The sequence below is a fragment of the Saccostrea cucullata genome, unplaced genomic scaffold (genome assembly GCF_032062105.1).
Source record: "Saccostrea cucullata isolate Sc308-1 unplaced genomic scaffold, CSIRO_AGI_Scuc_v1 ctg1557, whole genome shotgun sequence".
Lineage (NCBI taxonomy): Eukaryota > Metazoa > Mollusca > Bivalvia > Ostreida > Ostreidae > Saccostrea > Saccostrea cuccullata.
The window spans coordinates 15,578-87,666 of NW_026939348.1; the positions used below are offsets into that span (position 1 = coordinate 15,578).

At 32.4% G+C, this 72,089-nt stretch overlaps 3 protein-coding genes and 2 long non-coding RNA genes across 5 annotated transcripts in view; 2 read left to right on the plus strand and 3 right to left on the minus strand.

Annotated features, from left to right (window-relative positions):
• The first annotated feature begins 6,406 nt into the window (after positions 1–6,406).
• On the plus strand, positions 6,407–8,566 carry LOC134252926 (uncharacterized). The gene is made up of 2 exons (XM_062735463.1): positions 6,407–6,839; positions 7,014–8,566. The coding sequence occupies exons 1-2, from the start codon at positions 6,407–6,409 to the stop codon at positions 8,564–8,566; spliced, it is 1,986 nt and encodes a 661-aa protein (XP_062591447.1).
• A 20,003-nt stretch (positions 8,567–28,569) lies between these two features.
• On the plus strand, positions 28,570–29,073 carry LOC134252927 (protein wech-like). Its single transcript, XM_062735464.1, has one exon. The coding sequence runs from the start codon at positions 28,570–28,572 to the stop codon at positions 29,071–29,073; it is 504 nt and encodes a 167-aa protein (XP_062591448.1).
• A 4,930-nt stretch (positions 29,074–34,003) lies between these two features.
• LOC134252929 (uncharacterized) lies at positions 34,004–34,871 on the minus strand. The gene is made up of 2 exons (XR_009989042.1): positions 34,449–34,871; positions 34,004–34,102 (listed from the first exon to the last, which is right to left on the minus strand). It is a non-coding gene; the product is annotated as an uncharacterized LOC134252929 (long non-coding RNA).
• Positions 34,872–37,653: 2,782 nt separating this feature from the next.
• Positions 37,654–39,540, minus strand: LOC134252925 (uncharacterized). The gene is made up of 4 exons (XR_009989041.1): positions 39,323–39,540; positions 38,911–39,038; positions 38,601–38,684; positions 37,654–38,381 (listed from the first exon to the last, which is right to left on the minus strand). It is a non-coding gene; the product is annotated as an uncharacterized LOC134252925 (long non-coding RNA).
• Positions 39,541–71,153: 31,613 nt separating this feature from the next.
• LOC134252928 (neuronal acetylcholine receptor subunit non-alpha-2-like) overlaps positions 71,154–72,089 on the minus strand; it is a 1,221-nt gene continuing 285 nt past the window's right edge. The window contains exon 1 of the mRNA XM_062735465.1: positions 71,154–72,089. This exon is cut by the window's right edge and continues 285 nt beyond it. Within this exon, the coding sequence (XP_062591449.1) occupies positions 71,154–72,089 (936 nt within the window).

The window sequence follows — 72,089 nt, forward strand, 5'->3', positions numbered from 1 at the left end:
CTGTAGCACAAAAGAAGGATGACTCTATGCATGTTTTGTTGACTTTCATAAAGCTTTTGACAGTGTTATACATACAGGATTAAAGCTAAAATTACTTTACATAAATGTGGATCTAAATTTTATAATATCATTAGTAATATATATAAGAATAGTCAAGCATGTGTGAAAATTGGGAGATTCTTCTCAGATCCATTTCAGATAGCTTCAGATCAAGGGGATAATTTGAGCCCCTCCCTATTCAAAATATTTATCAATGACTTTCCATCATATTTAGATTCATGTATTGATGAAGTATCGCTTCAGACACAAACTGTTAATTGTTTAATGTATGCAGATGGCATTGTTATTTTATCCTCATCAGCTAAAGGTATAAAAGCAACTCTCGCTAAACTTGAAAAGTATTGCCCTGATTGGTGTTTAAAGGTAAACATTCAAAAACAAAAGTCATTATCTTTAATAAGGCTGGTCGTAAAATTACACAAAAACTAATGTTTCAAAAAAAAATATGATAGAATGTGTGTCTAGCTACAAATATCTTGGAGTTAACCTAAGTGTATCTGGAAGCTTTCATGTAGCAAGATTAGAGCTTTATAAAAAAGCATTAAAAGCATTTATAAGTTAAGAAAGGATTTTATTGATTTGAACCCTGGGATTAAAACCAGTACACATGTATTTGAATCTACCATTAACCCAATTCTTTTGTATAATGCAGAGGTGTAGGGTGCAAGTAATATAAATCCTAAAAAAAATCCTAAACTGCCAAAATTTAACAGTTGAAGACTGCTTTAAAAATCTGCCCTGTGAAAGAATACACCTTAAATTCTGTAAATATATTCTCGGCGTTCATAAGAAAAGCACAGTTTGCAGTGCTGTCTGAATTGCGAATTTTCCCCCTGCATTATGATATTGTCAGGTTGTTGATTAAAAGTTGGTATAGATTTGAAAATTTGTCCATAGAATTTCCTTTACTTAAAGATGCATATGAATGTAGTAAAAAGCTTTTTGTGAATGGAAAGAACTCATGGTTTGCATTTATACAGTAATTAAGAAAATTACTGAATATTGGTGAAGTTATTTGTTTTCGAAATATAAATTTAAGTCATTTTGTCATAAAATTTTATTAGATTACTATGTGAAGAAATGGTATACAAGTCATAAAAGTTATACCGATGGCAAATTATCCTCAAATGTGAAACTCAAACAAAATTGGGGTTATGAGAATTATTTATCAGTTGTTAAAAATTTTCATCACAGAAAATCTCTATGTAAAGTAAGAATTTCCTGTCAAAGATTAGAAATTGAAGTGGAAAGATTTACCAATATTCCTCGAGAAGGTCGATTATATAATAGATTTAATTCTAACAACACAGATGAAGAAACTCATTTTTAATAACATGTAAAAAATTTGATCATCAAAGAAAAGAAATATTTCAGTTAATTAATCATAAATGTCCACTATTTTCAGCTTAAGATGATGAACAAAAACTTTATTGGTTACTCAGTACAGAAGATAAGGAAACTCTTAATTTTGTGGGCAAATTTATAAATGATAATATGTTATAGTAGCATTAATCTTTTACACATACATGCATATTTGATGTATTCCTTTTAGACAGGACTATTGTTGAAATGATTTATTTGTTAATTACTAATTGTAAAATTGTTTTGCTATTCATTGGCTTTTCTTTTCCTAATTATTGTAACAATCTCATACCTGTCTGTTATGGGCTCTAAATTAGAAATAAAATGTTCTGTTTTGTTCTGTTCTGTGTATCAAATAATATGTCGTTTTTTTAACTTTTAAATTTTTTTATTTTCGTGTGAAATGCTTTTACAATATATATAAATAGTGATAATTCACAGAAAATATTAATTTCAAATCTGTGTCCAATATGCATCTTTAAATACAAACATTCAAAAAGGATAATTTTACGTAGCGCTCCATTGCGTAGCGCCCCATTCCTTAAAAGTAATGGGCCTTGGCCCCCTCGGGACCCCAGCTTCATAACCTTTAAAGTATGGAGCGCTACTGGTATACATTATCCCTTACTTAAAGTATCATTCAAACATAAAACTTTAAATCTATTTAAAAACCTTTAGAAACATGAATAACGAAAAGCTTATTGATGTAATTTATGTTGTTTATAATGGAAATCCTTTTACACCTTCTATTCTCTTCATATGTCATTTAAGATATAATTCACGTTTATAAGAAGTGCAACTGACATTAAATGTTATTTAAAAAATCTGATGTATGTCTAGTTGAAATTAAATGTTGCATGAAACTTCGTTATACATCACTGTTCTCAGAAGTCAGATTCGTTGAACGAAGTCAATATGAAACATACTTATAGTTTGGGTCATTTCACAGTTCAATGACAAACTACAGAGATATTTTTCAGCTCATAGCATAGGCCTGCATTTCCCACTGTTGTATCCCGGTAAAGATCGAGAAGTCAGTTTAAATGCACATATTAAACCTTTGGAAGTTTGTTGTGAAATACAGATACACGGAATAACTATATACAGGTATGACATGCAAATATTTGGATTGTTAATATAAGTGATTTTTGTAGCTATCTGATGAGAGAGAGAGAGAGAGAGAGAGAGAGAGAGAGAGAGAGAGAGAGAGAGAGAGATTGCTGCCTGTGCAAATTGTGATAATGTTCCAACTTTTTGCACTAGACAAATTATTTTTTACGCTTTCTATTCAATTCTTTTTTATCTATTTAACTTAAAAATATTGATTTCTTCTACAGTTTGCATCGTCATGTTAAAGGTTCTAGTACATGCATATTTCTTTTATTTGACATTTTACTGCTTGATTACGCGATTTAAACGCCTATTTACCCTTGAAGCACTTATGGTTTTTTGCTCGCATTTTAAATCCTTAAACACAATTTGCTGAAATAGATACAATAGAATTTTTAAAGTTCTTTTTCGGAATCCTGTATTTTTTTCCTTTCTTTATACAGTCCCGCTTACGAAAAAGAAATTCTCGATTTATAAGCTCTAACTAGATATTGTCGTGATACAGTAATACCTGCACTTAGGTGTTGGCCTCCAAAACATATTTCTTCATAACATGTTTTCCCATTTAGAAATAAGTCCAAAAATAAGTAATATTTACACAGTAAATGTATTCGTCTAATTAAGCATTGTTTATTTCCAAAAACCATACAGTTCATAAGTTTAACGTATATACATAAATCAGATTACACAATATACGTATAACAATTTCAATATCATTTGATCATAAAGTAAAGCAGGATCATAGAATTCTTTTTTTCTTTCTTTTTAACAAACTATTCATTCTAAATCCACAAAGCAAACAAAACACCATGATATAAATTTTGTTATAGTAGGTAGAGGGTTTGTGTGATAATATTTCTTAAAATACTCTTTTCTAACATCGGAAAAAATAAACCAGAATATCACAACCTGTGATATTGCACAAAAAGAAGTCGGTTCACTTTACTCATAAGATGGCCCTGTAGATATACCAATTGATTGATTAACACTTGATTCTCTATTTGAAGCATTAAAATAAATTGGAGACTTGGTGCTTTCATATCCTTTTAAAATTTTTCTCCTCCTAGTCCAGGTCTTGGAGAACTGGCTTTATGAATTTGCAATTGCAATGTTCTTGAATTTTTAGGTAAACAGGTATAATTGAGTACTTTCAATGAAGAAAAATAATATGAGCGCACTCTCTGATCTAAAAAATAAAACATGTCCATTAATCCTCAGAAACAGTTCTATCATTAAGTAGTTGCATATTTTGGATCAGAGGTTGCGCTCTATATTAAATATCGAAAAATAGCTTTAAAAATTGGCCAATTTTGTAGACTTTTTCAGAATATGAGGAAATTGACGCATTTCGTGACGTCATAATGCATTGACTAGCCAGAAAATGACGTCATTTTTGATAGATACGCAGTCACCGAAGATGTAAGTGATATTTAATGCATTGTTAACTAAAACTATGCAGTTTCAGTTTTTCAGAAATTCACAGGGCCAAATGAGGCTAAAGTGAACCTTATCCTTTGCATAATCTTTCTGCTTTAGGAATATTAAAAAATCTTCCACGTTCTATCTCTAGATGGTGATGCATTAGGCTTTGATTATACATGGAACTGTAAATATTATCTAAATGAAAAACTGGTTTTTGTTTGAGGTAAAACAAAGATTGAATGACATGTTCATACAAGAAGCACAAAGTTATTTTGAAAGTTCTCCGAAGTGAATGTCAACTAATGTTTTGTACATATTATTGTGATATTGTTTGGTTAAATATAATTGTAAATTAAAACTATCACTCAAATATTTTTACAAGATGCACTTTGACACTATCATGATCAGGAAATAACGGAGAAATCCGTCGTCAATTCAGTGTACAAATAATGGTCTAACAATGAGTATAAAAAATGTCAGTCAGCATTTGACTTAATGATAAATTGTATTTGTTGACAAGGTCAGTCTAGATCATAGAAATTGATGACTTTAAACGAGACTGTTGATATTCTTTTTCATCAACTTGCTTTTCAAGAATTTACCTCGTTTTAGAAATTGTTCATACTTAGAGCATGATCTTGTGTATCGAATCAACTGAGATATACAAGGGTTGATTCAAAAGTTCGTGGAATTTCTTTCTGATGAAAGCAAACAACAAACATATTTTTAATATAGAGTCATAATGCAACAATATTGGAAAAATTCAAAACTTTCCAATTACCAATTAGGTCACAGGAGCTTTCAAAAATGGATTGCTGTGCAACCGGGGGGAGACTTCGATGTTACGTCAAGTTTGATATGTCATGTCACGTTATAGAGGCATCTCACTCTAATGTCCAATTCGAATACGTAATTCTACAATATGCTGCCATTTATTTCTCAAGAAAAGCCTGGGTATCTCCTCGCACCAACTTATCTTCATTTTTCACTCATATTTCAAAATAGTCCCATCTTTCCATATGATGTTCCAATTCCAACATTAGCAATGTCAAAAACAGTACGTCAGCCGACAACGTCCATTAACGCTTTTAATTTGTCTAGGGGGAAGAAACCTAAAACAGAGCCTCAAAAGGCGGCCATGCCTTTAATCAACGTTCATGGAAGTTCTATTTTTCTTAAATTTCTTATGCCACTGGAAAACGAAATACATTTCCCTCCAGTCTATTTCAATTATATACGCGTTTAAGTGATACCAGGATTTTCACAAAACGTAAGTCTTGACCGAAATTTGACGTTGTCTAATAACTTAAAGACGAACAATAAATCACCAACTAATAAACTAATATCCACTAAAATCAGCAAAACTCTTATACATAGGTTTATAAAAATCACATAATCGTAATAATGACATAATTTTCGTTTTATATACCACATAGGGTAGTTTTATTCTAATTTCAGGTATTAAGAATTAAAATGATAATATTTACATTTCCAATGTCTTTATCCGAGATAAAATTAAGATAGTTAATGTACTTTATTTCTTCATGAATGCACTGGTTCTCAATAGGCGCTGCTAAAAAAATCACGTGCAGGGCCGGCCAAATAGCTACTAGACAGAAGCGGGGCTTGTAAAGTGTAGCACGTGAATTATGGGAATTAAGACCATGTAAATATAAGGAATAATTGTCTTATTTTTCTATTTCATGACGATGATCAATCGATTGGTTGCGTGATAATTTTATGCATCAACGCCTTCGGCGTTTATTCAAATTATCACGCAAGCCATTCAACTGATCACATCATTAAATCGAAAAATAAGAGAGTTAAACCTTACCTAAACGTGTTAATGCCCCCTCCCCCTTTCTAAACAACCGTTTTCTATGGCAACTGCCATAGAGTTACTATCTTAAATATTAAAAATGTTTTTTTTATTTAAAAAATTCAACAAGTGTCCATATTCTCATTTGTAACTTTTAACCGATTTCACTTAAAAATAAATAGAATATGAAGAAATTCCACGAGCTTTTGGATCAACCCTCGTATATACTCCGTATGCAGGTGATGAATATATATTGCTTCATAAAGGAAGTTAAGAATAGAAAAGTTAAAGTCATCACGTTTATCATATAGATTGATTGTAGATTACCATTCACGTCTTTTTCAAGTAAAATATCCAAGTACGAAACAGAAGTGTCAGACTTTGTGGTTTCTTTTATCTCAAACTCACGAGAATATATCGTATCGACGTAGGAATGTAAGGTAGAGGTAATGCTTCAAAAACTTAGACGCAAAACCTGTATTTGTTTTTCATTGAATATTCTCCCAGTGTGCATCCACCGTGTTCACCTTTAAGTTCACAAATATTGATAATTTTTTTTTTCAATTTTAAAATAATGTGATCTGAAATATATTCAGCTTGTATTTCTTTTTCACACTATAGATCTTCAACATCATGTGCACGCTTGGATTCAGCACGAGGTGTAAAATACGTCATTGTTTTCGTTGTGAGGGTGACACAGAATTCTACTGTAATACGTGTAAATATGACCTGTGTCTACAGTGTAAAGAGAGACATAATACTGACTCCCATAAAGTACTGTTATATAGATCAAAACATCGTAAAAGAGGCTTTACAATACAGTGTAAGATACGTCAATGTTCTCAGTGTCAAGGGGACACAGAATACTACTGTAATACATGTAAACACGACCTGTGTCTAGAGTGTAAAGAGAGACATGTTACAAACTTCCTTACCAAACATCATAAAGTGCCATTATATAAAGCCTTGACTAAACAGTGTAAGATACATCAATGTTCCCAGTGTCAAGGGGACACAGAATACTACTGTTACACGTGTAAACATGATCTGTGTAAACAGTGTAAAAGTAGACATGTTACAAAGTCAGAAACTAAGTACCATAAAGTGGTGCTATATCGAACACATCATTACAAAAAAGGCTTGACTGTACAATGTAAAGAACGACAGTGTTCTCAGTGTCAGGGGGACACAGAATATTACTGTAACACGTGCAAACATAACTTGTGTGTACAGTGTAAAGAAAAACATGTTGTTGATCTAAATACCATATACCATGATGTTGTGATTTATCGTGAGACATATAACATTGCAAAACAAGAGACCTGTGTAAGACATGTAGATACGACCTACGAAATGTTTTGTTATTCGTGTGAACTTCCTGTGTGTGTCAAATGTACAGGACATAGGCAACACCTAACAAAAGACATAGTAAAAGCATATAAAACAAACCGGCAGCAACACAGAGGGACCATTCACAACATCAGAAGTGAAATTTTGAACAACGCTTATTCTCTTTTGGCAGGAATGGAAACACGCAGCAGAAGTGATATAACGTTCAGAACAAGTATTTCTAAATGTAAATCAGAAATGTCCACAAAAGCCAAGAGATTAAAAGACTACATTGACAATGTGCAATGCGACAACATAAAAAAGATTACTTGTTATCTGAAGTATAGACTACAAAAGCATAAAAGAAAGATGATCAAACATCTTGCAAGCATTGAAAGCTATGAACATATATTTGACCAGTCAGCGAATCTTCCGGTACATTTCCTACTATTCCAAAAGAATACTAATGCTCTAACGACAAAGATTACCCCAAATCTTACACAAAACGTCCTGTTCTCTCTGGCTGAGGAAACTTATATTGATGTTATCCAGATTCTGAATGAAATCCAAATCATAGAAACAGGAAGGAGACGAGTTAGAAGCGAAAATCTTATGAAAATGATGTCCACGTTCGTGTTACATAAATCTATTTCAGTTAGAGGTGTTTTTCAGGTAAAGCACATATCCTATGTGACATCAAATAGATTTTGGATCAGTGACATTAATAATCTCATCCTTATAGATTCTGCTGGCAGAAAGTTGCATCAGTTGACAAATAGAGGTAGATTTTTTGCAGGGGCACACGCGGTGAACATGTCTTGTGATCTTTGTTTTATAGATATAGATGGTACAATTAACAAATACTCAAGAGATAACAAAGTAATATCTACACTGATACAGAAAACGGAACCATGGACACCATTTTGTGTTTATTGCTCCCTGATCGATGGAGATCTTCTACTTGGGATGGAGAATACTGATACAAAAATAGGGAAGGTTACACGGTATAACAGCACAGGACAACACGTACAGACAATACAACTGGATGACAGAGGTGAAAAACTGTATAGTAGACCAATGTACATCACAGAGAACCGCAATGGAGATATTATTGTGTCTGACTATTTCTGTCATGCTGTAGTTGTGACGGATCGTGGAGGGCGACACCGGTTCTCCTACAGAGGACATCCTCCAAGATTCTTACTACAACCACGTGGAATATGTACTGACGCGCTGTTACACATCCTGGTATGTGATTTTAACACCCAGACAGTACAGATGATTGACAAGGAAGGTCGATTTATCTCACTGATAAATATACCACAAGAAGTAGAATGTAAACATTGGAGCTTATTTTATGATGAAAAACGTCACCTTCTCTGGGTAGGATCCTTTGATAATAACACAATGTGTGCTTACAGGTATAAGGGAAGGCAGGACAACTGTCTGACGGATCGTTCATAGTTTACAAGTGTTAGAGGCGTAGATGACATTTTCTGTGTCACGCCAAACTGAAACTAAAATATAAAAAATAATCATACTACTGATGTACAAAAGGATAGAGATGGGAAAAACATAATGAACTCTATTTGTGAACTTGTTTATCTAGACGATGATTATAACATAGATAAACGTAAAATAACAAACCAAAATGAAAGCTGATAAAGAAAAAAGAATAGAACCATCGAAGCAACTCTGTGACTGCTCCCCTGACTTGTGCAGATTTTGGCAAAGTTACCAAGTATAGCAACACATACAAAGACAATACAACCCAACAATATAGGTCAGATAATCTACAATTTACCTAGATTCATAACTGAAAACTACAATTGTGATGTTATTTTTCTGACTATAGGCTAGGTCTAGTGGTGAAAAACTTTGTAGGATGACATCGCTTCTCCTACACAAGACCTCCAAAATGAACCACGTGATATCTGTCACTCATCCTGGTGTGTGACTGGAACACCGAAATAATACAGAAGATTGACATGATGGTCAGTTCTGATACTGACGCATGTGGTAATGTGGGAGCCTGAGTAATAATGATAACGTCATCTCATTTGGGCTGGATCATACATTTTTTCGAGATTGTGCAAATGCAAACATATAGAGAGACAGTTTTATTCGACAAATCATTGTATATGCAAATAGTTATTTAGATAATCCATGTTTTTCAATACCACGATACAATGAGGCGCTCTAATTTAGGAGGTAAGACTTCCTGTTTTAAAAATAGACCACAAATTAAACAATGCAAAATGTAGTATACATAATATTTTAAAAATTGGTTTACCTGGAAACAATCATTCTTAATCTTCTTCCGTTAATGTTATCAATCCTTAATAGAACCACCCTAGCTAAAATAAATTACAGTACAAAAGGATTAACCAAGAGAAAGTTTCAAAAATACATTTAATTAAGCAGTAATTGATTTAACATATATTGCAATGAAGTCTATGACGAAATTCAATTTTCTAAAAATTAAAATTCAAATACTAAGAATATCAATTAAAACTGTTTTGGAAAGAAATTTTGATATAAAAATAGAATGCCAATTTAAGATATTTTTCATGAAGGTTTATAATTAAAACAGAGATAGATAACTCTAACTAAAATTCAAAGTAAAAAACATTCCATTCTGACATGCTAATTGTAATATATTGGAGTTATGTTTAAATATACTGAACACTTAACCCTTACATTCTGTTATGCATTAATTGCCATTGAATCTGTTGCTATTGGAGATGGAATACCAAAATTCATCTTTTCACAGGCAACGTGTTTATTGTATGGCGTTTATTGTACGACAGTACTTGATTTAAGTGGCAGGGGATAGTTTCGCACTAAAGACCCGGTCCAATGTCTTTAAAAAACTCAGATATTCCCTGTTTGATTTGATATTTTCTGCAGAAAAAATGATAAGAATAATTATTGCACACATTTGCAGTTTAGTAGAGAGCCTGTTGAAAAAAAAATAATGTGCAGCATGTACACGTGTAGATATCACTATGACGCTTAGCATATACATATTTATACATGCAAAACTAAGGCACGTGGTCAGTTGCTGAGGATATTAATCTAAAAACAGATGGCCTTAGAAAAAGATGTGTATCTTAGAGGAAAGGTGGTTGGCTCCACATCAATTAGATTGATTTACAGATTTTTGGGTGTTTTATTTTGCTTGCTCTGCGCAGCTGCTTTTTTTTAAAAATAAAAATGAAACTCGTCAATTTACTTACCTGTTCATCGATCATTTGCAAAATTATTTGGTTGAAACACATTCTGATTGTAGACACAAGTAGTTGAAGTTGTCATCAAAGAGATGTTTGAGTTTCTGATCGACAATATCTATGTGGTTTTTGGAGACCAGGTATTCCAACAATCTTTTGGAATTCCCATGGGTACCAATTGTGCTTCGTTATTAGAGGACCTTATTTTATATTCATATGAAGCAGAATTTGTGCAAAATAGTATGCTTGAAAAGAAGAAAACACTTGCTGTGGCCCTCAACTCGACATTTAGATATATCAACGACGTATTGTCAATTGACAATGATAATTTCCATTTCTTATGTCGATATGATATATCCTGGTGAGCTTGAGATAAAAGATACCACAAAGTCTGATACATTTGTTTCATACTTGGATATTTTACATGAAAGAGACGTTAATGGTAATCTAACAACCAATCTATAATATGATAAACGTAATGACTTTATCTTTTCTTAAGCTTTCGTCAACTTCCCTTAATTTTGCAGCAGTATTCCTTCATCACCTGCATACGGAGTGTATATATTTCAGTTGATTCGATACGCAAGAGCTTTCTCTACGTTTGAACAATTTCTAAAACGAGGTAAATTTTTGACAAGCAAGTTGATGAAACAAGAATATAGCAGTCTCGATTAAGGATGTACAACACACCTATAGCCCCCAAAATTCCTGCCGTTTAATTTTCGTTATTTTTGTATATTTAGTACATTACTATATGTACTGCATGTATGCACATTTTGGACAAAATCGTTCGAGTGGTTTTTGGACAGGAAATTCCAAAAGTTACCCCATTTTAGTTGTTTACAAGGAGGGGAAATTTTTAATCAATGAACTACTTAAACCTTGATTTTCAAAAAAGTCAGGTTAGATATAACTGTCAAATTTCATTGACTTATTCTTTTAACCATTTACAAAAAATATATGTCCTCTTTTTGATATACATATAATCATAACAATTTTCGAAGACCTTAAACTGAAAAACTTTTAATTATCCAAGCCTAGAAAATTGTGTATTTTTCGAATTCAAAATTTTTTTGTGAAAAAACCTGTCGTTTAATTTTGGTAAAAAAATTTCTTTAGGTAGCTGGTAGTAAAAATAATCTTCATAATTTTTTTGTATAATTTTTGTACGACTTGTTTTGATTTTAATCGCGGAAAATTACCCCCTCTCCCTTTTTTAATAAAACACGTTCCCGCACACCTTTCAGACGGGGGTCGATCACTTTGTTATGAATCTACAAATACACATTTAAAAAAATCAAATTAGAATACTGTTTTTTCTTCACAAATATATTACCTTGCATATTTTAAAGCTCTCATAAAGCGTATTTAAATGTAGATTCTTAGGCAATTTTTGAATGACCCTACCACACCTACCCCTTCCTTTTTTGCGTCGCTGACCATTAGCGTTTGATGAAACGTCGTTCACAGTGCATATAGGCCCTATATGTATGCGTTATGCATTCCATATCACATGAAACCTGGATACGATATATATTGAATATGTTGATTTTTAATTTTGTTTCTTTTATTCTATATATCAAAAAAAGTGTATGTTCAACTCTCCTGTGATATAAATGGAATAATTATAGTTTCTTTCATGTCATTATTTCAAACGAGACAGTATGTGGCCGTGGGGATACGTCGACATTTGTATACATGTACACCCCCATATTGTTTCTTTCAATGTCGTTGCTTCTAAAGTTAAAATGAGAATTCCGTATTCGTCCACTCCACATTAACTTCAAATTATCAAACATCAACATCTTCATCTATTTTAACTTCAAATTATCAAACATCAATTTTTCCATCTAATTTAATTTATATTCATGCGCACATTGATATTTTTTTTTAAAAATCTTAAAGGCTACGTTTTGTTTTGAATCGAGGAAATGCGAACCGACATTGTTGACAGTGACAGAAAGTCAAACGATTTGCTGCAATAGGATATTCATAAAATTCAGATAATTTCAGTACTAGTATTCAATTCTTTTCAATTCTATACCTACATTGTGTCTATGAAGTTTATAGTATTCAATTGAATTATCGGATTTATAACAGGTCTTTCTGTATTTGATTCTTTGTATGCGGAAAACCGTGAATAAAGGGAGGAAACAAACATCTCCTACATTATTAGAGTTGTTCCTCTTTGATCAGTAAGGGTTACATTGTTAAAAGTTTTTTGTTTGTTTATTGTTGTTTTATTTAATTAAAGAAGAAAAACAATATTTATATCGTAAATGCACAAATTATAATAAAGACCATTAATCGGAATTTTATATAAAGCCAATTGTACATAATGAGAATTTCGGTAATGTAAAATAAAATTTTTAGAATGTTAAAAATGCTGCGCTTTAAGAATACAATTTATTGTACATGAAATGAAATAGACAATAAGGGATGGTATTTGGCATTTTAGGTCTAGCTTTTTACGGAGTTTATCGGGTTAATTAAAAAAAAATATTTATGGATTAAGTATGGTACTCATAATCACAGCCAAGCCCCATATCCCATTTGCCTTTTATGATTGATATACATTGGGATCGTTTTGACGCTTTATTATTGACGCTAAATTTGACGTCATGTCAAACGTTCAATTGAAATCGTAAGAGTTATCTCCCCCAGTGTGTTGTACGTCTTTAAAGTCATCATCTATGGTCGATACAATGACCTTGTCAGCAAATACAATTTGTCATTAAGAAAAACGCTGACGGACTTTTTCATACCAATTGTTAGTCCATTATTTATATTGTAAATTGGAATTGACGACAGATTTTTCCGTTATTTCCTGGTGATAACAAGGAGCACACGGCGGGTGTGACCGGTCGGCCGGGGCGCTCGCCCCTCCATGGCACCTGATCCCACCTCTGATGTATCGGATGTCCGTGTTTCTTCTTCATTGTAAATGTTCGATAAAAAAGGAACGAATAAATTACAAGAAAATATATAAATTACTACATACTCATACAACTGACGAAAAAAAAGTTTTCTTCTTAGAATAAATCCTTGATCCAGTTTACATGTAATCTTCTGATCTATCTGATTTGTCGGCGAGTGTAAAAGTTACCCCTTACCTGTATGTATGGTACAGACAGACGCACGGTTAACAGGAGGTTGACATCGGATTTAAACAAAAATGAATCCCACCATAAGGCACGTCCCAGAGACGATTGCTAAAATTTCAAGCATCTGTAATGAGTAGTTTCTGAGAAAAATGCGACCAATAACTTTGTTACGGACAGACACCAAGCTAGACAGACGGAAAAACACAGAAAAACACACAAGGATAAAACAGTGTATATATATATACCCCCTCTCCTTCGCAGCGGGGGCATGGTAAGCACCAAAAGGTACGGAAGCGTATTTTTGTCACTTAGACACTTCACTTCTTTTTAATTTCTACACTTTAATTTTACACTTTAATCTGTAAATTTTACACTTCAATCTGTAAAATTTACATTTCAATCTGTACAATTTACACTTTAAACCGTAAATTTTACACTTTAATCCGTAAATTTTACACTTTATTTTGAACATCCTAAACTGTAATCGGTTATGATCGAACGGTCGATTTGTGATGTTTACCTTGACACCTGAAAAAAGTATAAAATTGAGATGTTAACAATTGTTTGCATATTTTTATTTTACATGTACATGTACTCGTAAATGTTTATTTATAGTATAAGATAAACAATGATGGACTATTTCCTCATGGAAAATGGTAAATTTCCCGAGCATATTTATATCTCCAAGTTTTTTTTATTTGCAATTCAGATAGATATTACAAGTTTATGGTTCTACGGTCATGATGAAATGATATATTAAAATTACGGTCATTTTTTAGAGAGAAATCAGAGAAATTTCTTTGAATCAAAGGATATAAATTTCATTGCCGTTCCAAAATTAATATAGACATACTTTAGTTATCTATATATGTACATGTATATACTTTTGGTTATTTAAAAAAAATTCAATTAATTCAACTGTTGCTGTAAATTTTACAGATTCAATAATTGAATCACGAATTTGCGTATGATGATACCAATATCACATTCATCGAGAATATGTACATGTATGTTTGATATGGTCTTCATTTACATTCTAAGAAAAAATTTGCTTGTATCAGTAATACTAATTTGCTTATCATTTGCATTAATTGTAAAATAAAAAGTCAGTAATAAAATACTTTAAAATGCATTACTGAGGATGTGTGAAATTGCTAAAATGACTATGTGAATAAACAAATAGTGTAAAATTTACAGATTAAAGTGTAAAATTTACAGATTAAAGTGCAAAATTTACAGGTATAATATCACGACTTATTTGTTGAAATAGCATTTCACACAAAGATTATTTAAAATTTTTATTTCATCTAAGAATTATTGAAACTTTAAATTTCAAGATGGGTTTGATTTTTACACATTCTTGCACTTTCACACAATTTAATTTTATTCATAATATTTAGGAAAAGTGGCATTCTTGTTTGTATTAATGACAAATATTAAAACTATAATCGAGAAAATTCAGAGTAGATATGTTCTAAAGCAAAAGATACACACAGTATATTGTCAACAACTTGTAGAATTATAAGTATGCAAAACTGATGACGTACATCGAATTAAATTAGGGGATTTCTGTAGCTACACGTACACGGTCATCGGCTTAACCTCTCTATTACTAACGAAATGTGAATTTTACGTTAAAATTGGCTCAATTTCCCCACAAATTTCCAGGATATAAGAGAGAGGTTAAGCACTTGATCGTGTACGTGTACTTGTACTGTTAAACCTAGAAGTGACTTTACAAGTACGCATAACTATCATCGTGTTCTGTTCATCAAACTGTACTTGTATAGGTCCGTGTAAAACATCATTCTTTAATTTTTTAATAAAATTTTTTCCATTAAATAATATCCACAGGCATTAGTGACATGAATAAAAATGTAAATCCTCGCCATTTTAGTTTTACTTTTAAGGTAATATGTTTAACGTTAATTGCTTGTGGAGATTGTATTTCTTTATTTTATCCCCTTTTTACTAGCACTTGTAAAGACGCGTAATTTCTTTTTAAAAAAAGGAAAAAAGGGTGGTGTCCGATCTTTCCAGCCCGCAGTGTAACAATGTAAATGTGATGGAACTTTTTAACCATACTCAGAGACGTTAGCTTAGTCATGGGCATCGTTCATCAATAAACCTGCAATACACGACGACTCTTTTGATTCATTACTACCTTTATGTAAATCAGCAGTTAGGTCTACATCATATGCGAACAAAACTTTACTCTGTCCCTTTGAAACATTTAAATAGTCTTCTTGAAAAGGCCAAGGAACATCTAATTTTAGATTCCTCGTCACCTGAATATAGGCTCGGATCGGTGATTATGGATACTGCATATCATAGGCTTTTTAAACCCTCGCGTTTTACGGAAGAAATTACAGCTAAAACAATCCGCCTTTTCTTTACACTTCAATATGCCAATAAAGGAATTGACACGGTTAATATAAGTAATATTCTTAATCACAAAAGGGTCCAGTCTTGTATTCCATGATATTGCAAGTTAAAGACTACACCTTGTATTTCCTACAAATACACATCGATTATTGCTTCCAAACTTTCAATTACAAAAACACTTTACATGGTCTGGATACCGACTATCTGAAAAAAAAATCCCCTTTGTTTTCATGTTTTTCTTCGCCCTATGACTACATTCCTGCAGGACACGTTATTACAGGTGACGTAAATATAGTTCGTAATGAGGACCTTATATCATTTTTTTTGAAAGGTCCTAAATATAGGGAACCCCGATCTTTCAACTGGCGTCGGAATTTCATAAATATTATTGAATATGTTGAAAATTACGCCAGAAGATGGGCCAGATATGAAAAAGAAGACGTTGACACCTTGTCAGAATGGATTAAATGTATCAGAGCTATATTAAAGTCACGTATTAAAAGATTGAGGGGCAAAATGAAAACCATCTATCCCTCTGTGTTCAATAAACCAGAAGTGAAAAAAGAATTAGATAGATTACACGATCTGGTTCCTGCCGACAAAGCAGGTAACAACATTGTCTTTGTTTGTAAGGCTCATAATATTAATTGCATTCTACAAGAAGTTGGATTTAATTCTACAAGTGGTAATCATACTTATACTTATACGTCCCTTTCTAAGGAAGAAATTCTTCGCCCGTCAGTTTTGAATACTTTTAATATTCCACAGAGGCAAAATGAATTTGAACTACCCTATACATATTGGATTCCGAAACTTCCTAAAAATCCTTACAAATAAGAGATACATAACAGGTTCCAGTAAATGTTCAACCAAATATCTTTCGTTACTCCTCACTAAGATATTGACAGTAGTGAAGGAAAGACTTCAAGAGTACTGTGCAACTATATATTCAAGAAGTGGTGTGAATCAGATGTGGATACGTAAAAATTCTGAAGAACTTTTGGACAATTTGAAATCACAAGACTTTACAAAAATCAACAGCTTAAAAACTTACGACTTCTCAACTTTATACACAACAATTCCCCACGACAAATGAAAATCCAGGCTTTTTGATATCATTGACAGCTGCTTCTTCAATAAAAATGGAACTCGTAAATTTACTTACCTCGTCATTGGTCATTTGCAAAATTATTTATTTATAACAGATTCTGATTGCACACATAAGTACTCTGAAGTTGACATCAAGAAGATGCTTGAGTTTCTGATTGACAATATCTATGTGGTTTTTTGAAGACCAGCTATTCCAACAATCTATTGGAAATCTCATGGGTACAAATTGCGCTCCGTTATTAGCAGACTTATTTTTATATTCATATGGAGCAGAATTTATGCAAAATCTTATGCGTGAAAAGAAGAAGACACTTGCTGTGGCCTTCAACTCGACATTCAGATATATCGACGACGTATTGTCAATTAATAATTTCCATTCCTACGTCGATACGATATATCCTGGTGAGCTTGAGATAAAAGATACCATAGAGTCCGACACATCTGCTTCTTATTTGGGCATTTTACTTGAAAAAGACACTAATGGTGATCTAACAACCAAGGTATATGAAACACGTGATGACTTTAACTTTTCTATCGTCAACTTCCCTTACTTATGCAGCAATATAACTTCATCACCTGTATACGGAGTGTATATATCTCAGTTGATTCGATACGCAAGAGCATGTTCTACGTATGAACAATTTCTTAAACGAGGTAAGTTAATGACAAGCAAGGTGATAAAACAAGAATATCAACAGTCTCATTTAAAGCCATCATTTCGTAAGTTCTATGGTCGATACAATGACCTTGTCATCAAATACAATTTATCATTGAGTCAAATGCTGACTGACGTTTTTCATACCAATTGTTAGTCCATTATTTATACACTGAATTCACAACAGATTTTTTCCGTTATTTCCTGGTTATGACAAGGAGCACACGGCGGGTGTGACAGGTCGGCAGGGGATGCTCACTCCTCCATGGCACCTGATCCCACCTCTGATGTTTTGGAGGTCCGTGTTTGCTCTTCTCTGATTTTGTTTATTGTTTAATGGACTTTGAGATTGAATACTGTTCGTTATCTCCATATCCTTGTTTCAACAATGTATTGTTGTATGAAATTTTATTCCATACCTTCTTTCTAGACGTTATAATGGTTGAGCCCTCACAATTTATCGTTTTCAAAGGGTTCTCTGTTGCCCCTCCCCCCTCCTCAAAGTGCAAAAAGTGGTCGATTTTTATCGTCCATTAAATATTTTTTATGCTTGCTTCCATGTTTTATGTGATGCAAAATTAAAAGCTTGTCCTGTAGAGATACTAGTGACAAAATATTAAGAGCGCTTCGCTGCAGTGAGATGACAATATATATAATTATGTTTCATAGTTTATGATATCTATGACTAGAATAAGTATAAACTCCAATTCACAATTGATTTGTCTAAATCAAAAATAATAAATACCCCTGTACAATGTCGGTGAATTAATTTATTGTACTCTCCAATCACGAAATTTGTATACGTACACGTGTACGTACATGAATATATAAATCATATTATTGACGTTGACATCAAGTATACTGTGTACGTCAAAGTTTCGCGTACACGTTGTTACGTCATTTGTAACTAAACCTATCTACATGTTTTACATTCTGTACCTGTAAAACAGCCTGTAATATTACATCTCATTTGATAAAAAACGAAATAAACGAAACAAAATAGGGATAAGTGTTTCTTCTCTGTGATTGTAAATTAAAATGGCGCAAAATTTGATGTTACTTGCGTCTCTGGAGGAGGACGATGACCTTCTTTTGTTTGCGAGTGAGGGAGATTAAAAATATTCATCAGTTTATCGTAAGTTAGAGATTGATGAACTTAGCAATGATCCGTTCCGTAATTTGTTTAGATTTAAAAGAGATTATATGAATAGTTTGTTCGAAGAGTAAGATTTAACAGGCAAGGTTTTGTGCCAAAACAGGACTGTATGTTCTGGAACAGAAGGTTTGTGTTTTTGCATTCGCCGATTAGCGTACCTAAATATATAACAAGACCTCTCGCATATATTTAGGGGTCCAACTGCGGAATTGTCATACATTTTACAACTTTTCTCAAGTCCATCGATATAAGGCACGGGCATCGAGAGTTTCATTCAACCTTGGTTGTTGAACGCAAAGCTGGATGAAATGTCCACAGCCGTAGGTAACTGCGGAGCCCCGCTGTTAAATGGCTGGGGTTTTATAGACGGAACGGTGAGGCCAATTTGCAGACCCCAATCTCATCAGCAGTTAGTGTTTAATGGCTATAAGAGAGTCTATGTTCTCAACTTCCAATGTATAACGACACCTGATGGAATGATAGCGCATCTCTTTGGTCCAATTGAAGGTCGATGCCGGTATGTTACGAGAAACGACGTTGAACATCAACTGAAACAATATATGAAAAAGGCAAATAATGATGTGTACTCCCTCTATGGTGAACCTGCACACCCATTATCATCCTACCTTATACCTCCATTAATATTTCGAGGAAGGGTAATCTCAGAAATCAGATGCGCTTTCATAAAAGAATTCGTGAGAGTGGAAAATTTTAAATCTTTTTGCTTTTCTTTATCAAAAAATCAGTTTTTTTCTTTTAAACAGTCGACAGGGTAAGTTTGGGATTTTTTCCTTTTCGGTGCTCCAAGCTCATCGTCTGAAAATCAATTAAAAAAACAAATATACACCTTTATATATACAGTGGAGATAATTGTGATCAAAACATGTTATGCTTATAAATCAATATTGTCCGGGGGATATGGGGGATTTAGAGGGTTAAGTTAACCTCCCCTTGTTTCTCATTAATTCTGTTACTAAGGATGCATTATTAAGCGGCAAAGAAGAGTTCGAAGGTACAGTTTGAGCTTTATTGTGCCCTAAAATTTTAATGTTCTTAAGAAGGATATGAAATTGGCTTTAACAATAGTAAGGAAGAAAGGGGAAAAAAAGAAAGAAAAATCAGGCCCCAAAACCATAAACTGAGAATAGACTAGTCAAAATTTCAAATTTTAATATCTTCAGTTCCATTTGATATATTAGCTTATAAGTTTGCAACTGTATAACATACATCAATTCAAATATTTGTTAAAAGTTTTATTTTATTATCAAATTTTTTTCGAAAGTTATATCGATTTGAAATTTTGACTTAAGTCTGTTCTAGGTTTATGGTTTTTCTTTCTTTTCTTTTTTCTCCTTTCTTCCTCATCTTTTTACTCAAGATATTCGTCCAGCAGAGTAGTTTTTCTGTCACTTCTTCACCAACAGTTTCCACACTGTCTTAATTTATTACCAAATTAGATTTTCGATCTACATGCACCCATTATTGTCACATAAATACGCAATTCTGTAAAAATATAATAAAAATATACATTTCTGTTTTTATTCATTATTTATTATGATAACAATGTTGATGCTGTAATTTCATGCCTTAACAAAGATGAACGCAACACAGACTAACTATGAGGATACGCGGAGCCACGCAAGAGGAAGTTGCAACTGCATTTAGTGTACATCAATCGGCTTTGCAGCGGTTTAACGTACGACTCCAACATTGTTAAAACATGAAAAATATGGCCTACGATTTATGCATATTAATGAAAGTACGACGAAATATCATAAGATTAATCAACACACGTCGGAATCTTTCATACCTCATTTGAAATCACGTCATTTTAACAAGTCACTTTACAATCCATTTTAATAAAACAAAATTCTATAAATTTGGTCAGTAAATATACATATTAAATAATTAGATAAGATATCTTTTTTTCCTCCAAACTAATTGAGAGTTTGTATGAATTAACAGATAATTAACTAATTAACAACAGAATGCCAAAAAAAGAAAACATATTTACATGTATATATGTACAATTTTCTACCATATTACAGGTTTCGACAGTCCATGGCAGAAAGACTAGTCTTTATAAACCGTTGAAGCAACAATTATCATTATATATTTCCATTTTGTAAAAGATATGTTTTCAAAACTTGTACCTTGAACAAACCCCATTAAAGATGAAAATTGTAATTAAGGATCTTGATCCTCAAACTAAACATATTCATTTACATCAAGTGTCTAAAATGTCCTCAAGCATATTTTCTCTGACGTCTAAAAGTGTAAAGCAACTTAACATCAAGTGCATATTAAATTTACTTATTACCTTATTACAAAATTCGCAATGTTTACATACAATTTTCATCGCTAAAACCTAAATAAAAAATTGATTAATAATCTTTTTGAGAGATCTTCTCTAGCTATTTATTTGGGTTCAACAATTTATGTATTTTACTGAAATAAGACATATAAGGATCTAAAGACAGAGTAGCACAGCATTAATTTTCCTCTGCTGCCCATATTTGTTTTGATAATCATTTTTGAAAATTCCTTTTTACTGTATATAATGCTACAAATGTTTTGGCATTTTGTAACATATTCATCAATGTAGCCCTGTATGGTCCACAGTCCAATATTCGAGATGCTTAAATGTGACGGAAAAACGTTGTGAGAATTCTTGAATAATCCTGGCAAAGATTCAAGTTGTGCATTTCTGTTAGTGGCAATAACGACCATATCTCGCAAGAGTAGAGGGCAGACGGTAGCACTATCCTTTCCATATTTCTGCACATAAAACGGGATGAATGTCAGAGTTATTAACACCAACAGAATATAAAGAGTGGATTTTTGATCTCGCAGTTTTACACACTCACTCTGTAAGTTTATCACTTTCCATATTCGCCTAGAGAAGACAACCAGCATACGCTGTACTTTCAGACTGAGGTATTTCACTACCAAAAAGCACACCGCTACAAGATATGGAACACTTCTTGGTTTTCCTAAATACATTAAAAACACTTTTACTTGGATTATAATGGAGCCTCCAAGTAAATGCATAGTTTTCTACAAGGTTGAGTAAACATTTTTAATGAATTTGGTGAATTGCTCATAAAAGCAGTATCATGTACTAATGGAATAAGTGGAATGTGTAAATCACCCAGTTAAAGGTCATTGACAATTTTGCATATATCAAATAATAAATCATTAATATACACAAGAAACATAAAAGCACTAAGTATTCTACAAATTGGAGTTTACATCACAAAATGAAACAAAACACTTGCTTTCTTTATACCAGTATTTTAAATTTTACCAAAATCTGGATTCTATTGCAATTAATTTGTAAAACACATTTGTATTGGGCAATGCGCTGACGTTTGAAGCAGTCAAACGAGCCTTTACGAGCGTAAAAGCTTTTCATTGTGACCTCATAATAGAGTGACGCAAAAACACAATGCTCGTAACGAATTTTATGTAACAAAAACAAAAAACAAAATAAGACGTAAACAAAAAACAAAATGGAAAGAGTGTATTAGAATGGCAATAACTGATCTTCTAATTTGACATTTGCGACCGTTAATCCTGATTCAACGGTCGCAAACGTCTGTTTTACCGGCTCCGCTTACGCGTCGCCGGTAAAACTCAGTTTGCGACTGTTAAATCAGCATTAACGGCCACAAATAACAAATTAAAAGATAGTATTATATGGAAATGATTTGCCACTTCTAATTAGATTATCTTCAACTTTTGACAAAAGTATTATTTCGAATAATTTACTAACTACAGATGTCAATTTAATTCCTCTGTAATTGGTAGGAATACATTTATCTTTGTATTTACTTTTATAGATAGATGTCATTGTTCCTACTTTAAAAATTTCAGGGATGTATTTTTCTTTAATTATAGCATTAAAAATTAACCACAGTTGTTCTGCTAAAAATGACCACTGTATATAAGGTGTTCGTTAGTAGGAAAATCTGATCCAGGAGCTTTCCTTTTGGTGAGCTGATCAATTTGGTATTTGACTTCTTCAATGAATATAACGACCCTTTCCGTGAAAAAGTTATTGATGTTCTTAAGATCATTATCGATGTTCTGCACAGCTTCATTTATAAATTTTGTAAAATCTTCATCAAATTCATCTGGAAAGTACTCTTCATTAGCAAGGTCAGAATAATATTCTTGCCATAAATTACAAATGTCAGTTATGTTCTCAGCAGCTTTTCCTTTATAACTTAGTATGGATGGAATAGATGAACCTGATCGTTTTTTTATTTTTCCATGCTGTCCTATAGAATGTTTCTTTGTCAATTTCAGCGGCTTTGTCAATTTCGTCAAATATTGAATGGCGCCAGTCTTTTTGTGCAAATCTGTGCAGTTTTCTGATTTTAAGTTTTGACTATCCATATTTTACATAATATTCCTTTTGTTTATCTCTAGTAGATCCCATATATTTCCTAGTCCTTCTAGAGCATCTCATTTCATAATGAGCGTTGTTAACACGGAATTTTTCCATGCGGGTTGAATCTTCAATGTGGTATATGTTGATCAGAAGAGCTAACAATGAAGCAGTAATATGGACAGGGAAAGTATCAATATCATCTTTATTTGGGGCTTTTGTATATGCTGGGCTTAAAAGATTAGGAAACGAATTCTTGAAAGCTTCTTGTTTTGTGGTGTCAGCCAATTACCATTTTGGAACGTTTCTTGAATAGTCTGGAGGTAACTGGGCGAAAACACTAGCTATGTCAATTTTACAAAGCAAGGGAAAATAGTCAGAACCATTATGGGCAAAGTCTTGATATGTTTCTTTATTTTTCACTCTTCTAGAAAGACATTCTGGAACAAAAATGTAATATAAACATGATTAATTTTTATTTTTGTTTGAAATGTATGTTCAATTCGGTTATCAGTCGAAAATATACTACAAAGGTTTGTGTCTAGCATATTTTCCGTGAGTTTGAGTTTGGACTGCCAGATTTATTCCTAATATCTGTATAAAAATCACTACATAAAATTACAGGATAAGTATCACTTAGTTCATCAAACATGTCAAATACATACTGCATCAAACGTTTATATTCCTCATGATAGTGGTTTGTTGAAAGAAGGATGCATCCTATAATAAACAATTGGTTCGATCTGTAGGTAATTTGAATAACCATTATTTTTTCTTTCGTTGTCTTAAGATCTTGTGCAGAAAAGTTACTGTTATTTCGAATCAGAAATGCAGTCCTCCCTCTAGTGATGTTGTTTTTTGTTGTTCCCGGTGTTGCAAACTTGTAATATTATCAGCATTGATGCATGTAAACATGATAAACAGTTTTTCGGTAGCCAATGATTCGATATAAAAACATCTGCATTTTCTTTTAAAATCAGATAGCTCTGATAGAAAGATGAAAACGCCATGAACATTCCAGCAAGACAGAATCATGCGGATAATCATGAAAAGTGTAACTGTCAATATGGATCGTCTGTGTTCTAGGGTCAGGTTCAGTGTTTGTCTTTTTGCGGATTATCCATCCTCTTGCAGAAATAGTTTCTGGCCAGAATTTTGGGTCCTGTGTTTTTTCGTTGTCATCTTCATCAATACTTACAAGAATTACAAATGTTCGAAATCTTTCTGAATGATGTGCCAGAAGAAATATGCCCGACACTTAAACCTATATATTTACATCCACTGAATTTTGCCTCCTTTATTTCTTAAGAAAACCCATTGCCGTAATCAGTGCATGAACTACACTAGGCACGTCACCTGTACAGATTTCTTGATTAGTGTCTGTCTCATCAATGAAATGAACAAAGACGTTTGCATCATTGATGCAATAATTGATCTTTTTAATCCTACATTAAATGACTATCTAAATAGATATAAATCTTAATAATAAAATGTCTTTCTTTCGTTGTTAATATGGGATGAATGTCGCAGCTATTGCAGAAAAAATTTACATTACTTGCTTACGCGGGTTATGGTTTTTTTTCTGCAACAGCTGCGACATTCATTCCCGTACTAACAACCAAAGAAAGCATTTTATTGTTTAGATTTCTTCACACCATTCACGAATATCTTAGGGCCTCCTTAAACGTTGTTCCTTGTGCCTTAATGTAAGTGTGGGGTTTCATTTTGTGTTCAAAACTAAGTTTCTTTATATATTTATTACAACATAAGCCTCTCCCTGACTGAACATTTTCTATAGTAAAACTTCAACAAAAAATTGTGACTATCTTCTCTCCCTTTTTAACAAAATCGAAATGGGGGGTTGAGGTTGCAAACCCCGTAACCACCCTCGAATTCCGCGTCTTACAATCATATCCTGTGTATAACCAGTTCTATGTGAGCAATTATATCTCACACTACAAAAACAAGGAATGAATTATTCACTTTTAAAGACTTTTAAAGACACAAATTTACACATAGGACTTGAACAATGATGTAAGCGTCAGGAATTTACGACTTTTTTCAAGGGTTAGGGTGTTTTATCGACATCTGTATATTACCGGTAAGCAGAAGAGAACTACTTCTTTCTTGTTGACATTTTGAGTAAAGTAGGACGGACAAATATTTAAAGTTGATGTTAAATCTGTTGTCAATGATGACAAGTATAAAGATAAAAATTTAAAGTTTTTATAAATAGAGACTATGAATTGAATTTTGCGTGTGTATTTAAGAAATGAATTTAATGTTTGAAGATTCATGAGGTTATGCGCTAGCGTTAGCACTATATGATGATTTGCCGGCGTGAAGCGTCAATTTTCATATACCTCATGAACCTTCAAAAATTAAAGTCATTTCTTATATTTACATTATATATTTACGCTCACGGAAAAATAAACTGCATCTCATTTTGTACAGAATTTATTTGAAATGTAAATATTAAGTATTTAAGATTCAATTATCTCGTATGTTACATTCGTGAAAAATAATTAGGTAATTAAACGTATCAACCTTAGTAAAGGTCAAGTTTGATTTCTATTAATGCAGTTACATGTAATGTAGGACACTGTAGGGCTATTATATAGATGCCTCCACCATCCTCTTGGGAGAGTTTTGTAATATTTTTTAATACAAGCAAAGTACACATATATCTACGTACAGGTGCTCTTTTATTTAACTTCCCAATTTTTTGATCTCTAAAGTCATGATTTGGCGCCTGCGCAGTACCATTTACGTTATCTCTACAGAGCTTTATATATACTCTATATATAATAATCGAAAATCAAACCTCGCCTTAACCAAGGTAAGTTTCCTAATTATTTGAATCGAGACAGAGAAAAACCATCTTTGACTCCACCTCTATTGTTTCAGTATTACCTTGTTTTGTTAGTTATTGAGTTCTAATTGCTTATGAAATGGAATACAGTTCTATATCTTCACCTTTTTATTGATTAAACTTCAGCAGACAACTTATTGCGAAGTACGTTATCTTCAAACACTATAAAATATAGACAATTTGATTTATAAATGATATGTACTCTATTCTACTTCTGAGATAAAATCGATAAAACAAATTTACCAAGAGGACAGTCCGATCTTATTTTCTCCATACTAACAAACAGGTAAAAGGGATACATTTCTATCAACAAACATAAAAATGAGACGTTTTAATTTAAAACTTGCTAAAATCCGTTATATTTTAAATACTTGGTTTATTTCAAACCAAAGCAAAAATTCTTTCATCCGAATAAGACGGGAATTTTGTCAAGTCGCAAAGTTATTGGACATTTCATTTTTGGTATCAATACGATTAAATCGGTCATTATATGGTACAAAATTGTGTCAAAGTAAAGAGACAAGAACAATAAATGCTTTCGTTTTATCGTAGAAATATAGAAATACGATCTCAGAGCCAGTATCAATGATAATAACTACAGACAAAATTTAAAAACAACAGGATTTTATATTTTTCCTACAAAAAGGAAATCACTTTTCGAACCGTCCCGGTGATGATACTGGTACTATAATTTGATAATATAAAAGCTGAAGTCATCACGTTTATCATAAAATTCTGTTGTTTGGTTACAAGTTAATTCTTTTCAGGCACAAAACCAAAATATGAAACATACGTGTAAGATTCTGTGGTATTTTAAATTATTATTGATTTTATCATTATTTAGAAAGAAATTCTTATTTTCCCGAACAAATGTTTAAATGTGAGAGAAGATGACTTATTCTTATAAACAAATATTGTTTTCTTTGCCCCCTCACCCCGCAAGATAATTTTGTTAACCAAAGTGAAATAAATCTCTCTGATTAATAGTTTCAGAATTAAGAAATTATATATATGAAGAGTCTTGGTCCCCATTTTGACAGAATACATAATGAATATTGTGCTTTATTATCTGTTCTCTTTCATACATCATTGTTCATTATACACATAGGTTTTTTAAAATAAATTTTTAGGTTTTCTTAAATGTTTTCCTATTGCTTAACAGTAACACACATTGGTAAAAAAAAAGAATGAAATGATCTGTACGTAAGCCCTTAAAATACCTGTTGCAGAAAAATTTTCATAAAATTAACATCAGCATTTTGTTTATTTTCAATCATGTATGTTCTAATCTAAATCTATGATAAGAAGAACTTTAACCTTAAACATTTTATTGTTGTTTTAATTTATTTCAACTCATTGTGATTTTTTTCAGCATATGAGGTCCACTTCATGGAACTATTAGCATTTATCCCTCAGTGTAAAGTACATCAATCCTCTCAGTGTCAGGAGGACACAGAATACTACTGTAATACGTGTAAAAGTGATCTGTGTCTTCTGTGTAAAGAGAGACATGTTGTTGATCTAGATACCATATACCACGATGTTGTGATTTACCGTGAGAGGAATGGCTATATTACAAAAGAAGAGATATGTCAAAGACATCCACACAGATTCTATGAAATGTTCTGTCAATCATGTAAACTTTCTATCTGTTTCGAATGTACAGAGCATAAAAAACACAGAGTACAGGACCTTAGAGCAGCATATAAGATAAACAGACAACAACAAAGAGAAATCATTCAGGACATCAGAAGTGAAATTCTATTTAACAACTGCTTTCTTCTCGCAGAAATCAAAGCTGATATAAAAACATTTCGCCAAAAAATATGCATTTTTCAATTAAAGATGTCAGCAAAAGCCAAAAAACTAGAATACCTTATAAATCATTATATGGTCGGATGTATAAGGTACATGAGACAAAGAAATCATCAAATTAGAAAAATACACAGAAAAGTTGCCGATTTAGAATCATATAAAAACATATATAAACAATCATTAAACAGACCGGCAAGCTTCCTTTTATTCGTACAAAAATGCCATGTTCCTACGACAAACGACACTCTAACAAAACTTCCTCTTTTCAGACTTGAGGAATACTACATGGATATAGAGGATGTGATGTCTATAATGAGTGAAATGAAAATCATTAAAAAGGGGAAAAGACAAATAGAAAATAAATATCTTTTAGAAAGAATGTCTCCCGTTTTGCATAGATTTTTCGAAGTGTCAGGAGTTGATTCTGTAAGGCATATTTCCTATGCGACATCAAACCGGTTCTGGATCAGTGATTGGTATAACAATATAACTTTGACAGACATACAAGGTGATTTATTATATCAACTAACAGAAATAAAACAATTTAGATATAAAGGCACACACACCGTAAATCGTACAGGAGATCTAATTTATATCGACAGGGATCATAACATTAACATGTTGTCTATAGATAACAGAACAGAGTTTACAATGATAACAAAAACAAGACCATGGGAACCATGGTGCGTCTTCTTCTCCCATTCCAGTGGGAATCTTTTAGTCGGTGAGTATAATACTGCAACAAGGATGGGCAAGGTAACACAGTATAACGTTACACGACAACAGATACAAACGATACAAAGCAACAACAAAGGTCAGGGACTGTACAAGACGCCTATGTACATAACGGAGAATCGCAATGGAGATGTTATTGTGTCTGACTTTTGGCGCTATGCTGTTGTGGTGACAGATTGTGAAGGGCGATACCGCTTCTCCTACAGAGGAGATACATCAGAATCACGACTAAATCCACGTGGAATCTGTACTGACGCGCTGTCACACATCCTGGTGTGTGATGAAGACACACACTCGGTACATATGATTGACAAAGATGGATATTTCCTTTTAAGGATACTTACTCAAAAACAAGGGATATACAAACCAGCAGGCCTGTGTTATGATGAAAAAGCCCACCTTCTCTTGGTAGGATCACGATGGAAAAACTGCGTATATGTATACAGATACATAAAAAGGAAGAACAAACTCAAATATTTATATCCCCCGCTTGAAATGCGGGAGGATATATTGTAATTGGTATATCATTCCGTCTTTCCGTCTGTCTGTCCGTCCATCCATCTGTTACACTTTGGGTTACCCATCTCTTATCCTCATCTCCTCTCATACTACAGAATGAAATTTAATGAGACTTTCACAGAATATTTATTATATAGTTTTGCACCTCTTATTTACTTTTTGATCAGACAGATGTTTTGGGTTTTCCAGAACAAAACATTGACACTGTACTTTAATACTGAAGGGCACCCATCTTTTATCTGCAGCTCCTCCTATACCACTAAATAAAATTTAATATTTTCTTTTCACAGGTTATTTATTATCCCGCTTCAGACAAATTTGTCGATTACTGATTGGATCAAAGCTAATCACATGACGCCCTGAAATTTTCCGTATTACGTCTCCGTCAAGGCGTAATATGAAAATCGGGCACGCGATTCCGTTCGAAACGTTGTTATTGTAAATAAAAATGGCGGCTAAGAAACGGTTTACGTAGGTAGTTTACATGCATGTAGTTAAATTTCTTGTTACCGTAACGATATTTTATGTTGATTGTTATTGGATTAAAACATACTATTTTCATAATATGCACAAATACTTTTTTTATATCGAAAAAGGTCTTCAGCGGGATAAATTCGTAACACAGTCGGTTAGTGACCTAATACGGATTCATACAGGGTGTGAAATGGAAATCCGTATTGGGACTCGACTTCGCCTCGCCCAATACGGATTTCCATTTCACACCCTGTATGAATCCGTATTAGGTCACCAACTGACTGTGTAACTAATAATTACATAATGCCACTTGTATCTTTTATTTTACTTTTTGATCTGACGCATATCTCAGATCTCCAAGAGCAAAACAGGGACTTAGTCATGAGAAATCATATTGGAGGCAGGGGTATCATTTAGTGAGCTTATTGCTCAAAGTGCCTCTTGTTAAACAATGGTATTGTGGACAAATAAACAAAAATGAAAAACGAAAATAAACACTTACTTATACACAGACCCAAGACCTACATAAATTGTCCACCTATCAGAGTCTTGAAACGTACAAATATAAGCATATATATTATCGTAGTGTCTGTTTTCTCCCACTACGTGCCTGTACTCATTAGTACTAAAATATCATGATAGCTGCGTTCATAGAAGGACTTTGAACTCACCCTCTTCCTCTGTGATATCTAATCCTTTCTTACATTCTCACAGGTTACATTCTCACAGGGCAAACTACCACATATATACACATGTATAATGCGCTCTTACTCATATCTTTGAAATGTTATACAACAGGAATAAATTTTTATAATTTTATGAAATTATCTGAAACATTTACACAAATTTTACAAAGAACGATAACTCTTCACAGTAAGATGTTTTACATTTAGACAAAGCTAAATTTCTGTCAAATTAGCAACTTAAAGCTTTTTCACAGTAATAAAACATTATTAACTTAAAATAAATATAAAGCATCCCTTTTTCATCAAGGTTTTGCATAATCACTTCTTCTCAGAAGGTTTCAATACTTTAAACGTAACGTCACAATTGCACCAAAAAAGTTCTGGTATTTTCGAAAATTTGAAGACGACGTGGTTGGATCCAGGCCCCTAGGAACATGAAACATCTTAATCTTAAGTCAAACTCTTTCAGTTGTTCTAACATCTAGAAATCAAATATAACAATGTATTATTGTAATTAACACAATACGTGTATCAATCAAAAGAAGGATATGGAGATAACGAACAGTATTCAATATCAAAGTCCATAAAACAATAATTATTAAAAAAATAGGAGCAGACAACAGGGACCTCCGAAACAACACAGGTGGGATCAGGTGCCATGGAGGAGTGAGCATCCCCTGCCGACCGGTCACACCCGTCATGTGCTCCTTGTCATGATTATGAAATAACGGAAAAGTCCCTTGTCAATTTAGTGTATGAATAGTGGTCTAACAATTAGTATGAAAACGTCAGTCAGGATTTGATTCAATGATAAATTGTATTTGCTGACAAGGTCATTGTATCGACCATGGAACTTACGGCATCATGACTTTAAACGAGACAGCTGATATTCTTGTTTCATCATCTTGTTTGTCAATAATTCAGTTTAAGTTGTTGATATTTAAAGCATGTTCTTGCGTATTGAATCAACTGAGATATATACACTCCGTAAGCAACTGAGGAAGGTACAGTATATTGCTGCATAAGTAAGGGAAGTATTTATCAAGTGTTTTGGTATCTTAAGAATTCGATCTGTATGGTTAAAGCATTCATACCTGTTTTACAGGTACTGTTGAACATTATATATTCTGCGACATTTTATTTTGGCGACTTAGCTTTTTTGTTTTTATTAACGAGACAAAAGTTTCGCGAGCTGTGGTTTCAGTAATATAATAATTTAATATTTCAAATATACACGAGAACAGAATTTTCGTGAGAAGACAGACAGCATAATTACGCGAAAATACAGTTTTTGAATGAAAAGTGATTTACAGTATTCTGTTAAAGTACGCACCCTTCACAGCATGTAATGCTATTCAAAGGCTCTTTCTCAGTGCAGTCAGCTACTCGAGATGTAACATAGATCCACAAGTTTTCGGGATTATCTAACCCTGTCAAACTTGTTTAAGAAGGTTTTATGATGAGTTTTATTAGAGAGCACTGTTTTCCCATAAAAATAAAGAACCTTTATAAAATTTTATCAGCTCAAATTGTAAATGTTTGGACAAAATGATGAATGATTATATGTAATGAATTGCGTACGTGTTCCTTGTATTTTCTATTAGGATATATAGCATTTTTACGTTTTTCTAAGATTTTAAATACTTATTTTCTTAAATTGTTTATATTAGAAGGTCACATATTTCTTTTTATTCATTACAAATGGGTAAACTGGAGTATGCTTAAGCACTTTTTTTTCTGAATATGATCACGTACAAACTCTGATGCCTGTCCTTGTAATATAATTTCAATACTTAAAACATAATGAATGTACGCTGCTTTGGAATCTCTTTTTATTATTTAAATCAGATCCTTCAGGAATGAATTTATTTTTAGTTTTAAATCAAATGAAGAGTTTTATTCAAGAAATAAAGAAAACTTTACAAGCGATTTAAAATTTGACTTAAGTCTAAGTCTATTTTATAATCCTGGGGACAGATAAGTCAAATTGATTAGCAAATGCCACATACAGCTGTATGTAACTTTTAATTGATTTGGGGTAATGTGGCTTAATCAAATCTACTGATTTCATAGCAATGTTTTTCTTCGCTTGAGAAAATCAGCAGTGTCTTTATGTAAGCCATGAATTCCTCTAATCTTATTCACAACGCCACGGATTGCCGATTATTTAGTGAACATGGCAAAATTTCAAAGTGCGTTAAATAGGACCAAAAAAAAAATTCTTTTCAAAGTGCATTAATATCGACAATATTGATGCACTTTGAAAAAAACAATGTGTATGGTCGATATACTTGCAAATCTTAGGTACATGTAAGATAAGTAATTGAACCTGTTGGATAACCTTTCGATGACAAGGTCACTTCTGAATGTGAAAGTGAGCGGTTTTGATTGTTCTAGATTTTGAAAATTCTTTCTCTCTTAAATGTTTTACGGTTCTTAATTTTCCCCAATTTGCATGCATTATATACGTGTAATATAAAATTTATTGAAAGTTTTCAATGTCATACCAGTTGTGCAAATACAAATATTTGGTTGGGTGTAGCATTGGCATCGGTACCGGGGGGGGGGGGGGGGGGGGGTTAGCCACGTAACAGTTTTGCAAAGATTTACATAATAAAGGCATTGAAAATTTGGGGCTTACCATCGGAGGGGGAGGGTCCATGTTCAATTTGCTACCGACGGCAATATATAAGAAAAAAAGATGACTGTGAAATATATTACTCGTCTTCTTCTTGTTCTCAATGAAGTTAAATCAATGCATGTAAATAAAAAAGTTCTTCGAAGATATAATGTTTACAAGTTAGTTTATAGATTTTTGTTTTACAGCTATATTTTTCAAAGTGCGTTTAATTTCTCCAAAATAAAAACTATTGATGTACACTCTTACCGCACTTTGAAAAAAAATTTCAAAGTGTGTAATTTTTTTCAAAGTGCGTTGCCACAGAGCACACAGCTTGTGTGACCGGTCAGCAGGGGGAGCTCACTCCTCCATGGCACCTATACCCGGCAACATTACACTTTAAACAATGCAAAATAGGAACAGAGCAAACATTGACCTCCACAACATCAGAGTTCGAATCAAGTGCCATGTAAGAGTAAGCATCCCCTGCCGATCGGTCATATCCGCCGTGTGCTCCTTGTTATGTACAACATTAAATATTATTTTCATATATACCTCATACTTGTAATTTTATTGTGAGATAAAAAATATTTGATATTTATATTTTCCATAACACATTTTCTTCATATCATGAAAAGAAGTAATATTCATTCGGAAAAAGTAACGCTCCATACTTCAAACTATATCTATTTGAATCTAATGTTATTGTTGTTGTTGAAAATCAATTTTTTGAATAAAAAAAAACGGTGAAATTTGGAGCAGATGGATATTTCACCTATTAGAATTGATTTTTAAAAGCTATCTATATGATCAATTGAGTGCATGCATTAGATCGATTTATTTAGACCCTTACATTACACTCCGACGTACTTTCGTACAATTTTACGGCAGTTTCAATTAAGGAGGATCTCTACACTTGTAAAGTATAACTGATTTTTGTTGCATGCATTTGTTTCTAATAATAGGCTCCATATCCGATCAAATAAGGTTCCAAAGTACTTCAATTTATTTTTTAGAAATATTTGAAATATTTTATTTATTTTGTTAAAATCCCTCCTATCTATATTTTTAAAAGCCCAGTGCTTTAAATTTCTCTTCAAAGTTTAGTGTTATAAAATATTGAAATAATAACCAACATAGATAAAAATAAAATCAACATAATTTTTATTTAAATTTACAAAAATAGACAAAAGAAAAACTAAAACAGCATTTTCTTGAGAATAGCTGGTTGGATCCTCTTCAATATCTGAAAAGATATATAATATCAAAGGGTAAAAACAATGAAAAAAAGAAATTGAAAAAAATTGAAAAACTGTCAAAAATTTATAAACATCACAAAAATTCAGGTGTGAGAGATCCGCTTTAAGAGTTGACTCAAATATCTTGGTACTGTTTTATTTTTATACATAAACTTCAAATAAACTCTACTTGCACAAGTATTAAACAAATGTCACGCAAGGACATTGAAAGAAGTTCGTATTGTACATGTATTGTTTTTCAATGAGTTTAAGCGAAAATCATCGCGTTTCCAGTCAATGACAAAGACATGTATTTAGTGAATTCACGGTATTGAGAAAGGTAGATTTACTTACCGTTTTTATCCAACTTGCATGTGTTATCCAGTGCTATACATAACAAAACAAGTTAAGATGGTAAATGGCCAAAAGCGGTAAAAGAAATTCCTATAACCAAATCCACACTTCATCTAAAACGTGCACGTTTCCCATACTTGTAAACAGCTGACAATCAGTGGTGATCAAACGTTTGGGTCATGCGAAATTTCACCGGGTATAACCATTCATTCGGGTGTATACAAATCGAGAACAGAGTATCCTCTAGTCGATGGGAAGATAATACATGTGTCTTATCTTATCAAATTTGCATTTTTGGGGGGAAATATTTTGCTGAAAAGCATATATATGCTTATTGGAGAAATAAATTTCTGAGCGTATGGCGTTTTGATACGTAATGATGAATTAGCATATGGACAAGCCATGTTTTATATCATTTTTTTCTCATCTAAAGTCTTATTCTAATAAGTTTATAAATGTATTATTTAATAATTAAATAAGTAGAAATTGAATAAATTGACAAACAATTCATTTTTAAAGAAAGGATACGTATTGGGCAATACACTGTATTAATTGATGTGATATAATGTACATTCCATCCACAATATCGCATGTTGTGTTATACTCAGTGATTTATCGGTGTTAAGTGAATTTGAATCTGATCTTTTGGGATCAAAACGGCGTTTTTACGGAAGTACGCCATGTTGTGACGTTGTAGAGAGCCCCCTTAAATAGGGAATATACGGAAAATATATTAATAAAAACGCGTAAAGAAGACATTGAATCGTAGTTTATGGTCTAATAAAATATCTTTTATTCATTTATAGAATGCATTTTTCTATGAGAAAATATTATTTGATTTGCCTCTCACTGCATACAAACTGCGTCATGTTTTACGAAATGACGTAACGTCGAGGTACATTGACTTGTTTATAAGTTTAAGGTAGGTAACGGGTTTACTGCATAAAAATTCTTACGAGAAAACATATCCTGAAAATTTGATATAATGTTCTTTAGAATTTAAAGCGTATCATCTGCAATTTTTATCAAATTTGCCTGAGTAGTTTTAATGTTATAGTACTGTAAACGCGGTATAGTTTTTAATCCTTTTTGACGCTTTTACCATTGAAATATACGGGAAAATGACTTTTTTAAGCCAATTTTAAAAAGGTTGGATAACTTTTTAAAGATGTAGACGAATTATTCAGGAATTTGAGATGATGTAAAATCAAAACCATTAATATAAAAAAAAATCAATATGTCTTCTCGCTAGATTTTTTGCTAAATAATTTCAAATTTTCTTTTAAAATGCTAAAATGTGGCGTTCATGGCGTTATTAATATCTACAACGTCATTTGTTGAACGTAGTCACTTTTACAGTACGAGTTTAAATATATTGACCTATGGAATATGGAAGAATTAAAAGGTGATAAGGATACAGAATTTAATTTCATTCATCATTTAATTTATTGCGGAGACATATTAGGATGACCAGCAACTTATTTTCACTAGTATTGTGAAATTCATATTCTGATCACAAAGTCAGAATGAACGGTATAAATAATCCTCGTGCAGCGACATTAACATGCAGCGACAATGTTCACCGCGAGTGAAAAAATACTAGTACCTGTATTTTTAGGAAATGCATGGTCAATAGGATTTCAGGCATAAAACAAAAATTTGATCACTTTATTTGAAAACGGTAGGAAAAACATCTCTATAATGAGAAAATAAGTGGGCGGGGAGGGAGGGGGGGGGTTACCTGCAATGTTCTTTCTTTATTAGTCGCAAGCTATAGTATACTCAGTATTGCTCAAAATCTCAAGCATTTTTTAATTTCGAGTTTTCTAAATTAAATTTCAATACGCAAAATGTAAAACACTTGCATTTAGCTTTCACACGTTGAGCTTTTGTCATAAAATTATATGGAAAAAAAATTATACTTGTAAATTGTTTACAAAGTTTTGTAAGTCTCAAAATCCAGGTGTTTGAATAAATTTGATTTTTAAATGCACTTCACAATTTATTAGCAAGCAAAACAATGCGAGTGCACGAGATTTTAATACATAACAACCAACCAATATTAATAATGATAATTAAAAAAAACCCCAGGAAAATACTTGTAATTAAATATAACTCGTTTTTAGTGATGAAGATTAATTTCCATCCTGATTTGAAGTCAAGTTCCCCTGAATTTCAACTAACGTGCGCACATACAATCCCTCAATTTTCTCGCTAAGCATTTTTTTATTCATGATAACTTTCTTTCTGCAAGCCATAACTTTTACGCTGATTTATTCTGATTGACTTTTAGCAGTTTAGTTACACTTCAAATATAATTTATTGCTTTCATTTGGTATTGTATTTAATTAGTCTTAAGACATTACATATAATCACACCAGAATTCAGACTGAAATTTAATTATAAAACATGTACGAGGTTTACGTACATAAGCATGCACTTTGTGTTAAATCTACTTTTAAATTCGTACAGACTTGAAGTCATTTGCAGAGAATAAAACGGCAAACAACGTGACGGTGCCTTTGTGACGTAACTGACGTCATAATAAAATGTGCACAAAACAACCGCTCGAATCGTCAAAATTGTGTACCAAAATTGATGACAAAAGCAAACCCGCGACCTACCTTAACTAACGACAAACAGCAAGCTGTTTTTAGTTTTGATATACTTTGATAGTTTCCTATAGGTTTTACTAGCAAATCACCCCATATTGTGGTACTAATAAGAACTGCAGATTTTGTATGATGTCATACTTAAGTTTTTCCATACAAATTAGGTTCCGCCCTCTTTCTGTAGCCTTAAGGTAGAACCTATGTCGGAGAAGTCTTTGTCACAAGATTTTCAAACTTTTCATAATGATAAATTAGCACTTGCTTATCAATCAGTAAAAAGCACATGACATGTTTCCTTGTTATTAAATGTGGTGCAGCCAGTTAAACATGGAATGATAAATACATACTTCGACTTCACAATTTCAGTCATTTTAGGGGTACTTGTCATGCAAAGAAGACAACAAAATCCCAGAATTGCTTCTTTAAACATCGTTGTTTTTATTATTTATTAACTGAACAGTATTAAACAATATTTCCCGAGAATAAAATTCTTTTTTATTCAATTGACATAAAAGATAAGTCCACATTTTCAACACTATAGGCAAATGAACTCTATTTATTTTCAGTCAATTTTCCGACCTACACACTGAAAATTTAAGTTAGTCACCATGACCTAAAAAAATAATCAGATTGATTGTCCTCCAGATGAGGGTGCAGTTAGTCAATTAGACAATATGTTGAGCTCATTTTGACGACCCGAGAAAATTCATACTGACTAAATCGATAGTCTACCTTGACTAATTAAAAGTCACCATGAGTACACTTTAACGATTTTATTTGACTGTATTCTTGTCATAATGATAGATTCCGATATTCAAAATGATTATCATTTCATATCAAAATGACTGTCAATTAGTTTTATTTCTAGGCATTTTGACGATATTGGAGATCATATTGACGATGCGCGTCAAATCATTTTAATTATCACGCATCAATGCCCTTCAGATACAAAATATAACAATTATACAACTAATGTTTGAACTATTTATTATAAAATTTCATAAATATGGTTATTTCATGCACCAAATATACACAAATAATAAACTGATCATCTTTAAAAAACATCAGATTTGCATATAAACATTGTAAAATTTTAAAAGAGATCATATACACCTACATACATAGCATACATAGATATTTATATATTTTCAAGCAAATTAGTTTTACTGTTTGTAAATGATTTCTAATCAATCAAATAAATAACTTCAGGTAACAGTCTCTCGTTGCACCTTTTCAGTTGTTGCTTTGTTTTCCTACCTCAGAGGAATATATTTACTGGTTGTTTTCTTCTTTGATCATTACAAATTCTTTTTCACAGGTCCTGCAACGAAGAATAGTCTTTATAATTTACTTATTTAAGTTGCTTGATAGCAAAAGTAAAGTATATGAAAACAAATTTATTTATATTGAAAGGAAATCAAGATATAAATTTAATTTAATACTACATGTAGTAGCTATATATGCAGTATTAAGAAGAAAATAATGAGTACCTTTAGTCGTTTAATACATACAATTAGAATGAATAAAAAATTACGTTTACCTTAGCAAATATAGCACATGGGAATGAAATCATCATCAGTTCTGTTTTCTTCTTGTTTGGCTGTTTTCGTCAGAAATGGATTAACTACAAACCATATTGTGATTTTTTTCAATGCCTTTATCATATACATGTATTATAAACAAAATACATGGAATAATATAGTAAGTGGAGAGTTAGTACATGTACATGGGACTAGTCCGTAGTTATCGATTTGTATTTTCTTTTATAAAATAGAATGTTAAATAATAACAAGTTCTATGGAAATCACCATTATACTGAAAATATAAGCTATCAGTACGTGTAATCCTACCTTATTTATTCTATTCATGGTAACATCTTCGTGTACCTAATGTGGTTTTCATCTTGTCTATATTCGTAACAATGCATTGTATTTTGATTTGTTTGTCCATTCAGTGGTAGTTGAGAGTCCATGCCACACTGTGAGTTGTAAAAGAATAATACCTATTTAATAATCGTTGAATTTTAGACCAAGTTCGATTTGAACTGTTTGCATAAATTGAAAATGCAAAAATCTGCTTGAACACAATCAACCCACATCCTAACCTACATGTATCATGATAATGTAAAATACAACAATTATTGATGAAGAATATCGTTTACCTTGTTAATAACAATACTATTTCTCTGTAGAACAATTTTTGGAATAAGTTTTTTTATAGAATTATTTGTCTAAAACATGAAAACAACAAAACATGACATACCCTGACTTCGAGTTTTCCAGGGAAAAAATGGCGACCGACGCTATTGTTTCTTCCCGCCAATAAATATAAACAAAATGACCAGTCACAAGTCAAAGTTGACCAGAGACTGGTAATGTTGAGGAAACAGATAGTCAAATTATATATTGACTAACTGAACGGAAGAAAATGACTTCAAATCTGGTCAACGTGACAAATTTTTGTTTTCAGTGCATTTGTAAATATATATCAGAAGTCTTTGTCACAATGTTTTCAATCTTTAATATAATAAAGAACATACCCAAATGATTACAAAAAGTGATTAAAATATATACCTTTCCCCTCTAACGAATGAGAGATAGGTTATTTACCGATACTAATATTCTTGACCTTTTTGCACTTACACGCATTTTGTTATTAAATGACTGTTCGGGGCTAATTTCAGCTTCAAAATGTTTATAAAAAATTGTACTTTTAATTTAAAAGCTCATATTTAATATAGAAATTGTAATAAAACCCCATGAATATGAATAATTAACAAATAATTATGAAATGGAATGCACATCATTTCATGATAGATATAACAAAATGTACACACAATCTACAACACGTACATCTTTGACTTAGACACATTTCATCAAGATATTACATTCTTTACCGGTAGTTGGCAACTGACGATTTTTTAAAAAGATTTTTGCATTCCTTCAAAATAGTTACATACCATTTATATTATTACAGGTTGTTGTATACATGGCAATTTCATCGCACAATATAGTCTTGAATTTGTCAACTTAATTAAGGTCAAGATCTATTAAATGAAAGGTGCCTACAGGTTTCTCTAATTCAAGAGATATATTGTCATTAAGCATTATATTAAAAATATTTATATAAATCGAATATTAAGATTATTTTGGCATGATTTTAAATTGAATTCTGTGAATTTCAAAATGCAGTTTTTTTCTACCATTTCTATACTGAAGCTGAAAAGTACGGGAAATGACATTGAATTAATTATGACGTCATAATGCATCTAGCACAGGCTAAACACATTCACTAGTTATGATGTCATACGACGTAGGTTCTACGTTAACTGTATTGCGTTCGTCGTTTATATATGTTAACCCTTTCGACGCCGAATAACGTTACGACTATTACGTCAAGGATGCCGTACTATGACGTCAACTAAAACGTAAAATACGAGGGTTGATCCAAAAGTTCGTGGAATTTCTTCATATTTTATTTATTTTTAAGTGGAATTGGTTGAAAATTACAAATGAATATATAGACACTTGATGAATTTTTTAAATTTAAAAACTTTTTAAATATCTCTGATAGTAACTTTATGGCAGTTGCCATAGAAACGGTTGTTTGGAAATGCGGGGGAGACATTAACGCGTTTATTATCATTTTAATTCTTAATGCGTGAAATAAGAATTAAACCACCTTATGTGGTATATAATACAAAATTCTGTCATTATTACGATTGCTTGATCTTTTATAAACCTTTGTGTGAGAGTTTTACTGATTTTACTGGATATTTAGTTTATAAATTAATGATTTATTATTCATCTTTAAGTTGTTAGAAAACGTCAAATTTCGGACAATTCACGTTTTGTGAAAATCTCGGGATTACTCTATTTTAAACGCGTATATTATTGACATAGGCTTGGGAAAAATGCATTTAGTTACTGGTTTTCCAATGGCATAAGAAATTAAAGGAAAATAGAACTTCCGTGGACGTTGATAAAAGGTGTGGTCACTTTTTATACGCGAGTGTTTAAGTACATATTCCCCTAGACAAATTAAAAGCGTTAATGAACGTTGTCGTCTGCCCTACTGTTCTTGACAATGCTACTGAAATTGGAACATCATATGGAAAAATGGGTAGTATTTTGAAATATGAGTAAAAAATGAAGATAAGTTGGTGCGAGGGATACCCAGGCTTTTCTTGAGAAAAAAAAATGGAGAAAAGGGCAGCATTTTGTAGAATTACGTATTCAAATTGGGCATTTGGGCGAGATGCTTCTATAACGTGACGTGACATATCTAACTTGACGTTACGTCGAAGTCTCCCCCGGGTTTCCCAACTATCCATTTTTAGAAAGCTCGTGTGACCTTATTGGTCATTGGAATGCAGTGAAAATTTCCAATATTGTTGCATTATGACTCTATATTATGAATATGCCTGTTCATTGATTTTATCAAATCACGATAAAATTTTAGAAAGAAATTCCACGAACTTTTGGATCAACCCTCGTAGTTGCGTCAGAAAAAAGCGTCAAATTGATAATGAAAAAGCACCTGTTTAACCAAGGTAAAAGGATGTAAGGAAAATGCTTATAAAAGAATCATATTTATTCCAATAATTTTAATATCAGTACAATAAAGTAAGCAAAGATTAATTCTATAGCTAGCAAATTGCAAGGAAATACTTTAGATAGAACAAAAGAGACCCAAACTCTTTTTTTAAAATAATATTTATACTAAATGTTATTAATCTATATAACTGCCGTATACGAGAAAACGGACCCTTATATAACCTGGTACTTTCTTAATAATAACTTAATTAATTTTAGATATATAATTTATCTCATTTTTCCTGTAGTTGTAATTTGTCGTTGCGGGTCTCGAACTCAGTACGTTTTTAGATATTACCAACATCTTTATTGTGTAGATACAATGCCTCCCCTCAAATATCATGAAAAAAGAGAGAAGTCCAGTACGAAAATTAGGGCACCGCGGGCCATCCCCTCGCAAAAAAATTCGATCCCGATATAATATAATAAATATTACTTTCATTTAAATGAAGTCATGGTGTATAAAATTGGTTCTTCGGGGTTAAATCATAAATAATAAAATCTTTTCTAATTACCACGCGAAAAAACATAAAACACCAGACTCATTTACATAATGAAGTATTGTTTTGAGAAAGTTTATTCCAGACTTAAAAACAGATCTTAACTTCCCGTCAGGAACTGCTGTTTGTCAACAAGGTTTTTAGTCTATGTTTTCCATGTAAGGATTGTTGTAATAAACTATTAAATCAATCTTATAATTAATTTTTATATATTATCTTTGTAATGACATATTTTTATTGTTTAAGATAAAATGTGCCTGTTTCGGATGAAGCGGCTTTAAATTATATTTATATTGATTGGGGTTTTTTTTATCGAGTAAATCAGACTGTATCAAAAGCAGTAATCATGAGTAATGATATTAATGCTGATGAACTGAGGAATAATAGACATTTGTGTCATTTTTTTTTTTTTTGGGGGGGGGGGTAACACTTGGACACAACAATCGAACATCATCTCAGAAACATTATAGAAATTGGTTTCTGTTATATAGATTCCAAATGTCGGAATGACTTGGACATTCGCGATCATATTCCCAAATACAAATTCTCACCTGCTTGACAGAAAAATATAGCCGAGAGTCACATGTCATGCTTTAGCATATGAGCTCAACTTCTAATCTTACGAAAAATTAAATTGTATCGTTATGCATGGTTTGAAATAATGAACTTTCTAAATTCCTGAAATTGATGAAAACTCGTCAGATTAATCAATAGTATGTCTATTTAACGATCGTCTGGATTCAAACCCAGATTTATGAAAAGTTCTTAAAAAATGTATAGTTTGATCAATGATAGGTGAATTGCAGTTATTTGACGAACTCTACATGTAATGTACATGTATTTGATTAAGGAAGCACCGTCTGGTTAGTATAATGATGCCAGAGCATCAATAATAATTGATGTCCCTGGCATACTATACTACCTAGACAGTGATTCCTTGTACTAGTATTTCCACTTCATTGTGAAATAGAATTGTAGCTTTACATTTTAAAAATGTAGACATGGATTTAAATCAGATGAGGACTCCCATGCCAATATCAAAAGTCCTCGCCCACTGACGTCAAATACAAAGACAGCCGCACGAGATTTCCATGCATATTTGGCCAACTTAGCTATTGACCTGCCTAATTTACATTCCAGTAGAATTATCAAAAAATCAACTCCACTTACTTTCAAAGAGTTATCACAGAGAAAAAAAATTAGAAATGGAAATGTAATGGCATGAGCATACCTGCAATCGCGGCCTTTCATACTCAGTTAAATTGTGTTGAAATGTAATAATAATATATGTCTAAAGCAATAATTAAATAATTCTTATAGCATTAGTGTTAATAATTTTTTTTGTATGAGGGCATGCAGATAGGTATATCCTTTTATACTACGGCTCTAATTGGACTCTTTTTAAAGGCATCTCAACCATTTTGTTAAAACAATGTTACACTTTCTCGGAATCTCGAAGTTACAGAACATGACTTGTAATATTGCATGTTAGGCATTTTTCCTTTTGTTTGTTTAGCGTCCACACTAAAGTGAAAAAAAATCTATCTGAATAAAAAACACAGAGTGAATTAAATGGAAAAGCACAACATGAAGAATTTCTAATCATCTGGGATTATACAATGTATCAAATATAAACTACTAGTTTAGCGAAATTAAAATTTTTAGCATACACAAAAAGGGGTGCCGATCTCAAAGAGTAAACTGTGTGGAAAACCTTTGAACATGTATTTGTACATTTTCTAGTTTCATAGTGTGTTTGTTTTCAAATATACCTAAAACTAATTCCGAGTCGTCCGCTAACGCTAAACATAGACATTTTTTGCAACCAGATGGAAATTGCAGAAAACCTTAAGGCTCATAAACTCTCTGCTCACTTATATAAAACGTTGCTTTAACCTTAATGATTTTCCGAAAAAAGTTCATAAAGGAATATATGTAATAGACATTTACGTCATTAAGAGTTATCTCTCTTATCAGAGTATCGATGTACCTTAAGACATAGCCGGGGTGTTGGGTGAACAGAGTTAAAACTCGTCATCCATGATTTCAATGTTAAAGTGGCAATTTATTATTATTACATGTTGATTTAACATGAATTGAATAGAAGGGCCACCTTTCAACTAATGCTTGATAGTCCTCTCCCGACTCAGGGTAAAATAAATGGGTCGGTAGGTAGTTGGGATTTTTTTCTTAAAAACTTTAAGATATGTGTTATCGGGATAAGACCCAACAAATCTTGTCCTGGAATACTAAAACAAAGTTTTGAGTCGGGACATTTTTAGTTCATCTTTGGAGATGGCCTCTGGTTGCTTTTATTTATCATTTTTCCAATAATGTATAGGGTCTACCTTATTATTTTTTTTTTTAAGACGCCCAAAAATCTTTATAGTGGATAGCTCGACATGTTTGTTTAATAAAAAGATTACTTTCAGAATTTTATTCCATATCAAAACTAAGCTTATTGAACATAATTAATAGCTCCACCTGATTGATAATAACGAAAATCAAAAATAGAAAATGAAATAGTTTCAATATCCCAGGCTTCAAAGCATGAAACTTACGAAAGAAAATAATATAGTGATTTTTTTTTTTTTTTTTTTTGGGGGGGGGGGGGTCATTTTTAGTTGATCGGTAGGTAGCTGGAAGCTGAAAACAAATCAGTTTTTAATTTAGGCTCAGATTTCCTGAATGGCATTATTAACGCTTACGATTACAGGTGATAGTACTTTTTTCAGCTATCATTAATTTATTCTCAAAAGATGTCGCCATACTGCATGGGTCAATATTGATTAATCTTCTACAAGAACATCGCAAGCGCCTGTGGAATATCAATAGATCATATTGTCTTTTCATTCTAGTCTATTGTTGTTTCTTTTGTTTACATATTTTAAGCATAAAATCATTGTCGGTAAAATGCTCAAAAATAAATAAACAAATACTGCGTATATCTAGCTATATTTATTTTGTAATTGTTGCAAGTTCAATACAATTTCAAAGTGACTTTTTATCGGAGGATTTCAACATTAATATCAGCGACTACTGTTTTTAAATGTATTTAATATATTTATTTCAATTCATTTTAACAAATCTTGTTTTTTGAATGATAAATACATTTTATAAAGACTAGAGATGTATATTCACAGATCTCTCTCTCTCTCTCTCAATCGATCGATCAATAAAATATTTTTATGCATGTAATTATCGCCGGGGGAAATAAGTGTAAACTGTCCGAGGACTATGGATCATTAAAAATAAATTTTGCTATGGCGCGCCAAAGAAGAAAATACGGTTGTTACCACTATCGGCCTAGTAAATTCGTCAAAAATAAACAATGATATCTTCAGAAATAAAGTGTTGATATATTTTGTACACGATCAGGTCTATCTGATGACGAATGTGAAATGGCGCCAAAACGTCACACAAACGCAACGTAAATCTCAAAACCATACCATGTTTCAATATATTCTCAAAAAATGGCCGTTTTTATATCTTTGATCGCAAAATTCACTTTGGCCGCAATGAACGCGATTCATGAAACTTACATATATTTTTTATAACGCAAAAATGTTTCGATTTAACAACATCTTGTGAATCGCGTTTGCTGCGGCCAATGTTGAAATTGAGTTTATATGCCTTCTTTGTTATTCCGGATTTCAAGTTGAGAAATCTAATGTGATCTTATTTTTCAATTAAAGGCACCGTAACTGCTGTTAATTTTTTTTTTTTTTTAGAAAGTTACAAAATGAGTAAATAAGTCTAATCATTATCATAAGAACATAGGCTGAACAATAAATTGTATAAACAATATATTTTATCCACCCTTCAGGTTCAGGTGAAAATTATCGATAGGGATAACGTAAGATCAGCATGCTTAACGATTGAAGTTAGTGTTCATCTGACCCCCCCCCCCCCCCAAAAAAAAAAAATGGAACAGAGAAAGATTGAAATAGTACGCAGATAAGAAAATATTTAAATAATCATGATTTTTAAGACTTTTTATGTTTGTTTTGCAACTGATATGTAATTGTTTGATTCTCGCCTGGAAATAATTATGAATATTACGCAATAGACTCATTGATGACGTCACAATAGATCGTGTAAAAAATACTTTCAACTTTTTTTTAAAAAGTTGCTGACTTGCTGTTAATAATATTTTTTAGAACTTCAAAATTCCTTATAAAAGGTAATTTGAAAGATATATGACAATTCATAATTGTGAAGAGATCCTGAGATTATGTGGACGAGAAAGGTAAATTGTTTTCACCATCAATATGGAAGTTTTTTTTTTGATAAAGTAAATTCAATCAATCTAAGCTTACTTATTCAAAATAAGAATAAAATTGTTTGTAAAATTGTTAACAAATAAATTGTTGCATGTTCCTTCTGAAATGCGTTCTGAAATCTAGAAAAAGAAAATATGATAGATTATTTTTTTTTTCAAGGTAAGCTGTCCGACAAAACGAGTCATTGTCGCTGTAAATATCAATATCTAGTACACCCGATGGTATTAAGATCATATAAGTGGGCTTCATTGTTTTCGGTGTATTATGTAAAATGAATAAAAACCAATGCGTTTATGTATATTTAGTGGTGCATATTGCATAATACATGTTACAAGTTCATTACACGGTTTATAAGTATAGAATGTAATTTAATTATGAAATTGGGAGGTGGGGGCACGTCCCTTCGTTTGAGATCGAGAGTACCTGTATAATAATTTCAAAAAATTTCATACGTAACATTCAGAAACCTAGTTTTTTGACTGATTCATAAACATGTTCTTGCAAAAAAAAAAATCCTCACCTACCCCCACCCCCCCCCCCCCTCTTCCGCCCCTTCCCGTGACAATTTGTATGTATGTACCTTGTTTTTCCTTAAAAAAAACAATACTTGAACTGACTCCGCATTGTTGTTTTCCTCCATAAATTGCAACAAAGTTGTATAGGGGGTTATATGAATGAGTTATAAATATGATATATATAAGTGCGTGTGAAAAAACAGATGAATAAATATAGATTCATTTTCTGGCTTGCACTTGCATTTTTTCTTATTACAACTTGCTTTCCTTATTTTACTCCAGCAATTGCATTTTAGTGTCATTGTTCAAAAATGTTGTGTAAAATCGGATTCGGAATTTTCTTTCGTCGACTTGAAAACAGACAGCGGTAAATAAGTAAATACAATTGAATTTCAATTGACGACATTATAAGTAAAGGCATAAAAGGCAGTCCGATTAAAATCAAACCTTCACTAGCTCCTTCTTATTTTGTTTGTCGCATGAAGGGTGGTGTCTTCTATACATGTTAATCTAAAAGTTACAAGAACATTTGGACATTCTGACCTTGACTGGGGGTATCTACACCCGTCAAAAACACTGTACGTAGTTTTGATTTTTAGCATGTTAATTTACTGGGAATTAAATGAAATGGTCTGTGAACATCTTGGAAAAGCTCATTCAGTCATACAGTGGTTTAAAAGTAAATAATCTGAAAATTGGCGACCCCTACTGTAAATTAAAATTAATGGCCGTCCCTTAGGAGACAATATCCCTCTGCTCCACATTTCATGACTTTTTTTTTAAATTCCAAACATTGATTTTCAGCAACAACTATAACATTATATTCAAATAGAAAATAGTTTGAAGTATGAAGCGTTGCTGACTTTTTCAGAAATGAATAAAATGGCAAATCATGAAAAAATTTGATATGGTCATTAGAAAGATCAATTATTTTTAATCTCACAATTAAATTAGAAATATGAGGTATCTATAAAAATAATATTTACTCTCATGCCTATGTAATTCCCTTTAGAAAACATACTGAAGCGATGCTTTTTAAATCAGAATATCAAATTGTTTTCTGTGTATGTAAAATAAAATGCATCCATAAACAAGAGTTATCGTTCCATTATCGCCCTTGAAATTCTTTTTTAATGAAATGAAATATTATTTACGTATTTATAATCAATTCTGCAGCTGTTATGTCTGTACAATTAAAAGACTTACAGGTTTAAAGATAGATTTTTTTTTCAATTTATACCTGTTAAAGGAACTGAGTATAAATGTTTTAGGTAAACTATTAAAAATAATTAATAAACATACTAGCAATGGACCTACAAATCAACCTCTGAACTACGGCGTAAGTTAGCTTGAGTTAACTATAAAATGGTGTATAAGATAGAGATTTGTAAACTCTGGCATGACAACTCTCTGAATTTCATGACAAAATGTCTGCAGAAAGTTATCTTTCTTATCTGTAGAGTTATCTCTCTTATCAGAGTATCAATGAACCTTAAATAATAACAAAGAGTTCAGTTTTATTGATGTTGACTTATATTCTGTTATGATATACATGCACATACATCAAATATGGCAGACTGTTAAAAATGAAAATAAAGATACATGATGTATTATTTGTATTAAACTTGATAAAAGGACATATGAATATTAATCGTACGGAACGGTTTTCATGTCTCAGAAATATAGTGTTTTGGTAGCATTTGGGGGGGGGGGGGTAATGTAGTGGTGGTGTTCTCTTCCATGATGTGACCTTGTTACACAGTTTCCCAAGAAGTTCAGAATACACACAACAAACTTACAATTGACTATATGTGCAGTTGCATGCACAAAGTTGTGGGTTATCAATGTAGAGCATGTAGAGAATGTTTTGTAGCATGGTGGAGTTCATCACATATTTAAATGTTCTTTTCACAGTTCCTCTTTACCGCGAAAAAAATCTTGCGTTTCCAAAACAAGTTTTACTGCTTTTCCGCGATTATATTTTTTCTCTCCCGCCAGTTACGGTATTTTACCATGTAGCCCTTTATTCGAAGAGCTAAGTTAAACCCGTTTCTCCTTGATCACCTCTGTCTTATGCCATTTTCACATTTTATTTAAAGATGTATATCATTTTGTTTCAATTGTAGCAATCTATTTTAAACCGGTTTTTATTGATCGGTAAGACACATCGACATTCTTTAAATTATTGAACTTTCTGAAAATAAATTCATCATACATTATGTCTCGTACGTGTATGCATTTGTACACATGTAAGTAGGGGAATGCATGTAAATGCAGGTATATTTTGGCAATCGTTTGATGATAATTGCTTACCGTACATGTATTATTATTTAAAAATCGCGGAAATTCACAAAATTGATGGAAGCGTTGTGTCTCTGCAGTTTGGCGACTTTGCTTCAGGAAGTCTGAGCTAGCATCAAGAAGCTCTAAGGTTTGGACTTTGTGTCCAGGTACAGACTTTGTATTCGTGGACGACATTATTTGCCGGTACTGAAGAGGTCCAGGCACTCAGTGAGAACTCATGCTAAGCTTAGGGTCGAAGGGAGGGGGGGGGGCTGCGGAAAGTACACTGTATATTCAACTTATACTTCCTTGCTAGTGAGTATGGTTACACTGCAAGCCTGTGTAACCTTTGGATGGATGACCGCTTCACGTCATAATTATTAATACATGTGCAATGTACATTATTAAAGAAGCATAATAACAGACCCCACTATCACAAATACTAAATAAAGATTTTATGTGATTGTCAAAAGGACAGGGGATGACATAGCTGTCGTCGTTGGGGATATTTTCTCTTTCATACACGTAAGATAAATATATTTGTCTGTTCTTTGTTTTTAAAAAAATATGTAACCTTATTCAGCTTCTTATCAATAATAAGTATATATACATGTACTATTTTAAGGAGGGACGTAGTATCAGGTGGTGGGGGTGGGGCTGCCCCCCCCCACTTTTTCTCCGGACATAACCTTTACTATAGAAAATGTTTACTCATAGTAAGGTTGGACCCTCCACGTTTCAGCACAGTACAACGTTATAAACAAGTAATAAACCTAAATATGAATTTATTTTTTAGGTTGAGAAATGTACAATTCTTTACGCTGTACAGGAATCATTACGTTGAAATTTGATAACGCCATGTGAACGTCATGACGTCGTCAGTGTTATTTTCTTAAGAAAACATTGCATTTTTAGTGAGTTGTGTAGGGAAAACGGTTTGAATTATTTTCAAAAAAAAAATTGATTTAGAACAGGGGTATCCAAGACACATTATTTAAATATTATCACCAGATTTTGGGACTAGGCGGATTTTGGTGCCTAACGTACCTTCTTTTTTACAACGCTAGCGTACTTCTAAACCTACGTCATAATTTAACGTCAACGTAAAGAAATATGACGTCATATTTAGACCAGTACCAATTCAAAAATGAAGGCCCATACTTGTGTCAAAATTTAGATATTACTGTATCTAATTTAAACTGAGATAAATGATAAATAAACTAAAAAGTTAAACATGTATTACAAAACGACATTTTTGTCGGTTTGGCGTTGACACAGTAAACGACATTTTTGTCGCTTTGGCGTCGAAAGGGTTAATGTCACGGAGAACGCCACAACCAGTTTTTTGTCCTTCTTGTCTATAAGTTTTCGAATATATTCTGCTTCATATGAGTACAAAAAGAGATCCTGCTAGAAACGGAGCACAATAAATATACTTAGGATTTCAAACAAAATTTCGGAAGACAGGGTATCCAAAACCCACATATATATTGTCAAACAGAAACTTAAGAACCTTTTTATTCATACTTTATGAAGAGAAAAGGGAAATATAGACAAGATTTCTGAATTGTACAGAAGGAAAATACAGATTGTGGGCAAAATCCGATTGATTAACAATTTAACGTATACAGATTGGTCTCCACCCAGAGGTTTAAGAGAAAATCAGACGCACAACATTATCACAGTAATGTTGGAAGTTCTACAAAATCTAATCTCAAGTACAATGTACAAAATAATGTACTAATCTCAGAAATAATATACAAAAGAATTCAGAATGAGTGATATGATTACTTTAAATATTTAAACAAAATACAAATATTAGAGTCAGACACATATATTTGATGGAGTAAATGACATTCACTTAATATTTTCAAAATTAAGTAAATTCATAAAACAACAACAACAACGAAATACACGGAGTTACATATTACCAAGGTCAAAAATGATAAAATTAAACAGAAACGATCGATGGCCATCCCGATATCCCCCCCATCTCAAAGCGTTGCTCCTGGAAGTTTGGGAAAGCATAATTCTATGAAACTGTTTCCATGATCTAGGAATTTCAGGGTTAGGGTTAGGGTTAGGAATTTCAGTTTCTTTCTCGTGTTTATGAAAGTGGAATCCAATGATAACTCCAACAACGATGAAAGCCCCTATAACGAAATCACTAAGAAGTTTATAGCTAACAGAAGCCACGCTGGGCTCTGAGGCTTCTGGTAATTGGTCTTGTATGAGCGTCAGATAGACAGCCATAGCCAACATGACGGTGACAGCAAACCCAAAACGTTCGTCATGCGGCATCACAAAAACCAACAATTGTAAGATTTCGAGAACGCATATCGAAGGATTAAACTCGATATATAGTACGCAGATTTTCTCTTCATACTGACGGTGAGGCGTAACTCGTGAAAATGTAATACATGTATATCGGTTGATGAGTTAATATGCGTATCTGTCACTTGCCAAAGACCATTCTCTCTATATATTGACATGTCAGCGGTTTTCTTCAAGGGATTAAAAAGGAGATCGTTTGGACTTGATCCCATTGCAAAAAATGTTAACATGCAGGTCTGAGAGTCAAAGGGATAATTTAACAAATCGAAGTCACACGTACTCTCGTAAAGGTTAGGAATAGTCCAATATACAGTTCCATGGAACCTTACTAGTACAGCCAACTCCTCGTGCCCATGATATTTTGGTTCACCATAATCATGCATATTTATAAAATATGGTATCCATAACATCTTCTGAGGCATAATGGTGTATCTTACCCCACCGTAGTCTTGTGGATTCCAAATTAAACGTTCGTCAATCCAACTAGCGGCCAAAGCTCCAGTTATTGAAAATTTACCGAGGTTTTCATCCAGCTCCCGTATGTCTTGTAAGATGAAGTTGCAGTCAATTTTTAATGGGGTGTTTCTGTTTGGTTTAGGTCGAACGTTCCTGTCGTATCCAGAGCCATTGTATGCTTTATGGAGGCGCACTTCATCGTCCATGCTGTAAGCCCGGGATAAATGGAAAAGAGAATAAAATAACAGCAAGATATGTAAAATATCTTTTGCTCTCCTATGCCTGCCAGCCATTGTTGAAACGAAGTTTTCAAATACTACTTCCAAAGAGATGATGTGGACAACTCATCTTTTTACACACAAACACACACATATATATACACACACATATGATTTTATGTTCTCTGCGTAGCCAATGAAAGAACAGAAAATGTTTTTAATGGCTGAGCACGTTTGAATTAAAAAAAAATCAGGTTTATTTTGAAAACTTCCGTGTTACATATAGTAGATATTTTACATTTTATATAAAGGTGGACTCTGTCATCCATTCCGTTCGGATAACGAATTATTATTTGCGTAGTCAACAAATCATTTATTTTTTAAATTATACCAATATATTCAAAAATGGGTAAAAAGTGGTATTTCATATGTATGTAAAATTTGTTGACAACAAAAAGTATGGAATATGTTACGAAATTAAAAGAATCATTATATCAAAGAATAATTACTTATGTGAAGAAATAATAATGAAAAAAATATAATTAAAAAATATTCTTAATGTTTATTGTAATTTAAAGAACACTTAGGCTTATATATAAAAGCCTTATTTATTTTCAAGGAAAAGGAAAACCAAATCCCAGAATCTGCAAAATCAAAGTTTTATTATAAAATTCTACTTTTTAAAAAGAAGCATAAGCCAATAATGGAAACCAAATTCTTTAAAGAATTCAAATGGTCAATGGAAAAATATATATATATATATACAGCTTATATACAGCTAAAATACTAAATGTCTTTGATAAACAGATATCAGAATTCAATTTTAAATTTTTCATTACTAACGAAATTATAATTATAAGGTAAGTAAATGGAATAAAGAGGTGGAGAAATTGTACCAGTTGCGGAAAAGAAAATAATTGAAACTTTTAATTTAAGAATGCCCAAACTCCAAAGGATTATGGGGAAAATATCTGAAATTGAATATATCATGGAAAAATATTGTTGAAGGATTTCAAAACATTTTTTTAAAATGTCATATTAATTGTAAGATACAAGATATACAAGTATAAAATGAAATGTAGGTTGCTCAACAAAAGAAATGCTAATGCAGTGTTATCTTTATTTTGAAATCAATTATGTCAGTAAGTTTTAATAGCCAAGTATAAAAAAATGTTAGTTTCCAATGTAAACCAACTTTTAATCGCATGGTTGGTTAGTTTGAAATCAATGATTGATTCATGATTAATGTTCGGAACCAAGGAATCATTCTCTACAAATACAAAGCAAAATGGTTTGCAGTGATGATTATTCGTGTGTTAACGTTGGAAGCGAAATTCGCGGGTAGTTATCACGCGCGAATTAGAGTTGGTTTACAGTACCATCTTATAAAAATGTGAAGATCAAATATAATTTCCTTTGTGTTTTGATTGTACGTACTTTAGTAAATACAGCTCCGTGCACTTTTTAAGCTCATTTGATTTTTAGCACAAATTAACATCACATAGTTCTAAAAAAAAATTGAGTAGCGAGACAACCAAACTAATTTGAAAACTGATTTAAAAATTATCTTAATCTCATGTCACCAACGTATATGTAAGTTGCATGTTTCACCTAAAGATAGTACATCAACTTATAAGTAGCATGTCTCACCTATAGACAGTACATCAACTTATCAGTGAGTAGCATGTCTCACCTATAGACAGAACATCCACATATCAGTGAGTAGCATGTCTCACCTATAGACAATACATCAACATATCAGTGAGTAGCATGTCTCACCTATAGACAGAACATCAACTTATCAGTGAGTAGCATGTCTCACCTATAGACAATACATCAACATATCAGTGAGTAGCATGTCTCACCTATAGACAATACATCAACATATCAGTGAATAGCATGTCTCACCTATAGACAGTACATCAACTTATAAGTAGCATGTCTCACCTATAGACAGTACACCAACTTATCAGTGAGTAGCATGTCTCATCTATAGACAATACATCAACATATCAGTGAGTAGCATGTCTCACCTATAGACAATACATCAACTTATCAGTGAGTAGCATGTCTCACCTATAGACAGAACATCAACTTATCAGTGAGTAGCATGTCTCACCTATAGACAGAACATCAACTTATCAGTGAGTAGCATGTCTCACCTATAGACAGAACATCAACTTATCAGTGAGTAGCATGTCTCACCTATAGATAGTACATTAACTTATCAGTGAGTAGCATGTGGGTACAGTCCACTAATTGTTTTCCCATAGGCGTCAATGTTAACGTTTCTTCTCATAGCGATGTCCCTAATTTTCGTTCGGTAGTGAGTGACCCCTCAAATCAAAGCACATCAACTTGTCTTTCCTGGTTAAAATCTCGAGGTGGCATGTCAGTTTCGTTTTCCGGCAAAATGCGTCTGTCTGCGGGAACCTCTAAAAATGAAAGTGAAAGTAGGGGAATTTCAGAATTCTCATTGGCGTTATAATACACAAAATAATTAGGCTGATCTTCTTGATAAATTACATTTTCAAAGCTTGTTTGGTAGGAAAGATACTCCTTATCAACAAGTGTGAGGCTCAGTTCAGTACACCTGCCCAATTTTTTTTATGCAAGTTTGCAATTTAAGGAACTTGTAATTTTTTTCTCACTACTTTCTTCTCCTACCGATTCTAAAAATAATTAGTGGGATGTACCCAATATGAAAAAGCATTTTTTTGATTTTACAATATTTCACACTGTTTGTTTATCTAGAGCATAAGTAAAGACATCATGCCAAGTTTCATGAAAATTCAACAATTAATTAAGATTTTACAGTATTTACAGTTCTATGTGTAATATCCTTAAAAAATGCTCCAATCTAGCCAAACCTGCACCCAAGTTTTGAGTCAAATTTTAGCCTATTAACACATTTATACCATTCTTAATCACCTTCATATCTTTAAATACATATAGTCAAATCATAATCAAGCACTTAATTGGGTCAATTTCACTTATTTTAAAAAATTAATGTATTTCCGCACAAAATATGACCACTTTTCACCTTCTAATTCATAGTTTCTCCAGAAATGACAAAAAAATGAAGTTCACAAAATACCCTGAAAGTAGTAAAATAAAAAAGTATTTATTATTTCCTGTCCATTGATGTATCATTCATGAAATTTGGACAATGAATGAAAAAGTTATAAGCCTTTATAATCCTATATAGAGTCATTTGTTTCAAAGCAATTTTTATACCAATGCAAATTTACTCATCTATGACGTCACAATGACATCATAATAATGGATAGCTCAATACATGTGTATCATTACTTTTCCCGTACTTTTCATTTAAGACAAAATCAGTGCTTTTATACTATTATTTACTTTAAAAAATAAAAATATGTGGTGTTGCAGATTAAATAAACAGTTCACTAAAGTTGTTTTATTTCCATGGTAACCATTTTGTAATTTGTAGGAAAATGAGACAAAATTTTGAATTTCCTGACAAATCGCATAATTTTGACTGTCAAATATACATGAAATTTCAATTCTTATATCCGTGTAATCTTAATAATGCATAATTTACAAAACAAAGATGTAGATCTAATTAATTTGAAAATCTTAAATAAGAAAAGAAAATCTATATGAGCTGCAAAATGTATATAGCAGTGCATGTACAGATTAGTTATAGCTAAATACTTTCACATTCTGATCACCTATTTAATATGTAAATTTCCTCACCCCCACCCCATCCCCCCACTTTAATGCAATTTCTTTTTAGAAAACTTAAACTTACATATTTTGCCGACTCTCACATTTTGCTGGTTCTTTTTCAAGATGTATTCAAATGGGTGTGCATTTGCTGGCCAATAGTTTTAAACACCATCTGCATGGACCTCATGTTTTTCCTGTACCAATCACCATTAACCAAAAAAGAAATCAATACAATAAATGGTACAATATCACATTTGCAGACAGACGGACACACAGACATTCAACACGTACAATTTTTATCATATTCCTTTTATGCCCATTACTTGAAATTAATTAATTTAAAAAAAAATGATTAATTTGCTCCCGCCTGAAATCACACTGTTTACATTGGTAATTAAGTTAATTCAGCAGAATTATATAGGTAAAAATCATGTTTTACTGACAATAATTGAACATCAAACAAATACATGTAATGCAATTGCTAAAAAATATGAGAAAAATCAGTTAATGTACATGTTCACACACATCGTTTAACTCCCAGACAACTGTACCCAGCTTGACCGCGCAACTGATCTGAAATGATGTATGTCCAGTACGCATATGTGACGCGCCGATCATCGACATGTTCCAAAAACATTAAATTGTTATTTACAAATATTGTACTAGGGTATACCTCTTACCTCCTGTGTAAAATACAAATGCCCATCACCTGTATACTGCTTAACACTGCCCTGAACAGTTTTGATAACTTTCTGCTAAGTCTACTTTCACTTCGACCTTGACCCCGATTGAATACTGATCCCGAACTCATTTGTGGATTTTTGTGTATTGAAAATAAACCACAGTGGAGCATGTACTTCTATATAATTGCTTCTTAATCAAATTATACATTTATGATTCTGAATAAATAAATTATATAAATCGATACATTTAATCTACATGATACATGTGTAAACAATGGGTGATACATGTTGACTGTTCCGGGAGGGGGGGGGGGGGTTTGGAGACTTTATTTATGAATCAATTTCTTTAAAAATGTGTATCAACAATATAAGAATTGTTTTTTTCATAAATTTGAACAATTGAAAATAATAGAAAACAACAACTTTGAAATAAATTCAAGATTTATGACATCTTTCACTTACTTATAGGCTTCTTAATATGGGTAGAGTCCACTAATTGTTTTCCCATAGGCGACAATGTTAACGTTTCTTCTCATAGCGATGTCCCTAATTTTCGTTCGGTAGTGAGTGACCCCTCAAATCAAAGCACATCAACTTGTCTTTCCTTGGTTAAAATCTCGAGGTGGCATATCAGATTCGTTTTCCGGCAAAATGCGTCTGTCTGCGGGAACCTCTAAAAATGAAAGTGAAAGTAGGGGAATTTCAGAATTCTCACTGGCGTTATAATACACAAAATAATTCGCCTGATCTTCTTGATAAATTACATTTTCAAAGCTTGTTTGGTAGGAAAGATACTCCTTATCAACAAGTGTGAGGCTCAGTTCAATACACCTGCCCAATTTTTTTTATGCAAGTCAGCAATTTAAGGAACTTGTAATTTTTTCCGCACTACTTTCTTCTCCTACCGATTCTAAAAATAATTAGTGGAATGTACCAATGTCTCACCTATAGACAGAACATCAACTTATCAGTGAGTAGCATGTCTCACCTATAGACAGAACATCAACTTATCAGTGAGTAGCATGTCTCACCTACAGAAAGAACATCAACTTATAAGTGAGTAGCATGTCTCACCTATAGACAGAACATCAACTTATCAGTGAGTAGCATGTCTCACCTACAGACAATACATCAACATATCAGTGAGTAGCATGTCTCACCTATAGACAGAACATCAACATATCAGTGAGTAGCATGTCTCACCTATAGACAATACATCAACATATCAGTGAGTAGCATGTCTCACTTATAGACAGAACATCAACTTATCAGTGAGTAGCATGTCTCACCCATAGACAGAACATCAACTTATCAGTGAGTAACATGTCTCACCTATAGACAGAACATCAACTTATCAGTGAGTAGCATGTCTCACCTATAGACAATACATCAACATATCAGTGAGTAGCACGTCTCACCTATAGACAATACATCAACATATCAGTGAGTAGCATGTCTCACCTATAGACAGAACATCCATATATCAGTGAGTAGCATGTCTCACCTATAGACAGAACATCAACATATCAGTGAGTAGCATGTCTCACCTATAGACAATACATCAACATATAAGTGAGCAGCATGTCTCACCTATAGACAGAACATCAACATATCAGTGAGTAGCATGTCTCACCTATAGACAGAACATCAACATATCAGTGAGTAGCATGTCTCACGTATAGACAGAACATCAACATATCAGTGAGTAGCATGTCTCACCTATAGACAGAACATCAACATATCAGTGAGTAGCATGTCTCACCTATAGACAATATATCAACATATCAGTGAGTAGCATGTCTCACCTATAGACAGAACATCAACTTATCAGTGAGTAGCATGTCTCACCTATAGACAGAACATCAACATATCAGTGAGTAGCATGTCTCACGTATAGACAGAACATCAACATATCAGTGAGTAGCATGTCTCACCTATAGACAATACATCAACATAACAGTGAGTAGCATGTCTCACCTATAGACAGAACATAAACATATCAGTGAGTAACATGTCTCACCTATAGACAGAACATCAACTAATCAGTGAGTAGCATGTCTCACCTATAGACAATACATCAACATATCAGTGAGTAGCATGTTTCACCTATAGACAATACATCAACATATCAGTGAGTAGCATGTCTCACCTATAGACAGAACATCAACATATCAGTGAGTAGCATGTCTCACCTATAGACAATACATCAACATATCAGTGAGTAGCATTTCTCACCTATAGACAATACATCAACATATCAGTGAGTAGCATGTCTCACCTATAGACAGAACATCAACATATCAGTGAGTAGCATGTCTCACGTATAGACAGAACATCAACATATCAGTGAGTAGCATGTCTCACCTATAGACAGAACATCAACATATCAGTGAGTAGCATGTCTCACCTATAGACAATATATCAACATATCAGTGAGTAGCATGTCTCACCTATAGACAGAACATCAACTTATCAGTGAGTAGCATGTCTCACCTATAGACAGAACATCAACATATCAGTGAGTAGCATGTCTCACGTATAGACAGAACATCAACATATCAGTGAGTAGCATGTCTCACCTATAGACAATACATCAACATATAAGTGAGTAGCATGTCTCACCTATAGACAGAACATAAACATATCAGTGAGTAACATGTCTCACCTATAGACAGAACATCAACTAATCAGTGAGTAGCATGTCTCACCTATAGACAATACATCAACATATCAGTGAGTAGCATGTCTCACCTATAGACAATACATCAACATATCAGTGAGTAGCATGTCTCACCTATAGACAGAACATCAACATATCAGTGAGTAGCATGTCTCACCTATAGACAATACATCAACATATCAGTGAGTAGCATTTCTCACCTATAGACAATACATCAACATATCAGTGAGTAGCATGTCTCACCTATAGACAATACATCAACATATCAGTGAATAGCATGTCTCACCTATAGACAATACATCAACATATCAGTGAGTAGCATGTCTCACCTATAGATAATACATCAACTTATCAGTTAGTAGCATGTCTCACCTATAGATAGTACATTAACTTATCAGTGAGTAGCATGTCTCTCCTATAGATAATACATCAACTTATCAGTTAGTAGCATGTCTCACCTATAGACAGAACATTAACTTATCAGTGAGTATAATGTCTCACCTATAGACAATACATCAACATATCAGTGAGTAGCATGTCTCACCTATAGACAATACATCAACATATCAGTGAGTAGCATGTCTCACCTATAGACAATACATCAACATATCAGTGAGTAGCATGTCTCACCTATAGACAATACATCAACATATCAGTGAGTAGCATGTCTCACCTATAGACAATACATCAACTTATAATTATGTAGCATTTTTCACCTATAGACAATACATCAACTTATAATTATGTAGCATGTCTCACCTATAGACAATACATCAACTTATAATTATGTAGCATGTCTCACCTATAGACAATACATCAACTTATAATTATGTAGCATGTCTCACCTATAGACAATACATCAACTTATAATTATGTAGCATGTCTCACCTATAGACAATACATCAACTTATAATTATGTAGCATGTCTCACCTATAGACAATACATCAACTTATAATTATGTAGCATGTCTCACCTATAGACAATACATCAACTTATAATTATGTAGCATGTCTCACCTATAGACAATACATCAACTTATAATTATGTAGCATGTCTCACCTATAGACAATACATCAACTTATAATTATGTAGCATGTTTCACCTATAGACAATACATCAACTTATAATTATGTAGCATGTTTCACCTATAGACAATACATCAACTTATAATTATGTAGCATGTTTCACCTATAGACAATACATCAACTTATAATTATGTAGCATGTCTCACCTATAGACAATACATCAACTTATAATTATGTAGCATTTTTCACCTATAGACAATACATCAACTTATAATTATGTAGCATGTCTCACCTATAGACAATACATCAACTTATAATTATGTAGCATTTTTCACCTATAGACAATACATCAACTTATAATTATGTAGCATGTCTCACCTATAGACAATACATCAACTTACAATTATGTAGCATGTCTCACCTATAGACAATACATCAACTTATAATTATGTAGCATGTCTCACCTATAGTCAATACATCAACGTATAATTATGTAGCATGTTTCACTTTAAAAACTTGATTGTACTTAGAGCAAGCTCCTGAGTTTTGAATTTTCTTAGGAACACTAACACCAGAACTGGAGATATCTTTTGGAAAAAAATCCCATACTTGTCCCAACCCACGCTAACATGAAACATTAACTCTTCTGTAAAGTTCTCTGGTTTTGTGACATCTACCATTCAAACAAATAGCTTGGATAATGACATTTTCCTCCACTTTTAAATTGCCATAGTCGTCTGAGAGAAAATGAAAATTTAAAAACTTGATCAATCCAACATTAATTTTGTTTCTCTAAGACGTTACCAACTGTTCCATTTACATAACTAATTCCAAATAATGTTGCATGGAACACATTGTTAAATCTATGCGGAAAGTCAGTTGAATTATTGACATTGGTTTTGTTTTTCTACTTAATATTTTGAAGGCCATTTTAATGTATACTCATATTTTCAAATTTTTTTCATTCTTTTCTATCTAGTTTATTTTTTTCTTGCCTTTTATAAGATTTTTTTTCAATACCAATGCTGCATATAAATTCTGATAATTGGTCTCCACAGTTTTTTTCAACTTTAATGTACAATTAAATATGTAAAATGTCATATCCTTGTCACTCAGTATCTTGAAACCAGGATGTGTCAATTTGTGAAGGTTCATTACCAGTTTTTTTTTTAAGAAATGTATTTTGAGATAAAAACCGTCTCTAAATCCACGAATACAATAAATACCATCTACTGTTTTTAGATAAAAACACAGGACATTACTGAATTCCATATGTCTATTTTCGTGTATTAACGTACAAAGATTTAATATCTCAATTAGTTTCATTTTAATCTTTTTAGAAGACCAGTTTTGAAATTTAACTATGAGTGTCAAATTGATAGCATGTCATTGTTGCATATTATTTGGCATTATATAATTGAAACCGGACTTTATATATATGGAAATGTATTTGAATTTCTTAGCAAAATAAACCGTAACTAAATCTACTTGACGTGCAAAATTGAATTTTGATATCACTGACATGTTTCAAAAGTTAAACCTGCTTTCAATTATTATAAAGCTTTCTTGGCTGTCTGTATTTCAATCTGCAGTTTACATTTTGAGTTCCCAATTTCTTTATTTACAGAATAATGCACGCATTTCATTTTTTTGAAAAAAACCAAGGTAGCTTTAGAAAATTTGTAATCATAATTTTCGGTATTTTACCGAAATCCCGGCTTTTTGAGAGCTGTTTTTTCTTAAAAGATAGGTATCCAAATAGTAAATTTACCCTATTATTGTTCATTTGCAAAAGAAATGGGATTGTACACACAAGTACTCTAACGTTTTTATTAATATGATGTTTTAGACAAAATCTATGTGGTTTTAGGAGGCCAGGTCCTCCAAAAAACTATTGAAATTCCCTTGTTTACCAATAGCGCTCCGTGATAAACAGACTTTTTTTTTGTATTCATATGAAGTGAATTTGATTAAAATCCCACATGGGAAAATAAGAAAAATGATATATCGACTAAGTTTTGTCAATCAACAAAACGTTATTTCCATTTTTTTTAATATCGGCATGATATATCCTTATAATATTGAAATAAGGATACATCAAAGTCTTGCAAATCTGTTTTGTTTTTTCGATGTTTTGATTAGGGATGTCAAAATATTTATGTTCCTTAGTCGAAAAATTGGTTGCATTATGTGAACGATAATCTACTATTCGTAACATTTACTGAAAGAAGATTCGATATTCTATTGGTACATAGCCAGATAGTATATATTCATAACTCAAAAACCACCCTTTTATGTAAATTTCTATAAAAAATAACATCAAATTATATAATGCCTATATTACAAACAGATATTCAGAGGCACCTAACGTAGGAATAAGATGTTGAAATAGAATAAATTTACAGTTTTACACCGAAATTTCTCCAAAATGTATGATTTCCCATAGGCACTTGGGGTAGGGACCCCCCTTTCCATTTTTCTTTTTAAATATGGGATTGAGTCACCTTATTTCTATTTTTCTATTCTAAAATGCACTATATGTTATTTAAAATGTAATTCTCCATGGCACCTAATCCCACCTCTGATGTTTCGGAGGTTCGTGTTTGCTTTGGCCCTTTTTTGTATTTTTTTGTAGACTTTGATATTGGATACTGTTATCTCTATATCCTTCTCAAGTTTTATTTTCTAAGCGCTTCTTTAACACACTTGCAAAACAGATTTTAAGTGTAGGTTAACTTCGAGTCAAAAATATGAACAATGATGGTTTTCAAGAATAATTAAAATGATCACTATCATAGATGAATTATATTTTAGTAAACACATGTATACGTAAATCATATTAATTTTGTAATCTCAATCATATATTTTGTATACACTGTATGGGTTTTAATCGCAGAGAAAAGGATGAGGTGATATGCGGCCCCTGTTAATTTGACAAAAAATAAAATGTCTAAATTTTACTCAAATTTTTATATGTAACTAATCACTGATATGTGTACCTTCATAGAATACTATTTTTAACAAAAATAGAAACGTGGTTTGAAAGATATTTATCCTTTATTGGGGTAAGGGTATCATGTTTACATCCAATTCCCATTGCATTTTAACCCCGCCCCACTCTTTGAAGCCCTTAAAATATACGAGAGCAGATAGGTACAATTTTTTCCTTTGGTTGGTCACTGTATTTTATTGAAATCTACCTACCGTATATACTCGCCTAAAAGTCTTTTTTGAGGGGAGTCAATCTCTGGTCCAAAACTCTGTGTCCGACTTATAGGCAAGCTATAAAAACAATGGTATTATATGAGGTCAGTCCTTCTGAAATATGAGCTTAATACATACAACTGACTTATAGGCGAGTATATACGGTATATGCAAAAGGAGAAAATTGTACCTAACAGCGCTCACATGCTATAGCTATTTTTTTTAATTGGAAAATCTAGCTGGCCTTTCCCACTATGAACAGATTAACGGAGCTAGATTTTTTGACGTAAGAATGAATTCATATGCTAATCGAGGCAATGGCGATATTTTCTAACTGACCAATCGGCTAAATGAAATTTGTTACGAGTGAGTACCACAAAAATACTATGGAAACATGCTTGGAATTTAACTACTTTCAGAATTTTTTTATGCATTTGAGTCACATATTAGACACGGATCTACATATGTACAATTTCGAGTCGAGATGGCGGTAAAATGTATATACATTTGCAAACAATTGATAAATAATATACATTAGTTTAAATGTTTTGTTGCGTGTTTGGTGAGCAATTCGCTAGTTCTACTCGTATTCCCGGTTATCAGTGAATACAAGTTTCATGTGCATTTCTTGTCCTAAAAACCGTAAATGCTGAAAATCCATGCGTATTTTTAAATGTTTAAAGTCTTGGCTGACCATTATAAAAGTTTGAAATGTAGAAAAGGATAAAAGGTAAATTGACCACGTGCCTGAGATTAAATGTAAACGTAGTAAACCAGCATGTTTTGTTCTTCTGTCATCGGATTGGACAATTACTATGTGCGAAATAACAACAATAGCCATACAAGGTGTTCTCGGACACACGTATCTTTCTATTGTACTAAGACCCGCCAATTCTCTTGCCATAAAAGAACATATTCTCACAAACCTGGCAGAGTTTAGCTGTGTTAGGGTCTAAAAAATCAGAAGACAATGCAGTATTCTTTATAATTAAAATATGTCTGAACTATTGAAACTATTCAAAAGGCCTCGTATTTATTCACTCATGTTTGAAAACTACCAACATTGTTGTAGATTAAACATAATTCGTCGTGGGAAAAGGGGCCCCAGATAGCAGTTATGTCACCTCATCCTTTAAATGAATATTTTACACTGTATATGTCACAGCCCTCTAGTATTTTGGTTCGCTATTTTCTACTTAAACATTTTTATGCCATATTGGTTTATACGTACAAATATACCTGTTGTTTTCTTTTTAATTTCTTACATTCCTATATTATTTGGACGCCTGCGTCGCGAAGTGTTTAGTGCGTCTGCTCTTGAGTCGCGGAGTCAATCCTTACGTCGCGGGTTTGAATCCCACTGTGGGACGTGGAGACCGGTCCATCGGATGAGACCGTATAAACCGAGGTCCCGTGTCGCAATAGGTGTTGGCACAAAAAAGATCCCTTACTGCTCAAAGGCCCTGAGTGCCGAGCATAGGACAAAACTTGTAGCCCTCCACCGGCAAGTTATGGCGTCTCCATATTAGTGAAAAATTCTCCAGAGGGACGTTAAACAGCATACAATCAATCAATCTTGTATTTTTTGACATAAAAATAAATCTCAATATTGTATTTAAATTGCATGAATTCAGATCCCTGTTTTTTCTCAACCTTAAGATGCATTTGGGCCAAAAAAAGTCATATCCTTGTTACTTGATATCTTGAAACCAGGATATTCAAATATCTGAAGGTCCGTAAACACGTTCTTTTTCTTGTAAAGAAAAATGTCTTCTGAGATCATTATGCCACTAAATACACGGATACAATAAAAACCTCCACTATTTCCAAATACCAAGGTAACAAAACAAGGCATAACTGATTTGCATGAATTTAAGACGCGTGTTTTTTACGTTCAAAGAACCCAATCTATTTCATATCTATCATGTTTAAAAAACTATTTTTGAATTAACTACCGGTATAAGTAAGTAATTTATTTATTTATAGTGACATGTGTACATAATTAAATTCTTTTGTTAGAAGACTTATGAAATAACAATAAACATCCGACCCATCGGACCTATATGCCACTTTAAACTCAAAATAGAAATACAATATACATAGAAGGATAAGGAAATAACGAACAGTATTCAATCTCAACGTCCATTAAACAAATATACAAAATAAGAGCAGAGCAAACACGGACCTCCGAAACATCAGAGGTGGGATCAGGTGCCATGGAGGAGTGAGCATCCCCTGCCGACCGGTCACACCCGCCGTGTGCTCGTTGTCATAATCAGGAAATACGGAAAAAATCCGTGGTCAATTCAGTGTATAAATAATGGACTAACAATTGGTATGAAAGAGCACAACGTTAAGAAAATAACAAAAAAAGTGTATGAAGTATAAACATAATTATGATAAATGTATATATAGATAATGCATTTTGTATGCTGAGATTGTAGTGTCTGTTATAAAGATTATTGGTAAATGAATATGACCTTGAAATACATCTTTATTTTCTAAACATAAAGGACTGTCTTCGCATAAATGAAAAATACAAATACTTTGCTACCGACGAGGGTTGATTCAAAAGTAATGTCACAACTTTGATAAAATTGCTATATATTCACGTAAAGCAACAAAAATTGTACATAATGACAGCTTCTTTTATTTCAAATCAGTCCTGAAAAACTCAAATTGAAATTATTTATACTTTTCAAAATATCATATTATATACAAAATGCAATCATGGTAGTCGACGCACTGACGTCATATGTTGGATATGCGCAGTTTTGAAAACTCTTCCCCATCGTTTCATTAAAATAATTGATATTCAAAAACACATTCACATATTTTACTTTCTTTAAGAATTATTGAGAACAATTGTACACTATCAGTAATATAGTCCTTCATTTAAATTCTTCTTTGAACCGTACCATAAGACAAATTAAAAAAGTTTCTCATACAGTGTATCACTCAGACCGCGTGATGCGAATCTCTTTTTTGACAACGTCAAGTCCGCTGAACGTTACACCCGATCTCGTATCTTTCGGTCTTTCTGTCCTCAGCTGATCAAGTAATTATCCATGATCCGCCCAAAATGTTTGAAACCATATATGAACAAGTCTTGTTTTCACATTATTTTTTTTTTGTAAGTCCGATTTACCATCGTAACTGTATCAACATGCAATTTTCCGATTTTATAGGAAAAACGCATTGAAACTCAGTTTCGCGTTTTATTCCATTTCGACATTTCCTTACTTCAATTCATCAGATATAAACAGCAATGTTTATGATAAAAAAAAAAAAACCGCTGTCGCCATTTCATTTTTAATTAAAGACTACAAATTGTCATCAATTTTGTCTTTTTTAAAATATTGGGCGATTAGACGCTTTTTAAATGCTTTTTTTAAATGTGTTTTCTTTTTTATTCTGACAATATACACTTTAAAACGTGTCGTTTAGTTTTGACGCGGCGACACTCCTATGTTTAATGTTTTAAAGACGTACAACACACGGGGGGAGATAACTCTTGCAATTTCAATTGAACGTTTGTGGTGAAATCAAGTTTAACGTCAAAAATAAAGCGTCAAAACGACGAGTAAAACGATCCCGATGTATATCAATCATGAAAGAAAATTGGGATATGGCTTGGCTGTGATTGTGCTTACCATACTCAATCAATAAGTATTTTTTTAATTAACCCGATTAAACACCGTAAAAGCGAGACATAAAATACCATCCCTTAATGTTTATTTCTTTTCATTTCATATGTACAATAAATTGTATTTTTGAACAAAGCGCAGCATTTGTTTTTTTTATTCTGAAAATTTTATTTTACCTTGCCAAAATTCTCATTATGTACAATTGGCTTTATAACATTCCGATTAATGGTCTTCATTACAATTTGTGCATACACGATGTAAATATTGTTTTATATATAAAACAACAATAAATACACAAAAACTTTTTACAATGTAAAATCGATATTTTTCTTATACCCTTACTGATCAAAGAGGAACAACTCTGAAAATGTAGGAGATGTTTATTTTCCTCCCTTTATTCACGGTTTTCCACAGAATCAGATACATTTACAGCAAGACCTGATAAATCGGAGAATTGAATACTATAGACCTCATATACACAATGTAAGTATAGAATTGAAAAGAATTGTTCACTTGTATTTAAATTATCTGCATTTATGAATATCCTATTGCCGCAAATCGCGGCAAAAAATATCAATGTGAGATTTGATGTAAATTGAAATAGATGAAGGGTATAATGTTTGATATTTTGAAGTTAATGTGGACAAATACGGAATTTCATTTCAACTTTAGAAGCGACGACATAGAAAGAATGCGTACAATATCATGAGGGGTGTACATGTAGGCCTAATGCAAATGTCGATGTATCCCCACGGCCACATGCTGTCTCGTTTGAAATAATGACATGGAAGAAACTAAAATTATTCTATTTATATCACAGGAGAGTTGAACATACACCATTTTTATAATGAATAAAATTAAAGAAATTAAATTAAAAATCAACATATTCAAGTTCAACAAATAGTATTGAATTCGTATCCAGATTTCATTTGATATGGAATGCATAACGCATACGTATATGGACTAAACACTAAAATCTTTCAGTAATTTTTTCCTGATACACTGTACATATAAAAAGAGTAGTCAATATTTATTCTGCATTAATGAATCTAAAAACTAATGCATACCTCCGGGATTCTTGACGAAATACCAGTATATTTGCACTGTAAACGACGTTTCGTCAAAAGCTAATGGTCTGCGACGCAAAAAGAGGAAGGGGTGGGGGTAATAGGGGCATTCAAAAATGCCTAAAAATCTACATTTAAATATGCTTTACATAAAAGAACTTTTAAATTTTTAAGTTAATACATATTTGAAGCAAAAGCAATATTCCAATTTAATTTTTTAAATGTGTATTGGTAGATTCATATAACAAAGTGATCGACCCCCGTCTGAAAGACGCGCGGGAACGTGATTTATTGAGAAAGGGGGAGGGGTAATATTCCGCTATGAAATCAAAACTGGTCGTACAAAAATTATACAAAAAATTATGAAGATTGTTTTTACGACCAGCTACCTAAAGAAATTTTTTTTACCAAAATTAAACGACAGGTTTTTTCACAAAAAAAAATTGAATTTGAAAAATACACAATTTTCAAGGCCTAGAAAATTCAGTTTTTCAGTTTAGAGTCTTTAAAAATTGTTTGATGGTATGTATATCAAAAAGATGACTATGTTTTTGTGTTAAATGGTCAAAGGAATAAGCCAATGAAATTTGACATTTATATCTAACCTGGTTTTATTGAAAATCAAGGTTTAAGTATTTCATTGATTAAAAATTTTCTCTCCTTGCAATAACTAACGGGGGGTAACTTTGGGAAGTTCCTGCCCAAAAACCACTCGAACGATTTTGTCCAAAATATGCAGTATATATAGTCATGTACTAAATATTAAAATTTAACGAAAATTAAACGACAGGAATTTTTTGGGGGTAGGTGTGTTGTACATCCTTAAACGTCTAAAAAATTAATTCAATTAAACATTATTAAATGATATTTTCAATTTCGATTAGACTTATTTTTCTCCATCTTTTGGTCATCATTATATTTGATGATGTGACGCAAAACATTAAATATATGGAGACAGTGACATTACTTTTGGATCAACCCTTGTATCTAGGATGTTTTGAAATAAGTACACATAGTAAATCTATATCTGACCACCCCATTTGATAAAGGCAAGTGTTTTCAAAAAGTTTTGATCGATTTTCAGAGTATAAAGGACAGTGCAGTACAAAATGCATTTCGTCTTCTACATTATTTCTAAACCAAAGTGTGCAAATTCGATCCGCAACAGATTCACTATGATTTCTACCGGTTTCTATTCGTGAAAGTAAGATGCCACATCTAAATTGTGCTAAAATTGAACGTAAATATTAAGGCATATCAAATACTAAATAATTTTCTCTACCAAACGTTGTTTTAAAATTAACATAGGTCCTCATCTTGGGAATGCTTAAAATCTCATTGCATCAATTTAAGGTTTGAGTAATAATTAATTGAACCATATTTATATATACCAGAAGCTTTGTCTTGAAATAGTAATCCAACTCTAGTTGGTGTAATATGTTGTTCAAATCACTGCACCAGTTATTTTTACACTTATTGTAACCAGCTTCAAAAAAATTCTTGTAATTCGACCATTGCCTATGGATAAAACTCTATCCCAATATCTTATTACATTTATCCAATGTCTATATTGACTTGGAATTCATCCAGTGTCTCCATAAACCCCCAAATGTAGGAGCAAAACGGTGAACCCCAATAGAATACCTAATAGCTCTGTTCTCCATATTATCTATGACACCTTACTTAGCGACTCTAGAGCAGACGCTCTAACCACTGCGCCTCGCGGGCGACGATCATTACTGAAAATTGAAAACAGGGTAGGGGATAAATTTTCTCACTTATTAACTACGATCAATTGATTGTAGGCCCTTGCATTAAATCCTTTTCAAGACCCTCACTTTACATTCCGATGTACTTTCATACTCATTTACGTATAATGGCAGTATAAATTAAATTGGAAATTACGGAATATATATAAATACAATCGTAAAGAAGACATTGAATCGTAGATATTATCCTTATAAAATATCTTTAAATAATATATCATTTACTAATAGAATGCATTTTTCTATGAGAAAATATTACTTTATTTGCCTCTCACTTCACAAAAATTGCGTCATGTGTTATGAAATGATGTAAAGTCGACGGGTACATAAGTGACTTGTTTATTTCATGCTGTTTTTAGTTTTGATATACTATGATAGTTTCCTACGGGCTAAATAGCAAATCGCGTCATATTGTGGAATTATAAGAATTGTAGATTTTGTAATCAGGAAATTCCTCTCTGTCTCTAAAAGTGGATTAAAACCTTTTTTTTAAATAAAAGAAGCGCTAAACGCATATGAAAATATACTTGGTTGGGTTAAAAAAAATCAATGACCAAATATTAAAATCCTTTTAACTCTTTAAACGTTAAATTCTGTTAAATTCTTAAGATAAGATGCTCAGATATGATTGAAATTAATGGAAAGCAATGTTGTTCATTTTTTTTATTTAGTAAAAAGTAAATATGAATGATTTTAATCCAAAAGATAAATGTGTGTTAAATATAAATATTAATAAAGATAAATTAACACTTTTGTTCTGTTAGAACAGTTCAACTTATATAGTTTGTTATTGACCAACGACAGGAAAATATCATGTTGATTTATTTTAAATTGCATATATATTACATTATGAAAAGTTAATTTACATCGTACAATCATTTAAATAATATTTGTCTTACTAGAATTCAGAGTGTATGCTTTTTTTTTATATTATCACAGTAATGTGGGAAGTTCTACAAAATGTAATCTCGGATATAGTATACAAAATAATGTACTAATCTCAGAAATAATAAACGTAAGAATTCAGAATGGGTGATATGATTACTTAAAATATTTACACAAAATACAAATATTAGAGTCAGAAACATATATTTGATGGGGTAAATGACATTTTCTGTATATAATCAAAATTACGTAGATTTATAAAATAACAACAACAATGAAATACACGGAGTTGCATAATACCAAAGACAAAAATGATAAAATTAAACAGAAACGATCGATGGCCATCCCAATATCGCTCCATGTCAAAGCGTCACCCATTTTTTGATTTCTCCTGGATGTTGGGGAAAGCATAATTCTATGAAACAGTTTCCAAGAGCTAGGAATTTCGGTTTCTTTCTCGTTCTCATTTTCTTTCTCGTTCTTATTTTCTTTCTCTTCCTTATTGAAGTGCGATCCAATGATAACTCCAACAACGATGAAAGCCCCTATAACGAAATCTCCAAGAAGTTTATAGCTAAGAGAAGCCACGCTGGGCTCCGCGGCTTCTGGTAATTTTTCTTGTATGAGCGTTAGATAGACAGCAATAGCCAACATGACAGTGACAGCAAACCCAACACGTTCACCGGAGTCATGTGGCATCACAAAAACCAACACTTGTAAGATTTCGAGAACGCATATCGGAAGGATCAAACTCGATATATAGTACGCAGATCTTCTCTTCATACTGACGGTCAGGCGTAACTCGTGAAAATCTAAAATATTGGTTGATGTGTTCATATTCGTATCAGTCACTTGCCAAAGACCATTCTCTCTATATATTGACATGTCAGCGGTTTTCTTCAACGGATTAAAAAAAAGATCGTTTGGACTTGACCCCATTGCAAAAAATGTTAGCATGCACGTCTGAGAATCAAAGGGATATTTTGTCAAATCGAAGTCACACGTACTCTCGTAAAGGTTAGGAATAGTCCAATTTACATTTCCATTGTACCATACTAGTACAGTCAACTCCTCGTGTCCATGATATTTTGGTTCACTGTAAACGTGCATATTTATAAAATATGGAATCCATAGCATCTTCTGAGGGATAACAGTGTATGTTACCCCACCGTAGTCTTGTGGTTTCCAAAT

What these genes read in the sequence shown, in the direction of transcription:
- LOC134252926 (XM_062735463.1), top strand. Translation starts at nt 6,407, where the DNA reads ATGTGCACGCTTGGATTCAGCACGAGGTGTAAAATACGTCATTGTTTT. An exon ending in TCTGTGTAAACAGTGTAAAA is followed by an intron (nt 6,840 to 7,013) that starts GTAGACATGTTA and finishes TACAGTGTAAAG; the next exon opens with AAAAACATGTTGTTGATCTA.
- LOC134252927 (XM_062735464.1), top strand. Translation starts at nt 28,570, where the DNA reads ATGGGCAAGGTAACACAGTATAACGTTACACGACAACAGATACAAACG.